This window comes from Phacochoerus africanus, chromosome 4 (genome assembly GCF_016906955.1).
Source record: "Phacochoerus africanus isolate WHEZ1 chromosome 4, ROS_Pafr_v1, whole genome shotgun sequence".
Taxonomy (NCBI): Eukaryota; Metazoa; Chordata; class Mammalia; order Artiodactyla; family Suidae; genus Phacochoerus; species Phacochoerus africanus.
In genome coordinates, this window is record NC_062547.1 from 29,442,190 (window position 1) to 29,514,278 (window position 72,089).

The window sequence follows — 72,089 nt, forward strand, 5'->3', positions numbered from 1 at the left end:
ATAAAACATAAGCTATTCTTGCAAAGCAATTTCTTGATTCCTGATTAACATCACAAAATAAATAAGGCTTAATAGACTAACAGGTAATTGTATCTTCCCTTCATTTGAAACCAGTCCGTTCTAAATTATTCATGCTAACTGAAGAACATATATATACATAACCTTAAATGATCAATAACCTGGATAATTTCTATTTGACTTAGGAATGTGCTTTTCAATTTTTATTTAAAGGTGAGTGTCCCTGAAATTTAGGAATTTTTTTAAAGGCACACCACAGAAAAAGGCCAATCAATAAGCTTATTTTTGTGACCCATCCCATACTGGGAACTGAGAGCATATTCCAGGCTGATCTCAAGACTTAGTAGAGGTGATTTATACCTTCTTAAGAACATTTTTCATATTTTTTTATTTTTTTGTACAAGAAGAATGAAAAGCTTTATTATTTTTATGATTATAAAAACACTTTCACATGGAAAGCAATGAGTAGAAGTATCTTCTTTCACATCTTCCTTGAGGTCACCTTAAAAAATTGAGTTTAGAGAGCTTCTCAGAGATAGAAAGTACATTTTTAAAAATGCTAATAAAAAGAACCATATAGTAACAAGACATTAACAAAGCAGTGTCATATAAGTACTATTATTTATGTTTGCAATATGTATAATTTCAGTAATGACTATTTTCTAAAATAAACAGCAATCCCAGCAAGCAACCATTGGAGAATAAAACAGGGATGTCACAGAACTTAAATTTTTTTTTTTTTTTTTTTTTTTTGCCATTTCTTGGGCTGCTCCCGTGGCATATGGAGGTTCCCAGGCTAGGGGTCGAATTGGAGCTGTAGCCACCGGCCTACACAGCCACAGCAATGCGGGATCCGAGCTGCGTCTGCAACCTACACCACAGCTCACGACAACACCAGATCCTTAACCCACTGAGCGAGGCCAGGGATCAAACCCGAAACCTCATGGTTACTAGTTGGATTCATTAACCACTGAGCCACGGCGGGAACTCCCAGATCTAAAATTTTTTGATAGAGGTCACTGATAAAGATTTACTTTTGTACTGTGTAAAATAAATCAAGGAATGAAAAGTGCTTTTACAACTAATTAAAACCTAGCAAATATGCAGACAATATTTTTACTTGATACTTAATACTTTAAAATATTATATAGACATAAAGGCAGAATCTTGTTATTCTGAAAATTAAAGGATCAGTCAAGACAAACTCCTTTTTACCTGCTCAACAGTTTATATAAATAAAAAGTATTTGCATATTAGCAATTACCTCAAGCTACGCATTATTTTCAAGTAAAAGTTAGAAATTACAGAATTTATACTTCTTTAGAGGTGGAAAGGGCTAACAGAATTGGATCTTAACACCAAAACTTCTAAGTATTTTCTGATATTGTCAGCTGAAGCTGAATAATTCATCAAATAGTGACTTAATCATTTGAGAAAATGATGGGTAGGCCCTATACCATTTGTACCTAATAACGTTATTTAGGTATATGTTTATCAATGTTAATCAGGACTCTATAATGTGTGTTGTGTGAGGAATCTATAACATGATGATGCATGGATAATACAATACCTCAGTTTTCAACTCTTGAAAATAAAAGAACCAAAGCCCCAAACATTCTGATTTTGTTGTTTAAAAAATTTTTTTCATTTTAATGATCTGAGTTAGTAACAAACAAATATACAAAATTGTCTTTCACATTTCCATACATTGTATTATGGACCACTTAAAACTCTGGATTACAAATGCAGGTTTCTTTGTATCCTTAACTTCAATTATTGTCACTTATAAATAATAGTGATTTGCAAAAACATGCATTTGTGAACACAGACGCCAAAGTTGGACGTTAAAGTTAGTGTACAACCAATAGTGTACATTGTTCATTTGTGCAGTTACGTGTCAAGTGTAATTGACACAGTGAGAAGTTATCCTGGGATATTTCGCTCAAAAGTATTTTTGAGAGACAGATGGAACTACAGTTTAAAACAAAAATGGTATTCTACAGATACAATAAAATTCACAACGTGCACATCTGAAGCAACTTCTGGGATCCAAAACTTATTCAATAACCCTGTTGCCATATTAGTTTTATGGGTATATCTCCAAAGACAAAGGTTGGAAAATAGCTGCTTTAACAAAAATAAAGGTATATATGAAAAGGGAAGTGAGACTTTGAAAACTGTAATAATGTAGGAGTCATCAATTTTCACTAAGTTTTAGAAACTAAAAGAAATTTAGAAATGTAAATTAAAGGTAATCTGAATATTTTTAAGCCATTTTAAATTTAGATTTTTCCATCTCGATGTTTTCTATTTGATACGTAATAGAAAAATGGGCAGTTTCTACTGCTGACATAATTCATAAATCATTATTAATTTATGACTTCATTAGAAGATCAATTTAGTAGGAACTGGGTCATCCTGAAAATGCGAATAAGGAGGCCCCTTCTCCAACCAACTAGCAGTAAACACCAGACAAAATGATTTTTTTTTTTTTTGGTAAATTACTTCCATATTTCTGTAGGTAGGAAAATCCAATCTTTCTTAAAAATGTCTTCCTGGGTTACAGCAACATGTGCTTTATCTATTGAACTCTATCTAAAACCTAAGGTTATTTCTATATTATAAATTTCAGACTCCCTGGCAAGGAATGTGAAGGAATACCTAACCAGCTAGGTTATTTATTCAACGTCATACAAAGAAAGGACTCATGTATGGATATCGTAATAACAGTCCCACTTTTCTAAGGCCTGAGCTTGATGTTTTCGCCTACGCTATAGGGATCCAATGAGAGAAGATGGTGCAAAGGAACTGGGTCTCCTTCAGGCAGTATCATACCCTTGGCTTCTGATTTAATGAAGATGCTTGCTTTACTAATATGAATACAACCACAAACAGTTGGAGGGCAACTGCAGTTGAAAAGGAAATGGGTTATTTCTATAGGAAACAAGATTAACTTTAAGGAAATGTGGCTAGTGATTTCAAACATGTACTTCAAGAGTCACCTAAATGCAGGATGGCTTTTAGAAATGTTTAAATCATCAATGAGTCAGCGAAGTAAGCTGGGGGAGGTAACATAAAGACAAATTCTCACAACACTACATTAGGAGATGTAGTTATCTATTCTGCACTTTGGAAATGAAAGAAACCAATTCTGTCCAGAGTCAACAACAGGAAGAAATATGGCTGCATCCTCCTCTTTTCCACTCAGCAAAATTAATTTTATCATGCTCTCACTGCTGACATTCTCTCACTTGAATTTGGCAAAATGAATCTAATAGGTCATTTTTGTTTTCAAATAAGCTGCCTAAACAGGTTTTTAAAAAAACTTTCAGAAATGGTATATTTAATCATTGAGAGAAATTTCTATTTACTATCTTGTCTAATGGCAGGTACAAGCATTGCTGGATTAAGGATTATTGCTTTTAATGAGACAATCATCAGAAATAAATAGGTAAGCTTAACTCAAGTACTCATTTTTCACCCAATGCTACAATGTTTCATTCTTAAATCAAGTCACATGTTACCTTTAATTCTTTGCCAGTTTACTGAGGTTTTAAGTGTAAGAACTTGGCCTCTTAACTCAAAATCAAGACAATAGCAATAACCACATAAGCACATCTTATTTGGGCACTGAGCAGTAACACTGCTTTTTTTTTTTTTTTGATAGGACTTAAGGCACTAAATGGTGGTAAAATAAACAAAAGTATGATGATTAACAGCTTCTTAAGAATCCTAAAAAAGGAGATCGTTTAGAAGGACACTAGTAAATCTTTTTCTCAAACAAATAAGGCATCCTGTTGGCAAACACAAATAAAACACAAGGTCATGTTGAACCTAATACATTCACTGTCTCAGCTAAACTACTTGAAGAAACACTAGCTAACAAAATAAAAAGAGCCACGATAGCATGTATAAAGGTCGGAAAGGCACCAAAAGGAGAGCTCTACCACTTCCAGTTCTAAGAGTTGGGTAAGCTGTGTTTAACACTGCATGTCGTCTAATTATAAATTTGAACCTTCAAAATGTAGAATGCTAATTTTTATTTTGACAAATCAGCTAACCAAGTGCTAGTTTACTAATAAATTTATTTTCAGTAATTAGGAAAATCACTGCAGTGTCTAACACAACCCCATTTATAAAGCTTAACTAATTCTAGTACTGAATGCATATTCTGGATAACACTGAAGCAAATCTGTATAAACAAAAATGGTTACCTTGAGATAGAATTCACAATAAAAATTCAATATGTAACTAAATAGGATTTACTGAAAACAACGAAAAGTGTACTACAGATACATCAAACATAGTTATAATCACAACATTTTCCTTGTGAAAAATACAACTATTAGTGAAATAAAATGTACAGTTGAAGAATTTTCCAAAGGGAAAACAGTATAAAGGAAAATACTTTTCTTTGAGATAGGGAAAATAGTATGTCACTGTTTTTTCATCACCATATAATTTGACACAAAAAGGAGTCATAGAATTGCACCAATTCCACATCCAGTTTCCTGAACATGTTAAGAGTAAAAGGAGTTCATAAAGCAGAATGCAGTTTCTGAATTTTACATTTTAAACTGATGATATTCTCCTACAGAATGTCACATCACACCAGATCTGTTTACATAATGTACAATACTTCCCATTTTGTGGCCAGACATCAATATTAACATATGCTTTCTGCCACTTCTCTTTCATTCTGGTGTTTAGTCAGAGGCAGGAAAAAATAATCAAGTTACTTAAGTGTTATCTCTCTAGCAATAAAGAAAAATTATATTTAGTGCATGCTTCGTCATTTGTCAAAAAACATCTCTGAAAATAAAATTCAGTTACCCAATGGTTTACAAAATAGAAAAATCATTCATTAGGATACAAATGGGGTAGGATTTAGGTCCATTTCCAAAGGACTGACTTCCTTGGCAGCACCACTGTCCTTTAGCGAGAGGCCGTGATGCAAGTTCATGATCAAAGCAGGCGTGCCTACGTGAGACCACTGCTTGACATTCGATTATCTGAGGCCCTAGACACCATCTGACCACCTGCCTCTGCCATTTCATTAGTGCTAGAAAAGAGAATGGAATTTTTGTGGAAATGTTAGGAACATTTCTGCTGAACATGATTTAGAAGTTCTCCAAATTTTTCAAATAGGTCTTCCACCCATTTTACATTTTTCATACAAAGTTGAACAATTTCTTCCTGTCCTAAATCTTCGTTTTTTTTCTGCACAGAAGAAATCTAAAATAAAAAGAAATGCCAAATTAGCTTCTACCTGTCACTTTATAAGCTCTCTATGAGGGCTGTTTCTAGACCCTGAATGAAAAAAGAATTTGTACATTCATCTACCAAATACTGTTTTTCAAAAATTTCATCCACAGAGAATGATTCTTTCATACAAATTCAGGTGGCCTAACACTATCATTACTGGCTCCACAGGAGCAGGGAGAAAGGCTAGGAAAAGTGGTTCAAACTTTCTCTATTCCTTCCAATTGTGTTAAAAGCTGAATGACAAATGTTGGGGTCAATCCCACATTTCAGAGCATTCTAACAATAGCCAACATACCATCTTTACTTTCTCCTTGGCCAGACAGAGGTTAGATTTGTGCACATCTTTCCAGACCAGACCAGACCATTATCAAATGAATCATGTATAGCCTTGAGCCAACTTAACCCTTTAAACTAAAAAATCGATAATGCGTATCGAAAAAGGTTACTGTCTACAAGCATTTAAACTCTGAGGAAATTAATTCTTATATCCTATCTATCAAGTTGTATTAAAGTCATATATAATTTCTGAGCAACTTAAATTACCATTCTGAAAAGTTGCAATTAAATTTTAACTGTCATTTCTTCCTGCCAAGGCACAAAACCCCCATTTCTCTGCAACTGATAGGGATAAGGCCATTCTAGTGATAAGTAGAATAATAGCAAGATATTCAAAACAGTGATTAAAGTGAATTAATTAAAGCAGGATCATGATACAGTATGAAAGAAGAAAATGCAATGAAGTGCCATTTATTATGGCACTGTAAAGCAAGTATGACAGCTTAAAAACACTATCACTTAACAGCTCCTATAAGAGGTGGAAGATACAAGGATACACTGAACAGCACAGGGAATATAGCTAATATTTTGTAATAGTTGTAAGAGGAGTATAACTTCTAAAAATTGAATATAAAAAAGCTAACTACAGTCTTCTTAAAGCTCAAGTAACATACATTTCTTTCTTAAGTAAATGAAAAAAATAATTACCTCATCTTTACATATCAGATAAACATGGTATTTATAATGATGGAGTGAATGATACAAAGAATATAACTGTATTTTCTCTGGATCAACAGCAAACTCCTGAAAAAGAAGAGTTTATAGATATTTTTATTTAATGGAGCATCTCAACTAAGAACACTTTTATGAAAATACTTGACCAAAAGTCTCAATGAAAATCTTTTTTTACATTTATTTTTCTTGTTGTTTTTATAGCTAACATGGAAATTCAATTAAGCTTTGAATGCTGTCTTGTATCCAACGACCTTGCTCAATTCACAGCAGTTTATCTGCAGACTTCTTTGGGTTTTCAATGTACACAATCACATCAACAGATAATGACTATTATTTATTTACCTATTTAGGCCATGCCTATGGCATAAAGAAGTTTCCAGGCTAGGCGATGAACCCATAGCAGTGACCCAAGCCACAGCAGTGACAATGCTGGATCCTTAACCCGCTAAGCTACCAGGGAACTCCTCAATGGAAATCTTAAACATGACTTAATCTTTTTATTTTCCTCAATATAAGTATACATTATAGAAAAATTTAAACGGCAAACATATGACTTATAAAAAGTAAAAGAATTCTACAATATCTTGATTCAGAGGTTAACTGCATGTCACATATTTTTCCATGTTTCCTCCAATTTATATAACATATATTAATAACACTAGCATTGTAATGGGAAGGCAATCATACTATACATACTGCTGTGCAATTTTATTTTTCATAACTTTTTTTAATGCAAGTAAAACTTGGATATCTTTCTATTTATTAAATATCCCCCTTCCCTGGGAGTTCCCATCGTGGCACAGTGGATAACGAAACTGACTAGGAACCATGAGGTTGTGGGTTAGATCCCTGGCCTTGCTCAGTGAGTTAAGGACCTGGCGTTGCCATAAGCTGTGGTATAGGTTGCAGACGAGGCTTGGGTTCTGTGCTGCTGTGGCTCTGGTGTAGGATGGCTGCTACAGCTCCGATTAGACCCCTAGCCTGGGAACCTCCATATGCCGAGGGAGCAGCCCTAGAAAAGGCAAAAAAAAAAAAAAAATCCCCCTCCCATATAAATTACATGAGGGCAGGGATTTGAACCATTTTTCACCATTATTTTCCTAGTACTTAGAACCACATTTGGTATACTATAGGTACTCAAAATTTCTCACTGAAAGAATGAATGAATGTATTTTTTCTTTTTACAAAGCACATAGTATTACACTATCTGGGTGGCTCTTTAGTTTCACATTGGTGATACATAACTGAAATTGTTCTTACAAACAAGTCTACAATGAGCAAAGGCACACAGTTTTATGCATCTGTGAATGTTTCTACAAAACACTTTTTTTTTTTTTTTTTTTACTTTTTAGGGCTGCACCTGCAGCATATGGAAGTTCCCAGGCTATGGGTCAAATCAGAGCTACAGTCGCTAGCCTACGCCACAGCCACAGCAACACGGTATCCTAGCCACATCTGAGACCTACACCACAGCTCCTGTTGACACCAGATCCTTAACCCACTGAGTGAGGTCAGGGATTGAATCTGCATCCTCGTGAATCCTAGTCGGATTTGTTAACCGCTGAGCGACGAAGGGAACTCCCCAAAACACATTTTTGATGTGGAATTGATATGTTGCTAAACTGTTCTGAAAAGGCAATAATTTAGATGACATCTGCAAAACACAAATTCCAAATTTAATAATTTTACAGATTGAAAAAATTTTTTTTTGTCTTTTTGCCATTTCTTGGGCCGCTCCCGCGGCATATGGAGGTTCCCAGGTTAGGGGTCGAATCGGAGCTGTAGCCGCCAGCCTACACCAGAGCCACAGCAACTTGGGATCCGAGCCGCGTCTGCAACCTACACCACAGCTCTCAGCAATGCCAGGCCAGGGATTGAACCCGCAACCTCATGGTGAAATTTTGAATCTTAGGGAACGTGTGCATGCCCACTTACCTGTGTGCATTTTTATCCAATGACACACAAAAAATATTAAAAATATAAACACAAGCATGGGATAATTCCTTGCTTACTATTTATCTTATTTAGAAAATTTGTGAACACTCACCATATGCCTGATATTGTGCTGGCAATGTAGAAAAACAAAGAATAAGGCTGAGGCCCTGTTCCTTAGGCTAGAGCTGCTCATTCTTACCTGAAGACACTTCACATTTAACAATACAACAAAACATTTGTTTATTTTGATGTTTTAAGTAGGAATTATATTAACAATTAGAAAATGTATAATTGTATCAATCAATATATACTTACTTGTGCAGATTTAGTGCTTGTTTTAGAAGTCCTTAGAGTTTTTTTATTATAAGTTTTGCCATTCATTTTGATTTTAGAAATAGCAGATCCTCCACTTTTTGCTTTAGAATCTCGAGTTATTATTGTTAGTTCAGGAAAACTTTCCAAAGCATTCTTTAAAATAAAGCAAAAATAATTGACATCAGAAGAAAAGTGATCTTAACTACTTCCAGTTATTCAAAATTTATTTTTAAAAAATACAGAGGAGTTCCCACTATGGCACAGTGGGTTAAGAATACAGCTGTAGTGGCTTGGGTTGCTGCAGAGGTAGGGGTTCGATCCCTATCCAGGGGATCTGTTGTTGCTACAGATGCAGCATAGGTTGCAGCTGTCACTCAGATTCAATCCCTGGCCTGGGAACTTCCATATGTTGTGGGTGTGGCCATAAAAAAAGAAATATATTCATACATGTACATATATACACAAAAGATATGTGAGAAATACTGATGGGGTGTGGTAAATATATACAGTCTATATACATTTTATACACAAACACATGTGGGGTGTTAAACATGGCCACAAATTCTCTGGAGCTCTTCCCATCAAGATGTGGAGTCTATTTCCCCATTCCTTGGATCTGAGTGGAGCTTATGACTTGTTTTAAGCACAGCATGTGACATACTGTAGGGACTCCAGGATGAGACAGGGAGTTCCTTTTAGTGATGCCTCTCTGGCTCAAGGCCAGGTAAAGAAAGACATATGTAAGCTTCAACTGTTTTATAAACAGTTACAACCTTCAAGGCTACTCCTCTCCAAACTCTGTATAGGTTCCCAAGCACCTGGTATTATGACCCCTCCAGCAGTGAACTTTTAAACAAATAATTTTCTTAACATTTAGGAGTAAACTGCTTCCTTTAATAGAAACACTAGAATTTTGGGCATTTCCTACCAGAATGAGTTTCTAGCTTCATTCTCTTTCTTAGATTATTTGTGCTTTTATTATATACCTTGGTGCTTTCCATGTACCCAGAATTAGTATTTACAACAAATGGAATTTAAAGACAAAAAAATGGATTTTTAAATTTACAAACAATGGAATAGAGATGAAAGCAGAAAGTTTAATGATTTTTCTAATAACCACAAGATGTTCAAGATGATTGGAAGTACATGGATTCTAGAGGAAAACAGAACATCATTAACTTCAAAAGGCTTTAGGATTCCTAAAATTACCAAGATTATCATGGGAAATGGTGCTAGTTATTTCTGAAAAATATAAAAAATTTTATAATCTACTGTTTATACTATTTTACCTTAATCATTCTAACTTGTAATATTGTGTGCGAATCTGGGCTTTGAAATGCAAACTACTATAAGTGAAAATAATCTATCACTGCTGGATATCACTATTATATTTATGGTTATATTAAATAACTATAATTTCAAAATCATAAATTTTTTTTCTGTAAAAATAAGAATATGAAAACTAATTTTTCAGTTGTTTACCATAAACTATTTTATAAAACTTAAATATCTACTAAGTCTATTAAATTCCAAGTGGTGAGTATATTTTAACACAAGTTGTTAGAGAACTGGTTTGACACTTCTAAAACAGTTAGCCAAAATTGGTCATTTTTCAGATTTAGTAAATATTCAGAAAACGTAATCTAACAACATTCCCTTGTTTGCAGAAAACATGGTATTATTTCCCAAAGGAGTATTCCATCTGACAACAACAGTTAAACAGAAAATACTAGACTAGCAGTAAATAGAACAAAATTCTTAGCAATGGGTGTCTTACTAGCGTCTGACTTTTTTCCCACTTTCTCAGTGAAGAGTACAAGACTACAAGAGTTGAGCATTATTGAACTTCTTTAATCTCAGAGCCTTAATTTTCACCTAGCTAAAATGAAGTCAATTTTCACTTTTATGTGGAGTTCAGATAAAATACAGATGTGAAAAAACTATACACATAACTCAAAGGAGTCGAAAACTTATGTTCACACAAAAACCTTCAAATAGATTTGAATAGTAGTTTTGATTAATGCCAGGATTAGGAAACAACCAAGATTTCTCTCAGCAGGTGAATGGATAAACTCTGGTGCATTCAGACAATGGAATAGTATTCAGTGCTAAAAAGATATAAGCTATTAAGCCATGAAAAGACATGGTGGAAACTTAAATACATTATTAGTAAGTGAAAGAAACCAATCTGAAAAGGCTTCATACTGTATGGTTTCAACTGTATGGCAGTGGTTTGGACAAAGCAGAATCATGGAGATAGTATAAAGATCAGTGGTTGTCAGAGGTTAGGGGAGAGAAAGAGATGAACAGACAGAGCACGGAGGATGTTTACGGCAGTGAAACTACTCAGTTTGATACTACGATAGTGGATAAGCCTAAATCATTGGAAGCTAGAAGAGTGAACTGAAATGTACACTATAGACTCTGGGTCATAATACTATGTCCATGTAGGTTCATCAGTTGTGACAAATGTGCCACTCTGGTGGGAGATGTTGGTAATACGGAGGTTATTCATGTGTGGGGATGGTGGTACATGGGAACTCTCTTTTGCTGTGAACCAAAAACTGTTCCAAAGAAATAAAGTCTACTAAAAAAAAAGTTACACAACTGCATTAAAAAACTAAATTCAAGGGAGATATAACCAAATGATCCTAGGTGTTATATGTTAGACTTTGAATAAGAAAAGTTGGAAAAATTTTGACTACTAAGTAGCTTCTTTGATACATTTTCTGAGTTTAGATGAGCTTTTTGTTGTTCTCTATTTCTGGTAATACCAAAACCGATTTATAGTGCTAAGATATAGTAACATTTTTATATCTCCTACCATTGTGTGAGGATCAGTTTTTCCTCAGATACTGGGCAAATCTGGCAAGTAAAGGGAATTTTGCTAACTGCTAAGGCCAATTTTTATTCTAGATAAAATTTTGAAAATTTGAAAAACAAGATTATAATATAGTAGTTTAAAGTACTGGAGCTCTCTTGTGGAGCAGGTTATTAATCTGGCATTGTCATTGCACAGCTTGGGTTGTTGCTGTGGCATGGGTAAACCTCCACATGCCGTGGGTGTGGCCAAATAAACGAAGTACTTTTGAAAACATCTGGAAGGTATTGTATAGAAGGAATAGAGGAATATAAGAATCTGAAAAGTAAATGTAAGCAGAGAAAAACAAATGATTAATACTAAGAATGTGCTTAAAAAATAAAAAGACAAATTTAGGACTCAATGCATAAAAATCAAATTTTTGTTGGGTGAAAAATTTAATCAAACTGAGAATGACTTTCGTAAACTTTCCTTCCTATTATAATTAAGACTATGATTGCCAGTGAGTCTGCGAATAAATCATCTGAAGGAAATACCTTGAATGACTGATCCAAATGAAGATTCAAAAGAAGTCTCTTTCGGTTATCATTCAGCATGCTATCTATTTTTTTCATATGAGGCAAAAGTAGCTCATCTAAAAGAAGATACAAATTTACAGCGACAGGATAAACTATCAACAGAAAACATTAATAGATTAAGACATTAAATTATATAAAGTATTAACCATAAAATATTGGACATGAAGCTTTTGGAACAAAAGCTAGCTTGAAAAACAGGTTTACAATAGCCAAGTGAGAAGGGAGCAGTGTAGTATGATAGAATCAGAAGTCCTGGGTTTAACTCCATCTATGCCACCAGAACTGACTGCCCAGTGGGCCAACTGTCTACTTTTTTTTTTTTTGTCTTTTTGCTATTTCTTTGGGCCCCTCCCACAGCATATGGAGGTTCCCAGGCTAGGGGTTGAATCGGAGCCGTAGCCACCGGCCTACGCCAGAGCCACAGCAACGCGGGATCCAAGCCTCGTCTGCAACCTACACCACAGCTCACGGCAACGCCGGATCATTAACCCACTGAGCAAGGGCAGGGACCGAACCCGAAACCTCATGGTTCCTAGTCAGATTCGTTAACCACTGCGCCACGACGGGAACTCCTGTCTACTTTCTTTTGACCTCATTAATCGTGCAAACAGTAATAGTATTACAAAATATAAATTTAACATTAAACTTTTCAAGTAAGATACTATAGCTTGGGGCAAAGAAAAAGTAGGGCAAGAAAAATAGTCAAAATTCAGCTTTAAAAACACAAAGAAAGACTCAAAATAATTATCTTAGAAAAGGGGAGAGGGAGTTCCTGTTGTGACTCAGTGGTAACGAATCCAACTAGTATTCAGGAGGACCCTGGATTTGATACTGAGCCCTGCTTAGTGGGTGAAGGATTCGGAGTTGCCATGAGCTGCGTGGTAGGTTGCAGATGTGGCTCAGATCTGGTGTTGCTGTGGCTGTGGTGTAGGCCGGCAGCTGCAGCCCTGATTTGACCCCTAACCTGGGAACTTACATATGCTGCAGGTGAGGCCCTTAAAAAAAAAAAAGAAAAAGAAAAAAAAAAGGGAGAGAGTACAAGTATAACAAAGATTCCCATCCAAAGGTTTCACTTTCTTTTTCACTGCTCTGATGTGAGCCACAGGGAAGTCCTCTTTTTCACCCCTCTGAAACTTTAAGCTCTTTTTTTTTTGTCTTTTGTCTTTTGTTGTTGTTGTTGTTGCTGAAACTTTAAGTTCTTTTAAAGCATTTTTCAGAGCATACGTTTTTCTTTTGGTGCTATATTAAATATTTTAGGTTATTAGGCTATTTCTTTTCTTTTTTTCGTCTTTTCTAGGGCCACTTCCGCGGCATATGGAGGTTCCCAGGCTAGGGGTTGAATCGGAGCTGTAGCTGCCAGCCTATGCCAGAGCCACAGCAACGCGGGATCCGAGCCGCGTCTGCAACCTACGCCACAGCTCACGGCAACGCCGGATCCTCAACCCACTGAGCAAGGCCAGGGACCAAACCCGCCACCTCATGGTTCCTAGTCGGATTCGCTAACCACTGCGCCACGATGGGAACTCCAATTAGGATATTTCTTAATTTATCAGCATAACAACATTTTAAATACTAATTATCTTTAACAGTCTTTCTGAAAATGCGTATATAACCCTTAGATCTGGTTACTAACTTCACAGCTAAATAAAATGACTTTATATTTGGAGAATAAATGCAAGCAGAGACCAGCAAAAGAACACTTCCTCTAAGTTCTCAGGGAGAAATGCTTTCTAAGGTCTCTACAACATACTTGACAGCTTTCTTTTATCTTTCTAGCAGTGATTAAATCTATTCAAATACTATAAGAATTTATATGTCACAAAAACAAGTTTTAAATATTTGTGGATTTAAAAAATATATAACCATTAAAATCTTCTCTACTCATTTTTTTTTTTTTTGGTCTTTTTGCTATTTCTTGGGCCGCTCCCGCGGCGTATGGAGGTTCCCAGGCTAGGGGTCGAATCGGAGCTGTGGCAACCGGCCTACGCCAGAGCCACAGCAACGCGGGATCCGAGCCGCGTCTGCAACCTACACCACAGCTCACGGCAACACTGGATCGTTAACCCACTGAGCAAGGGCAGGGATCGAACCCGCAACCTCATGGTTCCTAGTCGGATTCGTTAACCACTGCCCCACGACGGGAACTCCTTCTCTACTCATTTTAAATGAAGAAAAATATAAAAAACAAGCATAAGCAATAGAAAAAATCACTTAAAATACAACCACCCAGAAATAAGCACTACTAAGAAATGTGTATTTTATATGATGGAAGGGATTTTGACCGAGAGAGAACGTTTAATGGCAAAAATGCTGATTTGGGGAATTAAGGTTGGGTTTTAATTGTGGCTTTTCTACCACTAACTTGTTTGGTAACTTTAAGAAATACATCTAATCTCTTTGAAATTTAGCCTACAAAGTAAATGTTTTAGATTAGGTAATCTCTAACATCTTTTCTAGCTCTACAGTGGTTGATGTATGAATTACTCTCTCTGACTATATGGTCAAAAAAGCAAGACTAGAAATCAGAAGACCTTGGATTTTAATCCTTTCTCCGCTACTTGTAAGTTGTGGGCTCTTAAGCAAGTCACTTAACCTTTTTGAGTGTCATTGTTCTTATCCAAAAAAAAAAAGTCTGTCTAAATTGTTCTGGGATTAGTAGAGAATAATGTACATCAAAATATGTGGAAATAATAAAACAATACATATTATTAGGCACTTCTGTTGAAGTACATTGTTACTATCTTTGTTACTGTCTTTTTGATCTTATACTTGTTCAATTCGTTTAGTTGTTGTTTTGTTTCTTTTGTGTTTTTGCCTTTTCTAGGGTTGCTCCCGAGACATATGGAGATTCCCAGGCTAGGGGTCTAATCGGAGCTGTGGCAACCAGCCTACGCCAGAGCCACAGCAACGTGGGATCTGAGCCGCATCTGCAACCTACACCACAGCTCACAGCAATGCCAGATCCTTGACCCACTGAGCAAGGCCAGGGGTCGAACCTGCAACCTCATGGTTCCTAGTCGGTTCAATTCGTTTTGATACAAGGGTAATAGAAACTGGCTCATTAATCCTTTCACTCTCTCCCTTAGCTGCCCTGATTAATTAATTCTCTAGTAGCTGAAGGGTAAACATTAGTGAGCTACATTAGAAATACAAATTACCAGTTTATTCCATGTCCATTTCACTATTTTACTATAATAAAAAAATTGCTAAAGGGAGAGTAAAAAGGAATAATTTAACAAATATAACCTAAGGCATTTACTGTTTTACCACTATTCGATAAGAAAATAATTGTGATATATTTTTTATTGGACACAAACATACAATTTTAATCTTTATACCACTATTATCTGGTCATCTTTCCAATATTAGAAATCATAACATATTGACATCTGGCCCCTCCATGTAACAGACACTTAGTGAAATATTATGAGGATGATATAACAATTCTAGAATTGAAAGAAACTACTGCACTGTTACATATTCTTCATGAGTAGAAATCAATACAAAATATATTAATACAAAGTTGTTCAAATATTCAAACAATTCACCCCATTTTATAGAATCAATATATAAACAGTTTATTAACTGACAACATATAGGTGCCTATTATTAAAACCACATATTAAACATGCAACTAGCAGAGAAGAATAAAAAAGATCCAGGAGGTACTACCAAGAATACTACTTAGCAGACTGTACCATTGCTCTTCTCTAAGGCTTGCATTGTGTCAGGATCCAAAGCAATGCTAACAAGCAATTCCATGTAACTCTTAAAGGTTTCCTTCATGGCTCTTGTGTTCAAAAAACGAGTGACAAAGGGAGCTGGAGGATTAAATTCTGGGAGGGAGAAAATATGACATATAACAAGTGTTGGTGAGGATTAGAAGAAACCGGAAGCCTATGCATTGCTAGTGGGAACATAAAACAGAACAACCACTGTGGAAAACTGTTTGGCAGGTCCTCAAAAAAGTTAAACATATAATTATATGACTCCAGCAATTCTACTCTTAGGTATATAAAGAACTGAAAACAGGGGGATACAAACATATATTTGTATGCCAATGTTCATTGCATCATTATTTACAATAGCCAACATGTGGAAGCAATCTAAGTGTCCATCAATAGATACAAAGGTAAAGAAAGAAAATACAGTGGATAAACTATTCAGCCATAAAAACTAATAAAGTTCTAATAAATTCTCTATAACGTGGATGAACCTTTAAAACATTATGTTAAGTGAAATAAGCCAAAACACTTAACATGAGATATTTAGAGTAGGCAAACTCATGGAAACAGAAAGTAGACCAGAGATTATCAGTCACTGGGGGAGGGATGAATGAGGAGTTATTCTGCAATGGTTAGAAGGTTTCTGTTTGGGGTGATGAAAAAGTTTTGGAAATAAAGAGCTGTGATAGTTGTGCAACAGTGTGAATATAATTAATGCTACTGAATCATACACTTTAAAATGGTTAAAAGTGGACGATTTTATGTTACATACATTTCATCATTTTTAAAACTGGAAAAAGTCAAATAGAATATGTACATCAATGAGCTAATAACAAAGATTTTCATATGACCAATAAGCAATGTTATAAAATCATTTATGGATGAAAGATACTTCAAAGGGTAAAACAAACCAGTAGATTTTAATATAACAAGCACAAAATGTTGAAGAAGCCACCATTTGTTAAGTATATCAAATAAAAATTTCTTTCAATATTAAGAAACATATCCATAATTATCTGAAAACGTTAATTAAAAATACTCCTCCCTTTCCCAACTACATATCTAATATGAGGATGGGTTTTCTTCATTTATGTTAACCAAAATAATAGTAACAAATCGAATATAGAAGCAAATATGAAAGTGCTATTCTTCTAACTAAAATAGTTAGTTTAGGAAAATACAGTTGTGTTTAAAGAAGTTTCAAAACAAATAGTTTGAAAACCAACAGCTTATAAATTTATTATTGACATCTACCTTCTTAAAATGCCTACCTAAGTGTTAGTGACACCTAGTGGTAACTCAAATTACCAATGAAAAAATTTTCACCCTGACTGTTATTTGAGAAGCTGTATAAATGAGTGCAAATTCACAACCCAAACTTCTTTATCCTAAACAGTAGGCAAGAATGCTAACTGTAAAATTACATGCACCATTCACACATACATGAATTTTTTATAAATTCTTTTTTTCCTCCCTCTTTTTTGGTTGCCCCACGGCATATGGAGTTCTTGGGCCAGGGATCAGATCCAAGCCGCAGTAGTGACCTATGCCACAGCTGGAGCAACGCCAGATCCTTAACCCACTGTGCCAGACTGGGGATCGAACCTGTGTCCCAGCACTCTAGAGGCACCACTGATACCATCGAGCCACAGTGGGAACTCCTTCTTTATAAATAGTACATTTAAAGTAAACTTTGGTATGAAGAAGAATTTTTATTAGGATTCTATTTCTTTTTTCTTTTCTTTTCTTTTTTTTTTTTTTTGTCTTTTTAGGGCCACATCCCGTGGCATATGGAGGTTCCCAGGCTAGGGGTCTAATTGGAGCTGTTGCTGCCAGCCTATACCACAGCTCACAGCCACGCCAGATCCGAGCTGTGTCTGTGACCTACACCACAGCTCACAGCAATGCTGGATCCTTAACCCACTGAACGAGCCCAGGGATTGAACCCGCAACCTCATGGTTCCAAGTTGGATTCGTTTCTGCTGTGCCATGATGGGAACTCCAGGATTCTATTTCTGTTCAAGTAATCTCTAAGATCAGCTCCCAAGAAATGATACTTGTCATTGTCAGAAACCACCCTGGTCATCAATCTAAACAGTACCCCCGACATCCAATTCATCATTCAAGTTCTGCCAAGATTACATTCTGAGTTCCTCAAACCTGTCTGTCCCCTCTCCTCCATCCCTGCTGCCACAATTTAGGTGCAAACTTTCAATTTATATCTGAACTATCATGTTTCATCATTCAAATCCAGATTTTACCATGTTGCTCCCTTATTTAAATTAAGGACCTCCCCCCCCACCCTTTGCTTACAGGATTCCCAAGCTTTTTAGCTTTCTCATGGCATACATAGTCTTCCATCATTCTTTCATCATTTCCTGACCATCTTCAAATGTATGCTCTAAAAGAAGGGGCAGCAAACTTTTTCTATAAAAGGGCTAGATGGTAAATATTTGGGGCTTTAATGGTCATATGCTCTCTGTAGTAACCATTCAAATCTGTCCTGTAGTGGGAAAGTAACTGTATAAAAATATGTAAGTGAATTGGTATTCCAGTAAAACTTTATTTACAAGAATAGGCTGCAGATCAGATCTCGCCCTCTAGCTGTAGTTCGCCAGCCTCTGCTCTAGACTAGTGAATTGCTGGAAATTTCTTGCATATATTACACAACAAGTTTGATGGCTGATGGAATGTTTACTGGTATATTCCTGTGTTTTATAACTATCTCAGGTTTAATTTCTAATGAAGTAAATTTAAACATATGTAGCTTACATAAAGGCTCTTTAATGTCTTCAACAGTCTTTAAGAGTATAGAAGGGTTCTGAGGTCAAAAAGTGTGATGATTGCTCTCCATTCCCATTTCCTCACATTATAAAAGAGAAATGTTTTACCTAGCTTAGTCATGTGCAATTATGTGCCTAAGCTGAATTTAATTAGGTAGCTAAATTCCCTGAAAAATACATGTATTTTGAATTGTCAGCATCCACTGCTCCTCTCCATTCATGAGGATAACCTAAGCGTATCAAAGTATTCATTTCATGGAGAACTCACCCTCATCATCACTACTACTAGAGTGGATCTCAGGAGATGAGTCAGATTGGGATGATGAAAATTCTTCTTTCCATTTCTTCCTTTTCTTTGGTGGTGGCTCAGCCTTTACTTTTAGCTGCTTAACTTTGGGTTTTATGGAAGGGGCTTTTGTCGTCGTAGTTTTTGGTGTTGGAGGATCAGAAGTTTTACTGCTACTACTTGGCTTTGTCTGAACAGTTCTGCAATGTTGCAAACAGACTTCATTAACACACTGAAATCTAGTCAAATTAAAATAAATTAGATAAAAAACTTGAAAAACACTGGTGAAGAAAAGTTTACTTAATTACCCCGCCAATATAAAGTCCAAGTCTTACACATAACAATGGTGATTTCCCCCAAAATTATCTTTAAATATACTCTTTAACCACTGACATTCAATATTCAGTTAAGGGACTATTAATTCACTTCCTAATTCTCTCTTTCCACTCCTTCCCTCCTTTTATGATCTCATTTTCCTGACTATGAGGCTGTACAACAGATGATCAATGGACTTCGAGAAGTAATGCATGATAAACCCTTGATAGCTACATCTAGCTCTGACCATCAGAAATTCTCACAGGCTCTGGTGGTGGCAGGTTTTGATGTGGAATCCCAACTGCATCTGTTCTAGAGCCTCTCAAGAAGGTCTGCTGTACACTAGTTCTGCAGATTTAAGTGAGTGGACAAAATTCCATCATAAAAATAAGGTGGGCCTCATTCAGTAAGTTGGAATCTTAATTAAACTAGATCTTCTCAGCACTAGATTGAGAATATCTAGGTTCCATCCCTTTTCCCAGAAAGAGCAAAAGGAATGTGGCTAAGTCATCTGTCTCCAAATTCATGCTCCAAACAACCCAGAGTCACATTAATATATGATGACAATTCCACTGTACTTGTACAGGTCTTATAGTTTTTCCCTAAATTTTATTCATTTTGAATTTTATATTTCTTTATTATTTTTACTTTATGGATAAAAAAGGATCTTTAGAAAGGTTATCTTAATCTAGGTCACAAAAAGATGGATTCAAAACTCTTGACTCTAAATCCAATTTTTTCACTATACTAGGGGGACACCAAAAAGGTTCAGGGAAGAAAAAGGTACCCATCTCACCATAAGAGCCATGGGCTTTATAGTTCTTGCCTCATTACTTCAAAAGGAATCATTTATTACATCAGGCACTGAATTCAGACTTGTATATAATAGAAAAAAAAAATCAGTCTCTTTAATTGATGTAGTTTTTTGTACAAGACATCACCAATAATAAGCTCTCCAATAATTACAACAAATATATTACATAAGATAATAAATACCTGAGAGTTTGTGAAGGCTTATTTCTTGGTTTTTTGGAACACACTCTGACATACTCTTTTTTGTTTGTGTTTTCAATGAACTTCACGTATATCCTTTTATATTTATTCTTTGCATCTCCAAAATATCCAAGGTACTAAGCAAGGAAACACTGAGTTACACAATTATACATTTTATACATAAAAAATTACTTTGTTGGCTTGCTAATTTTATCACGTAGTCATCCTTCAAGATTTTCAAAATGCAGCTCTGGCTAGGCTAATTGCACTCTCAGTAAAAATGATCCCAGCCGCCAGGGATCAGATCAGAGCCACAGTCTCGACCTAAGCCAAAGCTGCGCAATGCCAGATCTTTAACCCACTGTGCCGGGCTGGGAATTGAACTTTCATCCCAGTGCTCCTCAGATGCTGCCAATCCTGTTGTGCCACAGCAGGAGCTCCCCAGCCTCATTCTTAACTGCAAGTCCATACACAGGTGCTATCTTATTTGGCTAATCATCAGATGCTTACTTACTCAATGCAATTAAACAACGACCTAAGTAGAAAAGAACAATTCTGTAAGTCTTCTTGACAAATCAGGATATTGACTGGCAAAATAATCAATATAAGAACCTCTAAGTCCATGTGAATTCTTTATAGATTAAAACTAATTCCTTCCTTTTATTAAAAAAGAAAGGTTTGGGAGTTCCCTTCATGGCTCAGCAATTAATGAACCCAACTAGGATCCATGAGGAAGTGGGTTCGATCCCTGGCCTCACTCAGTGGGTTAAGGATCTGGCATTGCCATGAGCTGGGGTATAGGTCGCAGCCTTGGCTGGGATCCCGCATTGCTGTGGCTGTGGCATAGGGCGGCAGCTATAGCTCTGTTCCGACCCCTACCCTGGGAACTTCCATATGCAGAAGGTGCGGCCCTAAAAGGCAAAAAAACAAAAACAAAAAAACCAAAAAAAGTTAAGCAATTTAAGAAGACATTGATTTTATTTTAAAATCAGAGTATTATATACTCAGTAGTTCAAATTTTATGCTAATTTACAGCAGAAACTCTCAATATAAAATACGTTTAAATTTACATCATTTGATATTTTACCCAGGATCACTGTGAAAAAATAGGAAGGTTAATGTAAACAAGCATTTTACTTACACTGTTGGTAGCAGCAAATTCTCTTTGCCCATCTCGAATTTCAGGAACAAACTTCTGTAATAAAGCTTTTTGTACTTTCCAAATAGCTGGGGGTTCTTTTCCTGTTTTCAAAGCTTCCTGTAATAAGAAGAATTAATCACATTTGTAAAAACTAGCAACATATTCTAGATTTACAGAATCTAAGGAATCTTAAAGACCTATCTAGCTCAACTGTTTATCTTTTACCTAGTTGAACTTTTGCAATAATTCTTATAAGCTGGCTATTCAGTCTCTGCTTAAATTCCTCCAGAAGTGGAGAGTACAAACCCATTAGCTTTGTATAGCTATTGGAAAGTTTTCCTCTAACGGTACTGTCATACATTATTTATGCAATTTTTTAATAGTATGTATACAGTCAAAACAACCAGAAACAAATATGCCTAAATATTAATAGTTAATTGTGAATAGAAGGAATATATATAATTTAAATGTTATGTTCTTTATTGCATTTTTAATGCCATTCTTCTCCACTCTAATTAAAAAATAAAATCAAAAGCAAGCAAACAAAACCCCATAAGTTTTCTTAAGCACAGCTAAAAATTTCTTAGATGAAATTGTAAAATTCTAAGCATGGTTTACAATTTGAAATTACGAAAAAAGTCTAATTCTACTTTTACATTATATTATTATTTTCTTTAAAATTTTAAACTAGATAAATAACCATTTTTCTCCAAATCCCTACTAACACAATGACTTGAGAACTTTGAAAAAATTAAATTTTGAAACTGCTCCAAATAATAGTACCTAATGCAATATATTGGCCAGAAATACAGAAAACTCAGACAAGAGTTAAAATTATTTTAAGTTATTTTCTTTTTCAAAATATCTGACTTCTACTAGTTTGATTTTATTTAACAATTAGAATGATAAAAATATAATCTTTTGTAATTCAAGCTAGATGCATGCTATTAAAAGTCATCATAAAGGTTATATCATAAGGCATGCCCACTAAACTATGACCTTTATAATTGTGAATATTAACATCACCTTAAAAGTCTCTATGTCTTCTATCTTTACCACAAATTCATCGCGCTCTCTGTATTGGCCTTCTCCTCCACTTTCTGTATTCTCTTCATCTGTAAAACCTTCTATGGCTACAGTGTCTTGTCCTTTTGCATACTGGTCTGAAGGAAGACCATCAAGTTCGATGGGATTTGGGGGTTCTGCAGAGTTTATATTTTCCAGGCTATTTACTGTAGATGAAGTAGAGTAGAGAGATTCTTGCTTAACTGCACCCACAGTGGTGGAGGAAGTAGTAGCAGTACCGGTAGTGTTGGCAGCTGGGCTAGTAGTTGCCACCTGCAGGGCTTCTGAAACTAGATCAAGCAAATGCAAATCAATAATACAGATTATTAAACATTTACTTGCTGTGAGTAAAGTCTGCAATGTTTAAAAGAAAGATGATTATTTTTGCCATCAAATTGTTTGAAACAATGAAATTAAAGAGTAGTTGTTAATTTCCAAGAACCAAAGTGGTGACAGTTACATCTGGATGACAGAACTTCCATCGACCTAAAGTCACCCCCTAGTTCCACTTAGATAGTATAAAATATTTTTAAAAGAATAAGTGATGCAAGATAAGGAAGGGTCAGTGGACTGAAGCTGTGAAGAATTCCTAGAAGAAGAGAAGCTGCTTGCAAATGGAAAACAAAAACAACACCTGCAAAATAATTTGAAACAGTTCTAGAAGCTACAGAAATTAAAAAGATTATAAAGTAGTAATACGAAAAAACTGTATGCTGGGGTTCCCACTGTGGCTCAGCAGAAACAAATCTGACTAGCATCAAAGAGGACGCAGGTTCAATCCCTGGTCTTGCTCAGTAGGTTAAGTATCCAGTGTTGCCATAAGCTGTGGTGTATATGGCATTGCTGTGGCTGTGGCACAGGCCTGTGGCTACAGCTCTGATTTGACTAGCCTGGGAACCTCCATATGCCACAGGTGGGCCATAAAAAGAAAAAAGAAAGAAAAAAAACTATGCTAACAAATAAGATGAAATGGACAAATTCCTAGAAAGACACAAACTACCAAAAAAAAAAAAACCTCAAGGAAAAAATCTAACATCTGAACAGACCAATAGCAAGAGAATAAAATAAATTTTAAAAATCCTACAAAGGTAAGCACAGGCCCAAGTGGGTACACAGGTAGGTTCTATCAATAATTAAATAAGAATTAATACCAATCCATCATAAACTCCAAAAAATAAGAGGAACCACTTCCCAAGTTGAGGCTAATATTATTCCAACACCTAAGCCAGACAAAAACATCATGAAAACACTACAGACAAGTATCCTTTATGAATATAAACACAAAAATCTTCAGCAAAACATGATCAAATATACCAAGATATAAAAAGAATTATATATCATGACCACATGGATTTTATCCTAGGGATGCTTGTTTAACTCAACAGCTAAAAATCAATCACCATATTAATATGATAAAGAGCAAAACCATACGATCATCTTAATAGGTACAGAAAAAGTGTTTGGCAAAATTCAGTATCATGAATTTAAAACTTTCAAGATAAAAACACTCAATAACCTAAAAATAGAAGGGAACTTCTTCAACCTGATAAAGGGAATCTATAAAAACCCCATAGTTAACATCATAGTTAATAGTAAAAAATGAGATGCTTCCCCTTAAGAAGGATGTCTGAAGAAATAAAACTCTATTTGCATATGAAATGTCCCTGTCTACAGAAAACCCTAGGGAACCCACTAAATATTAGAACTAATAAATAAATTTAGCAAGTTTTCAGGATACAAGGTCAATATATTAAAAACCAATTGTATTTGTACATACTTGAAGCATAAAAAATGAGTTTAGGAACAAAATTCCATTTATAATATCATTAAAAAGAAACTATTTAGGAATAAATTTAACAAAAGAAGTGCAAAGCTTACACTCTGAAACCTATAAACATTGTTGAAAAAATTAAAGGTCTAAATAAGTGGAACAACATCCAATGCTCATGGATCAAAAGACTCAATGTTGTAAAGATGGCAATACTTCCCAAATTGATTAAAGGAATCAGCACAATCCCTATAAAAATCCTAGCTGCATTTTTTTTTTCAGAATTTGACAAACTATTCCTAAAATTGATGGAAATACAAGAGAATCCGAATAGCCAAAATAATCCTGAAAACAAAGAACAAAGTTGGAAGACTCAAATTTTAGAAATTTCAAAACTTTACCACAAAGCTTTAGTAATAATTAAGACAGTGTGATGGTGGCAGAAGGTTAGATGTACAGACCAAAAAAGTAGATTGAAAGTCTGGAAATAAACTCTATCTTTATGATCAACTGATTTTCAACAATGGTGCCCAAAAAAATTAATAGGGGAAGAATGAAAAGATTTTTTAACAAATGGTTTTGGGACAAGTGAATAGGAGAGCTGCACACAAAAGAATGAAGTTGGATGCCTACCTCACAACATATATAAAATTTAACTAAAAGTGGATCAGTTTTTTTTTTTTTGGCCATACCCACAGCATGTGGAAATTCCTGGGCCAGGGATTGAACCCATACCACAGCAGTGACCCAAGCCACAGCAGTGACAACGTCAGATCCTTAACTCACTGAGCCAGCAGGGAACTCTGGAAAGTGGATCACAGTCTTAAATGTGAAAGCTAAAATTATAAAACTATTAGAAGAAAAACAGGGGAGCTTCTGCTGTGGTACAGTGGTTAAGGATCTGGCATTGTCTCTGTGGTGACTCAGGTCACTGCTCAGCTGTGGCAGAGGTCGCAGCTGTGTTTGGATTCAGTCCCTGGCCTGGGAACTTCCATATGTTGTGGGTATGGCCAGAAAAGAGGAAAAAAAGAAAATAGGCGTAAATCTTCAAGATATTTTTTTTGGCACATATCCAGAGCATACAGAAGTTTCTGGGCCAGGGATCGAACTTGAGCCATAGCAGTGACGATGCCAGATCCTTAACCCATTAGGCCACCAGGGAACTCCCTTATGACCTTACAAGTAACAACAACAACAACAAAAATACGTTGAACTTCATCAAAATTTAAAATGTGTGTTGCAGTTGATTCCATCACAAAAGTGGAGAGATAACCTACAGAATAGGAAACTCTATTTACAAATCACATATTTACCAGAGATTTTTATCCAGAATATATAAAGAATTCTTATACCCCAATAATAAAAAAGACAAATAACCCAATATGAAAAGTGAGCAACATGGCTAGGCTTTATGATATGATGGCATATTAAAATGTGTGATAGGCAGGCACGAAGAACAGACTTGTGGTTGCCGAGGAGGGCGGGGGATCTGGGGAGAGATGGATTGAGAGTATGGGGTTAGCAGATGTAAACTATTATATATAGAATGGATAAACAGGGAGTTCCCGTCGTGGCGCAGTGGTTAACGAATCCGACTAGGAACCATGAGGTTGCGGGTTCGGTCCCTGCCCTTGCTCAGTGGGTTAAGGGTCCGGCGTTGCCGTGAGCTGTGGTGTAGGTTGCAGACTCGGCTCGGATCCCAGCGTTGCTGTGGCTCTGGCGTAGGCCGGTGGCTACAGCTCCGATTCAACCCCTAGCCTGGGAACCTCCATATGCTGCAGGAGCAGCCCAAGAAATAGCAACAACAACAACAACAACAAAAAGACAAAAGACAAAAACAAAACAAAACAAACAAACAAACAAACAAACAAACAAAAAAGAATGGATAAACAACAAAGTCCTACTGTATAGCACAGGGAATTATATTCAATATCCTGTAATGAACCATAATGGAAAAGAATGTGAAAAATAATATATACATATATAACTGAATCACTTTGCTGTACAGCAGAAACTAAGACAAAATTGTTAATCAACTATATTTCATTAAAATAAATTTTATGAAAGTGAGTGAGGAACCTATTTGTCCAAAGAAGAAATAAAATTTGTCAATAAGCACATGACAGGCTGTTGAACATTATGAGTCATTAAATCAAGGCAACTTCAGTAGACAACTGCAATCTCATACCTACTAGAACAGCTATAAAAACATACCGACAATAACATGCTAGCAGGCATGTATGAAACTAGAAAGAATGTAAAATGGGGCAGTTACTTTGGAAAACAGTTTGGCAGTTCCTCAAAATATTAAGCATGGAGTTATCACATAACTAAGGAATTCCAGTCCTGAATTCCACTTTACAGAGAAATAAATTTTTAAAAAACTTTCACACAAATACATGTATACGAATGTTGACAGCAGCATTATTCATAATAGCCACTAAGGGGAAAAAAAATCAAATGTCCATCAACCGAGAAATGGATACACAAAGTAAGGTATATCCACATTATTTGGTAATAAAAAGGAATGAAACACTGATACATGCTACAACATGGATAAACACTGAAAACATTATGCTAAATCAAAGAAGCTAGTCACAAAAGGTCAAATATTATACTATTCTTTTTACATGAGATAGCCCCAAAACGGCAAATCTATAGAGAAAATAGATCAGTGGTTGCCTATGGCTGAGTGTGAGTGTAGGTGTGGGGAATGACTTATTGCCAGTTTCTTTTTGGATGATGAAAATATTCTAAAAAAAAGGAAAGAAAAGAAGGAAGGAAGAAAAAATTCTAAAATTAGATTGCGGCCATGGTTACACAACTCTTCAAAGTCACTAAATTGTGTACTTTAAATAGGTGAATGTTACAGTATGTGAATTATAATTTAACAAAGCTGTTAAAAAGGGGCTTGGAAGGCTAGAGCTAAGAGAGAAATTCCAGGTTGAGAAACAAATACAAAGAGCATGAGGCACTGCAGTGGTAATTTTGAGTAGAGCTAATGAACAAACATAAAAAAATATATACTAATAAATAAAAAAGGAAGGCCAGTGATACCCTTGCTCATGCTGAGCTGTAGGCAGCAAGAGTGGTTTGATGATAGGCCAAAATATTGTTCCCTGAAGAAACGGAACTCTACTTGCCTACAGGAGGGGTTGAGAGGAAATCAAATCAGAGCTTGAGACAAATCCAGACCTATGAAACAGAAGAAAATGGAAAAGCAGATTGGCAAGGGAAATAAGTGAATTACAGTGCTTGGCAACTAGAGTAAAGCTCTCCCTTATTCTAATGACAGAGAGGATAGGCTAGGTGGTCTAGCAGCTGTCTCCAGCCAGCACACCTGTTCTGTACCCCAAATTAAACTATTATACACTTGCATGATTCATCCCAATCAAAGGGAGAGGCCTGCTAAGGAAATACAGATGAATAATTATCAGGTCATTAGCTGTACATCTTCGACCTACACCACAGCTCATGTCAATGCCAGATCCTTAACCCACTGAGCAAAGCCAGGGATCAAACCCTCAACCTCATGGTTCCTAGTCGGATTAGTTTCCACTATGCCACAACGGGAACTCCAAGAAATAGTGTTTTAAATAGTCAGTGTTTGCTTAGATATATTTCACAGAAAAAAATGTTCTGAAAGAAAGAGAGATAAGGAAAACATACTAAAATTGCTTAAGATAAGATCAGAATGGCAATATTAAAAACAAAAATGGGAAATGTGAAAAAAGATGTCATGATAAAAGGAAATTTAACTGTAGTAAAATGATATACCCAATTACTTGGGTTCAAAATATCAAGCAGGAGTTCCCGTCATGGCTCAGTGGTTAACAAACCCGACTAGTATCCATGAGGACGTGGGTTCGATCCCTGGCCCAGCTCAGTGGGTTAAAGATCAGGCGTTGCTGTGGCAGTGGTGTAGGCCAGCGGCTACAGCTCTGATTTGACCCCTAGCCTGGGAACCTCCACATGCCGTGGATGGGGCCCTAAAATGACAAAAAAGACCAAAAAAAAAAAAAAATCAAGTAAACTGCATTAGAAAAGCAAAACACAGCTGCATACTTTATCACACCTTTTTCAGGAATCAACAGATGGAGCAATCTAAAAGCAAATAAGGATCGAAAGTATTTAAAAATATATTTTTATTAAAAATTTCAAACACACAAAAGTAAAGAATACAAACCTTCATAAAACACAACTCAGGTGTAATAACCACAAACATTTTGGTATACTTCTTTTACCTTTTCTGCCACCCTTTTATATTTTTGGGGGTAGTTTAAAGAAAATTCTAGACCTATCATTTACTTCTAACACATACACATATATTTTCTTAAAAAATCTGATGTCACTAATTACATTAAACAAACAAGAAGATATAAAGGACTTGAACAATATTACCAATAAAACCTATTTGCACTTGGTATTCATGGGATATTTATAAAAATTGACTGTTTACCAAACTACTAACAAAATTTCCATAAATTTCATTTTTTTTTTAGGGCCGCACTCTCAGCATATGGAGGTTCCCAGGCTAGGGGTCCAATTGAAGCTACAGCTGTAAGCCTATGCCACAGCCATAGCATCCATAAATTTCAAAATGTAGACATTACTTAAGCCATATTGCCTTGACCACAATACAAGAGGGCCATAAATTAGTAATAAAGGAATACCAAAACACCACCAAAACCAAAACCTACTAGGAAACAGGCAAACCCCATCATTCTTATAATTATAGGGTTAAAAAGGAAATAAAAACTGAAGTCACAAACTGTTTAGAAAGGACAATGAGAGCACTACAAATTGAAACCAGAGGAACAGAGCCACGGCATGGTGTAAAGAAGGAAACTTTAATGCCAATCATTAGAAAGTAAACAAATACAAAAATAAACTAGCCAGAGAGAGAATATTAAACCCAGGGAAGATAGGGAAAAAGAAATGGTAAAACTAGAAATTAAGAAAAAGTGAGTGGGAGTTCTCTGTTGGCTCCAGTCGGTTAAGGAGCCAGCATTGTCACTGCTGTGGCTCAGGTTCAACCCCTGGTCCCAGAACTTCCACATGCCAAGAGTACCCCATAACCCCCTGCAAAAAAAGTGAGTGAAAAATGATAGAGGAGCAAAAAAAGACAAGTACACTGATTCTTTAAAAAGAAAATAGGTAAACCTTTCACAGATTGATAAGAAAAAAGATTCAAATAATCATTTGGAGCAAGAAACAGAACACAACTACAGAAACAGAGGAGAGTAAAAACTTATGAGGGAATACATTGTACAACTTTATAACAACAAAACTTTAAATCTAAATGAAAGAGATGATTTTACTAGAAAATATACTTTTTTTTTTTTTTGTCTTTTTGCTATTTCTTGGGCTGCTTCCACAGCATATGGAGGTTCCCAGGCTAGGGGTCAAATCAGAGCTGTAGCCACCGGCCTACACCAGAGCCACAGCAACACGGGATCCGAGCCGCGTCTGCGACCTACACCACAGCTCACGGCAACGCCGGATCGTCAACCCACTGAGCAAGGGCAGGGATCGAACCCACACCCTCATGGTTCCTAGTCGGATTCGTTAACCACTGCACCAGGACGGAAACTCCCCAGAAAATATACTTTCTTAAATGGACCCAGATAGATCAAATTGTCTCAGGAAAAAACTGGAAGTCTCAGATACATTCTTAGAAAGTTCTACCAAATCCCAAAAGTAAGTAGTAAACCTTTTCAAATTTACAAATATAAAAATTTTCCTAATTCAATTTATCACATGAACATATTCCCGACTACAAAAGTGAACAAGATTAAGACCAAAACAAAAAACAAAAAACCTCACTAATTTCATTTGAAATGAAATCTAGGTATAAAAATTCCAAATAAAATACTGTCAACTTAAATCTTGCAATGGATTAAAACAATTCATCATGACCAAGTGGGGTTCATGGTGGAAAATTTTAGACATTCAACATTAGGAAATCAACTAATAGACGAATGTGGGAAAAAACAAGCATACATATCAGAATCAGCTCAAAAGAACATCTGACAAAATTCAATGCTCATTATTTTTAAAAAATTCTTAAGAATGTCAAAACAGAAGGATATTTTTTCTAAAAAACTTTCGAAATGAACGTAAGAAAATAAAAATAACGAATAATAAAAATAAAATTTGTAGAATATAGCTAAAGCAGGGGTTAGAGAGGTTTGTAACATTAAATGCTTAGATGAGAGGTCTCAAATCTACAATTTAGACTTTTACCATATGAAACTACATAAAACAGAGCAAAATAAACCAAGATCAGAGTTCCTGTCATGGCTCAGCAGAAACGAATCTGACTAGTATCCATGAGGATGCAGGTTCAATCCCTGGCTTTGCTTACTGGGTTAAGGATCCAGCATTGCTATCAGCTGTGGTGTAGGGTGCAGAGGTGGCTTGGATCTAGCATTGCTGTGGTTGTGGCTGGCAGCTACAGCTCTGATTTGACCCCTAGCCTGGGAACCTCCATATTCTGTGGGTTCGGCCCTAAAAAGACAAGCAAACGGTCAAACAAATCCAAGATCAAGGAAAAAAGAAATTAATATGCATAGAGGAAATCAGAGTTCCCACTGTAGCCCAGCAGGTTAAGAACCCAACATAGTCTTTGGGAGGATGCAGGTTCAATCCCTGGCTTTGATCAGTGAGTGGGTCAAGGATTCGACATTGCCATAGCTGAGGTGTAGGTTGCAGATGTGGTTTGTATCTGGTGTTGCTGTGGCTATGAAACAGGCCTGCAGCTGCAGCTCTGATTCAACCCCCAGCCTGGGAACTTCCTCACGCTGCAGGTGCAGCTGTAAAAAACAAACAAATACAAAAAAGAATAGTGGAAATCAATGAAATTGTCAACAAAGGAGAAAAATCACTGAAACTAAAAGGTAGTTTTTTGAAGAGATCAATAAAATTAATAAACTTCTATCCAAGACCAATGACTGACCAAGACAAAAAGAGAGAAGACAAATTACCAACATCAAGACTGTAAGAGTGGGAATCACTATAGTACCTACAGAAGTTAAAAATACAATGAATGAGGGAACACTACACCTCTATGCACATAAATTTGACAAATTAATGTAATGAACCAATTCCTTCAAGGATACAAACTACCAAAACACAGTGAAGAAGGAAAAGAAAAGTTGAATAGTTCTATATCAAAAAATTTAAATTACAGTTAAAAATTGTCTGGATGTTCCCTTGTGGCACAGCAGGTTAAGGATCTGGCATTGCCACAGCCGTGGCATAGGTAGCAACTGCATGTGGGTTTGATCCCTGGCCCAGGAAACTCCTCATACCACAGGCATAGCCAAACAAACAAAGAGACAAACAAAAAAACTGTCTGACAAAGAAAACTCCAGGTCCAGATGACTTCTCTAGCATATTCGACCACACATTGTGAAAGAGACAATAACACTGTGTAAGAGATAATACTACCTACTCTCTTGCATAAAACAAAACAGAAGGGAATACTTCCCAACTTATTTATGAGGTCAGACATAACCAGATACCAGAACTGGATAAAGGCATTACAAAAAGGAAACTATAGACCAATATCCATTGTGAACATGAATGCAAAAAAATCAGAAAATGGAATTCATCGATGTATAAAAAAAGATAATATATCTCTACCAGTGGAGTTTATCCCAAGAATGCAAGGCCACAGATATATTTAAAAATTAATCATGTAATTCATCATACTAACAGACTACAAAAGAAAACTACATGATCATTTAAACAGATGAAGAAAAAGCATTTGACAAAATTCAAACTTCACTCATTAAGAAACTGTCGGCAAACTATAAAATGTAAGGAACTTCTTTAATATAATAAGAAGCATCTACAAAAACCTACAGTTAACATCATACTTTATGGTGAAAGATTGATTTCTTTCTCCCAAAGATCAAGAATATGTTTAGGATGCCCATACTCAGTATTCTTATTGAACACTGTATAGGAAGTCCCAGCCTGTGTATTAAGACAGCAATGAAAAAGGCATTCAACTGGAAAAAAAGAAATAAAACTGTCTTTATTTGCAGGTGACATTTTCTATGTAGAAAATCCTATGGAATCAAAAACCAAACACAAAACAAAACAAAACCTTAGGAGTTCCCGCCATGGCTCAGTGGAAACGAATCTGACTGCATCCATGAGGACGCGGTTCGAGCCCTGGCCTCGCTCAGTGGGTTAAGGATCTAACATTGCCATGAGCTGTGGTGTAGGTCACAGACTCAGCTTGGATCCCATTTTGCTATGGCTGTGGTGTAGGCCAGCAGCTGTAGCTCGGATTTGACCCCTAGCCTGGGAACCTCCATATGCTGTGGGTGTGGCTCTAAAAAGCAACAACAAAAATCAAAAACCAAAAAACTTAGAATAAGTTATACATATGCACAACATGTACATATGATTTAAGATCAACACATAAAAATTAAATGCATAATCTACCAATGAATAACCATAATTTGAAAATTTTTGAAAGTAACATTTACAGTAAATAGTGCCACGAAAAACTAAGGAAAAAAACCTAACAAAGCATTAAAGGATCCATGTAGCAAAAATTACAAACGACGAGTGAGAAAAATCAAATGTGTTAATGAATTAAGGCTCAGTATATTGTTAACAGCTTGGTTTTCCTCAAATTGCTACAGATTCAAGGAAATCAAAATCCCAGCAGTATTTTCTTGTAGCTACCAATAAGTGATTTGAAAATTTAAATGGAAAAGGAAAAGAACTAGAATAGGCTAAAGAATCTTGATTAAGAACAAATTTGGAAGACTCAAATTTCCAAATTTCAAATTTTCAGATTTCAAGACTTACTATAAAGCTACAGCAATCAAGACAGTGTGGTACTGGCGAACGCATAAACACACAGATCAATGTGACAGAACTACGAGTCCAAAAATAGATTCATACAAATATGGTCTATAGATTTTCAACAAAGGTACAAAAGTAGTCAATGGAGCAAGGACTGTCTTTTCAACAAGTGTGCTGGAAAAGTTGGACTTCTATGTGCAAAAAAATTAACTTCAACCCACACCTCATCTTACGTACACACATACACAATCAAATGGAATCCTAGACCTAAATGTAAAATGGAAAACTTTATTTTTTGTTTGTTTTTTTTTTTGTCTTTTGTTGTTGTTGTTGTTGCTATTTCTTGGGCCGCTCCCGCGGCATATGGAGGTTCCCAGGCTAGGGGTTGAATCGGAGCTGTAGCCACCGGCCTACGCCAGAGCCACAGCAACGCTGGGATCCGAGCCGCGTCTGCAACCTACACCACAGCTCACGGCAATGCCGGATCGTTAACCCACTGAGCAAGGGCAGGGACCGAACCCGCAACCTCATGGTTCCTAGTCGGATTCGTTAACCACTACGCCACGACAGGAACTCCCTGGAAAACTTTAAAATTCCTGAAACAGGAGAAAATTTTTGTGACCATGGGCTAGGCAAAGATTTCTTAGGATACAAAAGCACACCTCATAAAAGGAAAAATGGATAAATTAGGCTTTGATGGAGTTTAAAATTATTGCCCTTCAGAGATATTTAAGAACTGTGGAGGAGTTCCCATCGTGGTTCAGCAGAAACAAATCTGACTAGTAACCATGAGGACACAGGTTCAATCTCTGGCCTTGCTCAGTGGGTTAAGGATCCAGTGCTGCTGTGAGCTGTGGTGTAGGTCACACACACAGCTTGGCTCTGGCGTTGCTGTGGCTGTGAAGTAGGCCAGCGGCTACAGCTCTGATTTGACCCCTAGCCTGGGACCCTCCATATCCTGTGGGTATGGCCCTAAAAAGACAAAAAAAAAAAATCAGAAAAACCCAAAAACCAAAAAACCTAAAAATGGGAATTTAGAGGATGTGAATACTACTTCTCGGCCAGAAGTAAATTCCACAAAGTGACTTTGAAGATGGACTTCAAAGGCATTTAAGTGCCTTCGGGGCTAAAAATTGTGGAAGGCCTAGGTAGAGAAAAACCTATACAAAGGAGCACAATTGTGGAAGGGGCTCACAGGCCCAAGGAACAATGAGAAATTGAGGTGGGAGTTCCAGTAGTGGCGCAGTGGTTAACGAATCCGACTAGGAACCATGAGGTTGCGGGTTCGGTCCCTGGCCTTGCTCAGTGGGTTATCGATCCGGCGTTGCTGTGAGCTGTGGTGTAGGTTGCAGACACGGCTCGGATCCCGAGTTGCTGTGGCTCTGGCGTAGGCCCGGTGGCTACAGTTCTGATTCGACCCCTAGCCTGGGAACCTCCATGTGCTGCGGGAGCGGCCCAAAGAAATAGCAAAAAGACAAAAAAAAAAAGAAATTGAGGTGTCATAGAAGAGGGGAAGTTGAAAGAATGGAGCAAGAAAATGAAATGTGGGAAGGAAAACTTGTACACATTATTTAAATTTTTTCCCATGAAGCACCAAAAAGTATTTAAAAGCTGAGCAATAACAATTGGTTTTCTTTTTTTATAAAGATACATGTGATGACTAGCGGAGGATGGACTGGTGCCTGAGACTTGGGGGAAGGATTCTAATGAGAAATCTGTTGCAATAGGCCAGGCAAGATGGCATGAGTTCTCACAGATGAGGAGGCAATAGAAACGGTGGAGAACTTCAACGACCTATTCATAAAGATTGGGTTGATGGTGATGCTTTGAACTAAAAATGAGATAGTAACAGCTGTCTGGAAGAAACTAGTTTTAGATTCACGTTTTAGAATAGATTATAAAAGGTTTGTTCTAGGTATGCAAGAGGGAATATAACAGTAATTGCAAAGCACTCTGAATTGAGGGAGAAGAGTGTAAAACTTTCCTAGGATTAGCCACATCCATAATATCTCTGACTCTTAAGATGCTTTTCCATTATGCTAGTATCTCTATGGAACAAAATGAGAGTTCTTTAGAAACGTTTTAGCAGACATTTATGCTAATAGATTATATGCGATACCAGCTGTTTCATATCACTTTAGTAGTAAAAAAGCTAGTCTCAAGTCCACAGAGAAGCAGAAAAGTGTATCACAAAATAAGGTTTAACTCATAGAGCACCACTCTATTCATACAAAAGAGCTAGGCTCCTACAAGTTCTAGAACCAGACCAACCTGAATTTGGATTTCAGTTGTCACTAGCTCATTTACTGTTATATCATCTGTATATTAGAGATAACAATGCACATTTCACAACACCGTTACTAGTTCCTGGCATTTTTATAAATATTTTCTTCTTAGAATATTCTTTAAAATGGTAACTTTTTTTTTTCTTTTTAGGGCGGCACCTGAAGCATATGGAAATTCCCAGGCTAGGGGTAGAATCAGAGCTACAGCTGAGGCCTATGCTGCAGCCACAGAAACACCAGATCCAAGCCACATCTGCAACCTACACTGCAGCTTGTGGCAACAACGGATCCTTAACCCACCAAATGAGGCCAGGGATTGAACCTGCATCCTCATGGATATTAGGCCGAGTTCTTAACCTGCTGAGGCACAATGGGAGCTCCTAAAGTAGAAACTTTTATACTACTTGTCAATTACTTACACAAAGCAGTGCTTCTCAAAACAGTTCCTCTAAATGTTCCCTTAACTACAGAGTAAAATCAAACACACATCCAAAGATTTAGGCATATATTTTGGAGCCAGCACAAAAATTTTACAGTTTTAACTTACTTATATTAACTTGCATACACACACAAAATAGCCTGTATTTAAGAGTAAAAATGTTTAGGTAAAATTGCTGTAGTAAGAAAATATGCCAGGTTATACAATAACAGGGCCCTCAAAACAATACTTCATATCTATAAACCATCTTAAGATATCCCAGATTAGAAAAATCTGGATAGCATACTATGCAAATTATGTTTCATGTGGCAAAAAGCCACCCCCTCCCCAACAGAACTACTCAACCTCAAATCCAGAACTTTCCTACAGGCAAGGAGCCTTTAAAAAAATGTCTCTTAAGAGAGCTACCTATGTACTTTGTCATGAAAATCTGCAGACCTGCTTCAAGCTAAGAAAGCTTAAAACTTGGTCTGGAGCCAGAAAAAAAAAAAAAGCGGAAAGCTCTAACTATGAATCTAAGTTTTAAAATTTTACCTGCTTTCTTCTTTCTATCAGAAGTAGCACCCAAAGTAGTTAAGGTAGTAGAGGCGCTTTTATAAACATCTTGACTGCATACTCCAGGATCCTCTTCATCAGAAGAAAGTGAAGATAAATGTTCTGGGTTTTTAAGTTCATTATCAACTTTTTCTGATGGACTGTGACCCCCGGTTTCAGATACTAAAGGTGCGGGTGTTGCAGATGCAGTCTTTGGAAGTGGTGGGGGACAAAACGTACGAACAATCTGGGTTCCTGGTCGTCTAGTCCTGTTAGGCATTCGTACAGCAAGAGTGGAAAATTGCTGCTTGGGCCCAGATTTCAGAAAATCTAAGAAAGAGGCAATAAATCCGGTTTTGACTTCTGGCTGCTTTTCCTCTACTTCTTTGATCTTCTGTCTCATTTTTTCTTGATGCTGATAACCATCATGGCAGCTTTCCGAGGAAGGGGGAGTATACGGCAAATATGTATCTGTTCCCCTTGGATTCTGGCGTTTGCCTTGGGCAGGTCTTTTCAGTGGTTTCTGATTGCTGTTGTCTTCCTCTTTAGCTTGCCCTTTTCCTTTAGTTTTTTTCCTCTGAAGGTTAAAATGTATTAAGTCTTGGTTTTCCTCTTCAACCTTGACACTGACTGGCTCCCCAGGTTGGGCCATGGCCAACAGTGCAAGTGTACTCCTAGTTGGGGTCACTGACACACCACTGTCTTCACCCCCTAAAGTAAATTCACTCTCTGAAGTAGCACTCTCTCCACTTATACTTCTACTACTAGAAACAAACTCTTGATTTCTGTTATTTAAAGTACTATCAACAGGAACTTCACTGTCTTCTTCAGACTCATGACTGGTAGCAGACTGCTTCTTGAAAGGGCCAGAACTTTGCTCCTGGGCTTCATGACCTGGTCCAATTACTGGCGAAGTTAGTTTAGAAGGTTTACTTTGACCAGGTGTTTCAATGTGCTGTTGATCAAGAGTCATTTTTGACTGAAGAGTAGGTACTGGTGAAAGGTTTACAGTAACTTGATTTCCATTTAGGGAAATATCATTTATATTCGGTGGCTTTCCTACTGTAGCTGCTATGGAGTTAAAATCTGAAGTCACATGCCCAACATCTAATGACTGCTGAAAATGAGATTTAGAATCACCATCTTCAACAGCAGGAATGGTTTCATTTGAAGTTGACTTGGTAAAATCAGAAGGTGTAACTCCACAAGCTGCTGCTGTAGCTGCTAAGATATCATCTACATTTGATAAAATATTTCTTTCATCACTGAGAAGCATTGCCTCTGGGAAACATATTGATCCAAGAGACACAAAATGATTCTTTGAATCATGTTGATTTGTTTCACTAAAATGGCCCTTTGTTGCCAGATGTTGTTGTAATGGTTTTGTAGACTCAGAGAGGTCCATTTTCATAATTTCAGAATTTTGAGGATGGATTTGCTGCTGAGAAGGATCCCCATTGCTCTGAATAACATGACCATCCATTTGAAGGAAAGGATGTACTATTTGTTGAGGACTTTGAACACGCTGTACTTGTAAAGTTGCCTTTACTTGTCCTAAACCTGCCTGCAGTATTGACTGCTGAAGAATTTGTAAATCACAGGCAGAGTCTAAAAGGACCTGTGTATTAGGAAGAGATGCTTGATGGCCATGCCCTAAGGCATGATTTGGAATTTGAATCTGAGATGATGTATTAATTATTTGATCATGCTGCTCCTGGGCCTTGGCTTCATGCACCTTCTGGATAAGAGAATGCTGCTGGTTTAGGTCTTTAGTATTCAACCTTATTTGTGGAGTTTGCATTAAATTAGTTGTCTTCTTAATATCAAGGGTTGCTGCATTACTGACTTGGCCGATTTGTTGGTTAACTTGTGTCACTGAACCAACTAGGCTTTCTTCTTTTTTTGATCCTTGTAGAGCAATCCCAACAACCTGGTCTTCAAGATGGGAGTTACTTCTGATTATGCTCTGAGAATATCTGTCATCTGCCTTTGACACCTTATAAGCTGACTCTTGCACATTAATTTCCCCATCAGAGAGCCTTTGGGTTGATGACTCAAGAGAGACTTGTGGTTGTAATACCTGTAACTCTTGCATTGGAAAATCTCCCTCTTGCTTTGAAGATGCATACACATTTGAGTCCAGTTTTCTTTCAGCATAAGATTTTGGATCAGGGGAAGGTATGTTATTTTGTAATGTCTGACAATGAATAGAGGTTGCAAAAGGTGATGACTGGACAGCAGGCAAAAACTTTTGGGACTGGGGAGATGATGACCCTTGAGTCTGAGTATTTTGGGAAGAATGCAAAGAAATATAATTCTGAGTTGGGCTAGAATCTGGCATATTTTGAGCCTGAGAGGCAGAAGAATATGAAAGAGAAGGTGCTGTTAATGTTAGGGACTGCCCCGAAGCATAGCTTTCTGAAGGACTCACAACTGATAAAACTTGCGACTGAGATGAGTAACTAACCTGTGACTGGCTAACTGGTGATAAACCCTGAGAGTGACCAGATGAATAACTCTGAGCCTGGCTAACTGAAGACAGATCTCTTGTTTGAGCAGGGTAATTCTCATTTGTAACTGAAGATAATACCTCTTGCTGATTAGAATAACTAAGTGTCGGATTTTCAGAAGTTATAGTCTGAGATGACCCAGAAAAAGTCAATGTTTTATACAAGGGTGGCAACTTCTCAACTTTGCTGGACCTATAAACCTGTGAATGAACAATAGATGGCACGGTATGTGGCTGCGCTAAACCATAATTTTGCGACTGACTAACTGATAAAAGGCTCGGTAGCTGCGCTGTAGAATAAATTTGTGCTTGGCCTGATATTACAGAGCTCTGGTTATGTAAAGGCTTGGAATAGCTTAGTGTTTGCACAGGAGGAATTATACTTTGAGGTTTGGGGGTCTTGGTTGATGTTAGTGGTTGTTTCGTAGAACAGCTTTTTACTTTTGTAGTAGAAGGAGGATACCCTGATGATGGAATCGCCGAAGAATAGGACTGAGCAAGTTCCACTGAGACCTGGGAGGCCTTCTGTTGCAATCCTCCATTGCTCACCTGAGTAGAATCTTCAACTGGGCTACAGGATAAAGATGACTGCCTGCTGGTTTCCTGAAAATTGACCACACTTGCATTTGATAGATAACTGTGTAAGGAATGCTGTGAACCAGTCAGTTGTGCCTGAATAGACTGGGTACCTGAAGGCCGCTGATGGTGTTTAATAACACTACATTCTCGAAGAAGAGCTCTTTCAATGGAAGCAGTAGAATTAGTAAAGAGAGTTGAACCGTAGGCTTGAGGAGTTTGCTGGGCTCCCCCAAGTGCTGAAGGCAACAAACTAAACTGAGGTTGTAAAAGATGGGGTGCGGACTCTTGAGCTGAGCGGTACGTTGAAGACTGAGGTGGTATGCAGTTACTTATCGCAGAACTGCCCAGGCGCTCAAATGCCAAAGCGGTTGGAACAGTTCCCTGGGAAGTCTTGATTTGCAGCAAAGGGTCATGAGGATTTAAAATTCCATTTGATGTAGTGTTAAAAGTTGAATCCTGAAGCACCAAAGGTGAGGTGGTAGCAAAGTTTCTATTGCTGAAGGTGGTGGGATGCTGATAAGCAGAGAGGGCAGAGGGGGGAAGTGTTCCAGTGGTTGGCAAAGGTCCAGTAACGAACAGCTCAGTTGCTGCTGAGGAATGCATACCTATGAAAAGAAAATACCTTTATGAAGTTATAGCATTAATACTTTTATTTGTTTTCATAATATAAACTTCTAAAACCTATATATAACCTTCAACCCATCAAAATCTCTTTATTTTATTTTTATTTTTGTCTTTTTGCCCCTTCTAGGGCCGCTCCTGTGGCATATGGAGGTTCCCAGGCTAGGGGTCTAATCGGAGCTACAGCTGCCGGCCTACACCAGAGCCACAGCAACACGGGATCCGAGCCGCATCTGCAACCCACACCACAGCTCATGGCAACTCTGGATCCTTAACCCACTGAGCAAGGCCAGGGATCGAACCCGCAACCTCATGGTTCCTAGTCAGATTCATTAACCCCTGAGCCACGATGGGAACTCCCAAAATCTCTTTATAACTGAAAAGCCTGATAAGTTAGTTCTGCATATAAAGTTTGAAAATTACTTTTCACAACAGCTCGCTTTCATGAGGCAAAAACAAAATTATAAGGCAATTTATATCTATGATTTTTATATAAACAGAAACCTATATATATATAGATAGATAGATATCTTTGTATATATATATAGTCAGATAAGGTCATTTGAAAATTAAGAAACCAAAAAGAGTAATAAAAAGAAAAAACAAGCCAAAAATTAAAAGAAAATTAAGAAACTGGTAAAAATGTACATACTCTCCAGTGATTAATTTACCCTGAAATCCCAATGCAAAATACCAATGGACATACTAAAATGTTCATGACATTAAAACTGAAACTGAATTGCCTACATTTAACATGATGAATAAATCTAAATACAACAGTGAGGTTAACACAGCAAAGTTTTTATCTTCTTTTTCAGCCACTCCTGTGGCATATGGAAGTTGCCTGGGGCCAGGGACTGAATTCAAGCTGGAGCTGTGACCGACACCACAGCTGCAGCAATGCCGGATCCTTAACCCATTGTGATGGGCTGGGGATCAAACCAATGCCTCCACCGAGACAAGTCGGATCATTAACCCACTGGATCACAGTGGGAACTCTGCAGACTTTCTTATATATATGCATTTAAAGAATTCCTTGTGGAGTTCCCTGGTGGCTTAGCAAGTTAAGGATCCAGCATTGTTCCTGCCATGGCTTGGGTTGCAGCTGTGGCGTATGTTTGATCCCTGACTCCAGAACTTCCGCATGCTGAAGGTGTGGTCAAAAAAAATTTCTTGCATTTTAAGTTTTGACTTCTGTGAACTACTTCCAAGAACAACAGACACAAACTTTATCACAAAAAGCTGATCAGAAACTGGAGTTCCTGTTGTGGTCCAGTGGGTTAAGGACCCAGTGCTGTATCTTTGAGGATGCAGGTCTGATACCTGGCCTCATTAAGTGGGTTAAGGAGCCAGCACTGCTGCAAGCTATGGTGTAGGTTGAGGATGTGGCTTGGATCTGGTGTTGATGTGGCTGTGGCGGAAGCCTCAGCTGCCACTCTGACTGAACCCCTGGCCCAAGAACTTCCATATGCTGCAGGGGTGGCCACGGAAGAAAAAAAAAAAAAGAAAGAAAGAAATGAATAAAGTACTGCCAAGAGATTCTTAAAATTTCAGGACAGCATTCTAGCCACATATAGCAAAAGTAAAAACATGTATACCCTTGTGTTCCAAAAGTTCCACTTTTAGAAACTGTCCTATAGAAATAAGTGGGCAGAGTTCCCACTGTGGTGCAGCAGAAACGAATCTGACTAGAAACCATGAGGTTTCAGGTTCGATCACTGGCCTTGCTCAGTGGGTTAAGGATCTGGCATTGCCATGCGCTGTGGTGTAGGTTGAAGATGCAGCTCAGATCTGGCATTGCTGTGGCTGTGGTGTAGGCCGGCAGCTACAGCTCTGATTAGTCCTCTAGCCTGGGAACCTCCATATGCCCTAAAAGCAAAAAAACTAAAAAAAATAAATAAGTGGACACAAAGATATAAGATATTCATTATAATTATTGTAAACAATAGGTAGAAACAACCTAAATGTCCATCAAGAGATTGATCAAATAATTATGGCATATCCTAATAATACTGCCACTATAAACACTGGTTAGGTGGATACACACAAAAAAGTTTTCCTACACAAAGATATCAAAGAATAGTAAATACCAAACTGTTACCTTGTCTCTAAAAGAGTGGGACTGGGGAGTTCCCGTCGTGGCTCAGCAGAAATGAATCTGACTAGCATCCACGAGGACGCAGTTTATATCCCTGGCCTCATTCAGTGGGTTAAGGATCTGGCATTGCCGTCAGCTGTGGTATAGGTCGCAGACGTGGCTTGGATCTGGCATTGCTATGGCTGTGGCGTAGGCCAGTGGCTACAGCTGATTCAACCCCTAGCCTGGAAACCTCCATATGCCGCGGATGCAGTCCTAAAACGACAAAAATAAATAAATAAATACATAATTTTTTTTAAAAAGTGGGACTGTAGTTAGGAATTATTATTTTCCATGTTATAAACCTTTTTATTGTTTACATTTTTTTTTTTTAGTGAGTTTCCATTTAAAACATTCTTTTACATTTTGGAAAAAATGTGGAGGGGGGGTGGAGAAGGTTCTCTGGCCCTTCTGAAAAACACTCTTCTTTTCATTAAATGTCAAATTAGGAGTTCCCATCAATGGCTCAGCGGAAACGAATCTGACTAGCATCCATGAGGACGCTGGTTCGATCCCTGGCCTTGCTCAGCAGGTTAAGGGTCCAGTGTTGTTGTGAGCTGTGGTGTAGGTCACAGACATGGCTCAGATCTGACGCTGCTGTGGTATAGGCCAGTGACTACAGCTCTGATTCGACTCCTAGCCTGGGAACCTCCATATGCCGTGGGTATACCCCTAAAAAGACAAAAAAAAAAAGCCAAATTAAATGTCAAAAAAAATTACTACTAAAGGACAGAAAATAGCTAGTTACTCTCTTTTAATCACATTTATCACATGCTTTTTTTTTCTAACGCAGCACTCAAGGCCCTTAAGCAAGCACAAAAGTATTCAAGAATTAAAGTCAGAGTAATTTGGGGGAGGCGTGGTCAGAACTCTGGCTTATTTTCTCACTCTTCCAGTTTACACGGCAAGATAGATGCAGTATGAAAATCTTGCAGATGGAAGACAGGTAAGTCTGTGATTTGAAATGCTGCAACTTTAATTAAAAAGAAGTAACTTTGTGTCATGCATTGATTCCACGCTCAGAACACTGCCTGGTATGTAAATATTTGCTGACTGAATAGCATGAATCTAGTCATTAGAACATTTACTTGCTTGCTTTCTGCCTTCGGTATTTCACACAATTTTAAAGCAGAAGGATCCTCAGGGATCATTCCAACTCCCTTCATACCCTGTAAAGACTGAGTTTTGAGGGAATCAAAGATTCTCGCATGGTTAGTCACAGAGCTGCCAAGAAAGAGGGCATAGATGCCACTGAACTTTCTCCTTTTGGCTCTCAAACATCACGGAACATCAGAATCACCTGGAAAGCTTATTAAAGCACAGATATTTAGGCCTCTGACCCAAGGTTTCTGATTCTGTATGTCTGGACTATGACCAGAGATATGAAATCCTAGCAAGTCCCCAGGTGACCTTTTAGATGGTCTGAGGGATGGTACTTGAATCAAGGCTCTACACCAACTGGAGGAGCAGAGGTGGTGAGGGGTTCACCATTCTGTGCAGAGATTCCAGCCACCTGCAAGTGCTCCTTGCTGTCACTTTTGTAGAGGTCAGCAACAAATACCTTCACTAGTTTACAAACATATATTGGGTACTTCTAGATGTTGGGAACCATGGCAGGCTCTAGAAATAAAAAAAAAAAACATAATTCCAGTCCTCAAGAACCTCACAATTTCTTAGGGGACGGAGATACCTTATCCAATAACTAGAACACAACAGTGAGTATTTCTAAATAGCGGTAGAACAAAATGTTATGGGAACCAAGGGCGTGGGGCACAATCTTTGCACAGGATGGGTGCATAAACAGGTCCTACAGTTATATCTAAGAATATTAAAAATACCAACCACACACACACAAAAACTGCCACTCTACAGCAGGCAGATGCATGCTTCACTGTCTCTAACAGTGATACCAAAGGATAGGTTATGGCAAAGCAGGATTCTCCTTAATATATTTAATAAACTGCTTCCTCTGCAAGGGAGGTGCCCTGGAATTGTAACAATTTCTTTCATCTGCTCTAATATCTGCCTCATTGTGCCGGAGTTCTCCCTTTTTTTAAATTCTCTATCACTCATCTAACTCAAAGAAGGACATATCCTGACCCAAGCAAATTAACACTTATGCCACTTCCCTTCAATAGTGAGAAGACTCCAAAGATAATTTCTTTTCTTTTTTTTAAAGAATTGTGATGTCTGAATTGCTATAGGAATAAGAATCAGAGGATAACATAGCAAAATCTTGTGACAACGGGTAGCTTGTTATTGTTTAATTATCCATCAAGTAAGAAATATGTTCTCAGATCAGACTGTGACAAATGATTTGGATTTTCATTAATTATAGCTGATTTACAATGCTGTGTTTCTGGTATACAGCAAAGTGATTGTTATGCATATATACATTCTTTTTCATATTCTTTTTCATTATGGTTTATTATAGGATTTGAATATATTTCTCTGTGCTATATAGTAAATTTTGTTTTTATCTATTTAATTTTATTGTCTTTTGTCTTTTTAGGGCCGCACCCGTGGCATATGGAGGTTCCCAAGCTAGGGGTTGAATCAGAGCCATAGCTGCCGGCCTACGCCACAGCCACAGCAACGCCAGATTTGAGCCACGTCTGCGACCTACACCACAGCTGATGGCAATGCCGGATCCTTACCCACAGAGCAAGGCCTGGGATCGAACTCATGTCCTCATGGATGCCAGTTGGGTTCGTTAACCACTGAGCCACGATGGGAACTCCTATTTATCTATTTAATATATAGTGGTTTGTATCTACCAATCTCAAACTCATAATTTCTCCCTACCCACCCCCTTTTGCTGTTGGTAACCATAAGTTTGTTTTCCACGTCTCTAAATCTGTTTCTATTTCATAAAAAAGTTTATTTGTGCCATATTTTATATTTCATATATAAGTATTATACGGTATTTGTCTGACTTAGTTCAATTAGTATGAGAATCTCTAGTTGCATCCATATTGCTGCAAATGGCATCGTTTTTATGATTGAGTAGCATTCCATTGTGTATATATATATCACATCTTTTTTAATTCATTCATCTGTCAATGGACATTTAGGTTGTTTCCTTGTCTTGGTTATATAGTAAACAATGCCGTTATGAATATAAGAGTACATGTATTTTTTCAAATTATTGCCTTCTTGGGATATATGCCTAGGAGTGGGATTTTTGGAACATATGACAATCCTATTTTTAGGTTTGTTTTTTTTTTTTTGAGGAATATCCGGGTTTTCCATAGTGGCTCCATCAATTTATATTCCCACCAACAGTGTAGGAGGGTTGGTTCTCTTTAATTCAAACTCCCTCTGGAATTTGCTATTTGTAAATTTTTTAATGATGCCATTCTGACTGGTATCAGGTTGTACCTTATTGTGGCTTTGATTGCATTTCCCAAATAATTAGTGATGTTTAGCACCTTTTTTTAATGTGCCTATTGGCCATCTCAATGTCTTCTCTGGAGAAATGTCTATTTACGTCTTTTGCCCATTTTTAGATTGGGTTGTTTGTTTTTAACTGTATGAGCTGTTTGTAGATTTTGGAAATTAAAGCCTTCTTGGTTATATTATTTACGAACATTTTCTCCCAGTCTATAGGTTGTTCTTTTTGTTGTGTTTATGGTTTCCTTCGTTGTGATTTTAAAGCTTCTATGTTTGATTAGGTCCCATTTGTTTAATTTTGCTTTTACATCTATTGCCCAGGTAAAATGACCTAAGAAAACATAAATACAACTTATGTCAGAGAATGCTTCCCTGTTCTCTTCTAGGAGTTTTATGGTGTCATATCTTATATTTAAGTTTTTTAGCCATTTTGAGTTTATTTTTGTGTTTGGGGTGAGGGTGTGTTCTAACTTCCCTGATATATAGGTAGCTCTCCAAATTTCCCAGTACCATTTGCTGAAGAGACTATTTTTTCTCCATTGCATATTCTTGTCTCCTTTGTTGAAGATTAACTGAATGTACACCTGGGCTCTAACCCTCTGGATCTGGGTTCTCTATTCTATTCCATTGATCACACGTCTGTTTTTGTGCCAAATACCATGCTATTTTGATTACTGTAGCTTTGTAGTATTGTCTGAAGTCTGGGAGGGTTATACCACCAGTTTTATTCTTTTTCCTCAGAACTGCTTTGGCAATTCTGGGTCTTTTATAGTTCCATATAAATTTTTGGATTGTGTGTTCTATTTCTGTGAGAAATATCCTGGGTAACCTGACAGGGATCACATTAAATCTTCAGACTTCATTAAATCTTTGTGTAGTATGGCCATTTTAACAATATTAATTCTTTAATTCTTTCAATTCAAGAGCATAGATTATCTCTAAATAATCTTCAGTTTCCTGTATCAATGTTTTACAGTTGTCTGTGTATAAGTCTTCAGCTTCCTGGTCAGGTTTATTCCTAAGTTTTTCGTTGTTGTTGTTGTTTTTTGATGTGATTTTAAAAGGGATTTTTTTAAACTTTCCTTTTTTGATATTTCATTGTTAGTGTAAAGAAATGCAACAGATTTCTGTAGGTTACTCTTGTATCCTGCTACCTTGCTGAATTTGTTTATTAGTTCTAACAGTTTTTATGTGCAGTCTTTAGGGTTTTCTACATATAGTATCATGTCATCTGTGTATAGGGACAATTTTACCTCTTCTCTTAGAATTTGGGTAACTTTTATTTCTTTTTTCCAGTCTGCTGTCACTAGGACTTCCAATACTATGTGGAATAGAAGTGGTGAGAGTGGGCACCCTTGTTTTGTTCCAGATTTTGGTGGGAAGGCTTTCAGCTTTTCACTGTTGAGTATTATGTTGGCTGTCAGTTTGTCATAAACAGCTTCTATTTTGTCGAGAGACATTCCCTCTATAGACACCTTGTTAAGAGTTTTATATCATGAATGAATGTCAAATTTTATCAAATGCTTTTTCTGCATCTATTGAGATGATTATGTGGTTTCTATCTTTTTCTGATGTGGTAGTTACTCTTGAAAGAATAATTAACACTTAGAATAATGTAATATAATAATAGAAACTGGAATAGAAAGTCTAACTAGGAGTTCCTGTTGTGGCTCAGCAGAAATGAATCTGGTTAGGAACCATGAGGTTGTGGGTTCAATCCCTGGCCTTGCTCAGTGGGTTAAGGATCTGGAGTTGCCATGAGCTGTGCTGTAGGTCGCAGATGTGGCTCAGATCTGACGTTGCTGTGGCTGTGGTATAGGCCAGCAGCTGCAGTTCCAATTTGATCCCTAGCCTGGGAACTTCCATATGCTGCAGGTGTGGCCATAAAAATACATACACACACACACACATATATATATATATATACACACATACACACACACACACACATATATATATATACTTTAAAATGAAAACTGAAAAAAACCTAACCTTTGTCATCCTGAAAAAAATAAAAATCCATGCAGATAATTTATTTTTTTGGGGGGGTAACAGTTGAAAAATGAAATAAGAAAAATAAAATTTAAAAGTACTTAATCTAATAATATCAACTTACAGTGGCTTTTATTAAATAGTGACAATCTGTTCAGTTAAGGACAAATTTACGTAATTCTAATGATTTTTTTTGGTGGAGTGATTATTTTTTAAATAGAACATTAAAAACGGTACATTTGAATTTTATAGATGTTCTTGAGCAAAACCTTTTAGCTATCCCTATCAAAAGAAGATTATGGAAAAACATATACAAATATATAATCAAAGAAGGCAGCAGGCCAGATAAAACCAAGTTCAAGTGCAGCCTGAGCAAGTCCTGTGTTTCTAAAACCCTCCAGGTCTGTTTGTGCCACTTTTCATGGCAGAGATCAGGAAAACCAATCAAAGACCAAGCTAGGTGAGGCAAGTGTTCCACCTCAGGTCTTTTACATGTTTCTAATATGGAACAGAAGGGCCTCAGCCATTTTAGTTGAGCCTATATGAGGGTGAGGAGGTGAACACGGTTTCATGCTTGGCCCTGCCAGCTTCTGAGTCTTGCCACTGGCAACAGAGCTGGCAAATTCATTCAGGACCAAATTGGAGTGAGTGTGTGTGTGTGTGTGTGTGTGTGTGTGTATTTTGAACTTCGAGTGGAAAATTAGTGTTACAGTACAATTTTTGGTTTTATAAAATTCTAGCATTCCCAATGCTACCTATTTCTTCCTAAAATGTTATCATTTATATAAACTATGATCAAAGGCTGGTGGTACCTATATGAGGGCCTTGAGGTTTGAATAGCTAGGCTTCTAAGAGGTATAAATAACTGAATTCAAAGATTTTTTTTATTAATTTATTTTCTATCAGAATCTGAACTTCAGTAAATACTAAAGCACAAGTATTACAAAATACATGTCTAAAACCTGACATTTATGAAATCTATGAAGGAGTAAGTACTATTTGATACTTTACTATTTGATATGCTTCCGAATTTTAATATAGTCATTAAGAAACACAAAATGTACTTTAATTGACTTTGAAATTTTTTGTAGAAAAATAACTTGTGCGGAGAGATGGGGGAGGTAAGTAATATCAGAAATAAATACGATATGGGAAATGGACACTAGTTATGTAGAAGGATTAATGAAAAAAAAGATTTTATTTTCCGTGGTGTTTGACCAGAAATCTAGGGAATGGCAAATGATAATGTATTTCTGGATGACCAAGAAGAAAAATTTTCAAAGAATTTATTTTATTTTAGAGGCTTTAAGCTAATTCTTGAAAAGGAGACAGATATAAAAAGACGGTATCATAGGTTTAACACAGAAAAGACCATGGTGGAAATGCTGCCCAGCTATTCACAGCCATCTCCTGGCTCATTTTATCTTCCCCCCTACTACTCCTTCGAGAGCTTTTTACTCCACCCTTTCTCTGCTTAGAAGTGCTTTCCTCCTTTGGCTACAGGGCAAACTCTACTTATTTCTCATGACTAAGTTCATATACCTCTTTTGCCATGAAACCGTCCCTGACACCCTGAAAAATTTTACTTTTTACTGTACTAATTGCATTGTCAAGCTATTTGCTTATGTGCCTTTTCTTCCAGAATGTTCAAAACAGAGACTTAGTCACCAAGATTGATTTTTACTATACCACCTCCCAAGCCTGAAGTCACTAATATAAATGAAATTTAATCTTTCACCAAAAGACCACCCAAAAAGGTAAATACGTGAAGATGTGTTAACCAACCAGATGGTGGGGATTCATCAGTGTAAATGTGTATCAAATCAATGTATACTCTAAATGTCTTACAATTTTATATGTCACTTATACCTCAATAAAGCTGAAATGAAAAAGAAATTTAATCTTTCCTCCTCTTAAGTAAACAAGTAACCAAATCATCAGATAAAAACTTTACATCTAGAATTTTAACAATTACCTACCTTCTTCAACTTATTAGTTTCAGCAGAGTACTAAAACCAAATTCTGCTAGTAACAATTTCTTGAATTTTGTCCACCTTAAAATAGTGAAAAAATTCCAGGTTTTAAAGTTCACTGGAAAATCAATAATTAACACCACTCTCAGCCACACTACCATAATGACAAGACTAAAAAGTGAATTTTTATCAATATTTTTATAGGACTTAGAAATTCTGAAAACAAAGAATCACCTGTCTGCCAGGATGGGGCCCTGAATTGTGGTAAAAGAGTAGTTCCTGAAGAAGCAGCCTGAGCAGCTCGGGATTCAACAGCAGAGAGAAAATTCGTCACTGAAGATTCTTTAGTGTTAGTGCTGGCATTGTTCACACTAGTATCAAATATTCCAGAAAGACCTACATTTGAAAATAAGATGTATCCCAAAGTAAAAATATATATTAATATAAAATGATATTCCTGCTATTTTAAAAAGGAATCGCTGAAATCTGAGGCCAAAGCTTCTACAACCCTATCCTGTTTTATTTTGAATGGCAAACAAATATTAATTTGCCAAGCATAGTTATAATTTAAAATCTGGAGTTCCCGTCGTGGCGCAGTGGTTAACGAATCCGACTAGGAACCATGAGGTTGCGGGTTCGGTCCCTGCCCTTGCTCAGTGGGTTATCGATCCGGCGTTGCTGTGAGCTGTGGTGTAGGTTGCAGACGCGGCTCGGATCCCGCGTTGCTGTGGCTCTGGCGTAGGCCGGTGGCTACAGCTCCGATTCAACCCCTAGCCTGGGAACCTCCATATGCCGCGGGAGCGGCCCAAGAAATAGCAACAACAACAACAACAACAATAACAACAACAAAAAGACAAAAAAAAAAAATCTACAAAGATGCATGAAAAAAAGATCACCCTACTAATTAAGGAATATAGATATTCCTTATCAGTGAAAGACGAAAAAGCTTTTAATCTCATTTTCATCTTAACATTTCCCATGGCACTCTTACATCCTGGACACTTTCATAACCCAACACTTGAAAAGTGATTTTTCTTCTTATTCACTAAATGTACCCAGATTCACTGTATATTTCACAAGAGAATTTTTACCGGTTGGCTGAGGTGTAGTAGCATATCCAGGAAGCTGATGAGAGGCTGCAAAATTCTGTCTCTGAAGGAGATCTGTTTCAGAGTGTGAGGGATGTCCTTCTTCATAGCTTAAACTACAGGATAATAAAAATAAATAACAAAAAACACAAAGCTCAAATCACATGATCAAAAATTTCTAGGACAGCAATTATCAAAAGTAGCCTAAGTCTTTGACTAAATTCTTGATCAAGAGATAAAATACAGTCCCAACAGTACTGTCAAAATGGGGGGAAAATACTGAAGATATACTAGAAAGAATTATTTTCTTAATTCAACTCTACCTCCAACAAAGTCCTTTTTGGAAGAGGTAACATGGTACAGTGGAAAGAAAAATATTCTAGAAAACAGGAGAGCTGAATTCATTGTCCAAGCTCTACTACTGGTTTACCATGTGATTTCAGTAAGTAACTTAATTACGTTGGACTAATTTCCTCACCCGTATGAATAAAGGATCTAGACAAGATAATCTCTCAAATTCCTTTAATTCTAATATTCTTTGGAATATCATATAAATTCAAATAAATTTATAATTAGCACTATTTCCCAATAACTCTCTCAGAAAATTTCAATCTTGTACATTTTGAGAGTAATTCAGAAAAAGATATTTTTCTCCCTTTGATTTTTATTTTGAATTTTTTAAACCCACAGGAAAGTTAAAATAGTACTGTAAATAACCCATATACCTGTTACTTAAAGATTCAACAGCTGCTAACATTGTTATATTTGTTATATCTTTACACACAGATACATACACACTGTTAAACCACTTGAAAATAACTTGTAGACATCATGAGACAAATAATTGAGCTTTATTTCCTAGAAATAAGACATTCAGCCATATAACTAAGTATCAGTATTGGACTTGAAATTTAACATTCAGTCTATAATGTAATACGTAGCATGTAATATGGAGGTCATAGTCCATTTCCCCCCAATTGTTGCCAAAATGTCTGATATTTTAAAGCTCTCTGTAAAATGCAACCAAAATTCAAAAATTATTATTTGGTTATGGCTCCTTACATTTAGAACAGTGCCTCCACTTTTGCCTTAATTTCATGATACAGACTTTATTTTGAGGACTCCAAGTCAGCTGAATATAGGCTATCCCAAATTCTGAATTTGTCTGATTGCTACTTCATGAGAAGCACAGAAGCGATGTTGTGTAATTCTTATTGTATCTCATGAGGACACACATAATGTCAATTTGTCTCATTACTGGTGATGCTAAACTTGAAATGGTTAAGGTACTGTCAGATCTCTCAGCGCAGTTATTTCTTTTCTTTGGAATTAGTATGCAATTGTGAGGTGTTATTTTTAAGACAGCGTCAATATCTTGTCCCAACAGCTAATGGTTTCAGACACCACCCATTCGTTTCAATAACTGCACTAGAGATTAGAAACAGTAATTTCTAATTACACCATTTTTCAATATTTAAAAGTTAGCATTCATCCATAAAATTAAAATGAGCTTTTTTCTTCCCCTTTTCTTGCTCTCAAGTACATAAATATATACTTATATAAAAATATATAGGAATATATTTTTAAGTATGTATACATTATACTTAAAAATGTATCATTGTAGACTTTTATTTTCCTTTTGAGGGGTATACCTGTGGCATATGAAAGCTCCCGGGGTAGGGGATGAATTAGACCTGTAGCTGCTGGCCTATGCCATAGCCAAGGTAAAACCAGATCCAAGCTACATCTGCGACCTATGCTGCAGCTTGTGGCAACACCAGATCCTTAACCCATAGAGCAGGGCCAGGAACCTACATCCTCATGGATACTAGTCGGTTCTTAACCCACTGAGCCACAACAGGAACTCCTCATTGTTCTTTTTTAAAACTGAAGTTGATTTACAATGTTGTGTTAACTTCTGCTATATAGCAAATGATTCAGTTAAATTTTTATTACATATAAAATATGCATTCTTTTGAATATTTTTTCTCCATTATGGTTTATCTCAAGATACTGATTATAGTTCCTCGTGCGAGTAGAACCTCATGTTGTCAGAGGTTTAATTTTCATCTCCCTAATAACAATAAGGAGCATCTTATATGCTTACAGACTATTTGTTTAGCTTCTCTTGTGAAGTTTGTTCAATTTTTTTGCCCTTAAAAAAAAAAATGAGTTGTGGGCTAACTCTTTCTGGGTTTAGAGAAGTTTTTCAAATATATTCTGAATCAACATTTTTTTGTCAGATATGTATTGTGAATGTTTTCTTCCAGGCTGAAGTTTTCACCAATTACCTTTACAGTAAGGAGCACTTAACATGTACCCACTTAACAAAGTGTACAATACAGTATTGTTAAATATGTGCACCGCGTGGTGCAGCAGATCCGTTCATGCACGATGAAGAACTTATTCACTGTGCATACCTACAACTTCATTATCGGCAAAACAACTCTTGATTTCCCCTTTCCCCAGCCACTGGTAACCACCACTGTACTCTCTGCTTCTGAGTTTGAATAACAAGGTTTTAAGTTTTTGTTTTTTGCTTTGTTGGGCCACACCCACGGCAAATGGAAGTTCCCAAGGTAGGGGTCCAACTGGAGCTACAGCTGCTAGCCTACACGACAGCCACAGCCACAGCAACACGTGATCCAAGCAGAGTCTGCAACCGACATCACAGCTCAAGGCAATGCTGGATCCTTAACCCACTTAACGAGGCCAGGGATCGAATCTGCAACCTCATGGTTCCTAGTCAGATTTGTTTCTGCTGTGCCACGAAGGGAACTCCCACAAGGTTTTAATTTTTGATTTAGCCAAGTTAACAGTGTTTTTTCCTTACAGCCAGTGCTTTTAGAGTCCTGTCACTAGTTCACCTATGTTTTCTTCCATAAATTTTAAAGTTTTAGCTTTTATGTTTAGGTCTAGGAATCATTTTGAGAGACTCTTCATGTGCGGTGTGAGGTAAGATTCCTATTTATCTTTAAAAATTAAGATACAATCTGTAAACAATATAAGTCACTCTTTCTAGTACTGTACAGATCAGTGAGTTAGGACAAATGTGTAAACACTACAAATGCCAAGTGAGAACAGTTCCCTCCCTACAGAAGATTCCCTGTGCCCCTCTATAGTGAACACTTCCACCCACCTCTATCCCCAAACTGGGCTGTTCCTACAGTTTCGTCTTCTCCAAAATGTCAAATAAGTACAATCATTTAATATAGTCTTTTATAGAAATAACTTTTATTGGAGTATAGTTGGCTTACAATGTTGTATCAGTTTCATGTGCAAAGTAAAGTGAATCAGTTATACATATACATATATCCATTCTTTTCTCCCACTAAGGTTATCACAGAATATTGACATTTCCTTGTGCTATATAGTAGGTCCTTTTTAGTTATCTATTTTATATATAGTAGTGTGTATGTGTTAATCCCACCCGCCTAACTTACCCCTCCCTTTCAATATGTAGCCTTTTGTATTTAGCTTCTTTCATTTACCTTAAGGCCTTTGAGATTCATCACTGTTATTTTTATCAGTAAATTCATTACTTTTTATTGTGGAGCAACATGCCATTATATGGATGTACCAAAGGTTGGTGGTTGTTTTAAAGCCGCTCATCAGTTGAAGGAATTTTGGGTTCTTTCCTGTTTTGGCAATTATGAATAAAGCTGCTATAAATGTGCATAGGTTTTTGTCTGAACATAAGTTTTCACTTCACTTGAGCAAATACATAGAAAGGGGATGGCTGAGTTATATGGTAATATGTTTATTACCATATACAACTTTTAAAGAGATGGGTTGTTTTCTAAAGTAGCTACAAATTTTTGCATTCTCACCAATGCTGTATGTCTGTCTAGTTACTCTGCATCCTCACTGGCACTAAGTATTATCAGTTTGTACATTGTTTCTTTTCCTCTTAAAAAATTTTAGTCATTCAACTGGTGTACAATGGTACCTTATTGTGGTTTTAATTTGCATTTTCTTAATAACATTGTTGAGCATCATTTGCTTATCTACCATGCAGAGATTTCTGTTAAAGTATTCACTCAAATCTTTTGCCCATTTTTTAAAAAATGATTTTTATTTTTTCCATCACAGCTGGTCTACAGTATTCTGTCAATTTTCTACTGTACAGCAAGGTGACCCAGTCACATATACATACACACATTCTTTTTCTCACATTATCATGCTCCATCATAAATGGCTAGATATAGTTCCCAGTGCTATTAATTTTTACTGGGTTATTTTCTTATTAACAAGTTTTAGGAGTTGCCCATATGTTTTTAAACCAACTCCTTGTTCAGATACATGTTTTGCAAACATTTTCTCCCAACCTTTGGCTTTCAATCTACTAACAATGTATTTAGTAGAGCAGAACAATTTTCTATTTTATGAATTGTGCTTCTGATGTTGTAGCTATCTTTGCCTAATCCAATATCTCAAAGATTTCTTATGTTTTCTTCTAGCAGTTTTATAGTATTAAATTTTCTATTTCAGTCTATGATTCATTTGGAGTTCATTTTTTGTACAGAGTGTGAGGTAAAGCCTGGCATTTTTCTTTATTTGAATATGCAATTATCCTAGTACAATACATCAATAAGATTATTCTTCACCAATTGAATCTATTTTTTGTTTGTTTGTATTTGTTGTTGCTGTTTTTGTGTTTTATTTGGCCATGCCCAGGGCATATGGAAGTTCCCAGGCTAGGGATTGAAGCTGCACCACAGCAGCAACCTTAGCTGCTGCAGTGACAATGCTGGATCCTTAACCCAATGCATCACAAGGGAGTACCTGTGGTTCTATTCTTAACTACTGTGTTACATTGATCAATGCCTGTTTTTAGGTCAATAACACCTTCTGATAAATGATTCGTTTTGTATAAATCTCAATTTGTGTTTTTCAAAATTGTTTTGACTATGCCAGGTATACTCATATATATTTTAGAGTCAGTTTGTCAATTTCTACAAAAACACTGCATTGACTCTATACATCAATTAGAGAAAACCACCATCTTAAAAATAGTGAGTATTTTTTTAAATATTGAGTCTTCTAATCCATGAGCATATGTATTTTATTTTGGTCTTTAATTTCTCTCAGCAATCTTCTGCAGTGTTTACTATATAATTCTTACAAGTATAAATCTCTAAGTATCTCATTTGTTATTTTGTTCTAAATGTTTTTTTAAATAACAGCTTTATTGGTATATAAATCACATACTGTAAAGGTTACCCTTTTAAAATGTAAAAATCAGAGCTCTTTCAGAATACTCAGGGTGTACAATCTTCACCATAAGCTAGTTGTTGAATATTTCACTGCCTCAAATATAAACCTGTACCCATTATTAGTGTTACTCCCCCATATCTTCCTCCACCCACACCCTGGCAATTACTAATCTTTCTGTCTCTACTGATTTGCTCACTCACAATATTTTGTATAAATGGAATTACATTATATGGTTTTTTTTTTTTGGTGATTGGCTTCTGAATCACATGTTTTCAAGGCTCATTCATGTTACGACATGGATCTATCAGTACTTCATTCCATTTTATGGCTGAGTAATATTCCACTGCATAGATACAACATATTTTATTTGAACAATGTTTCCACTTTTGGCTATTATGAACTACATACTGTGATAAATAAGTTTTTGTGTGGATATATATTTTTAATTCTCTTGGGTGTACACCTAGGAGTGGAACTTCTGAGTCTTATAACTCCATTTTAACATTTTGAGGAATGGCCAACCCAAATGGCTAAAATATTTTACATTCCCACCAACAGTGTTTTTTAATGGGTTATAATTTCTCGACCTCTTTGTCAATACTTGTTATTGCCTGTGTTTTTATTTTTATTATAATACCCATCCTAGTAGGTATGAAGTGGTATCTCACTGTAGTTTTGACTTGCATTTATGTAATGATGTTGAACATCTTCACATCTTCTTCCTGACCAAACGAACAGAAAGAGAGAGGGGGAAAAACCTATACTTACGGGGGATATGTCAAAGGGACAAAGAAGCACATGAAAGAGATCTAAATAACCAAAGCTGGAACACTGTGAGCAAAAAAATTAAGTAGTAAATATCCATGAGTACATACTGATAAAAATAGGTGATTAAATTTTTAAAAACACAAATCTTCTTTGAAGAGTTCTAAATAATTTATAGAGAAACTCAGCATTCAAGGAGGGGAGACCAGTGTGCACTGGTGATAGAAGGGTGAACACAGCTACCTTCCACGGAGAGGGACTGTAACTCCCCACTCCTTAATGAAATGCATATAGGGACATTCTTCTAAAGAGGACAGTACTAAAGGGGATGGGAAATAACCTTGTAGTGTGGAAACCTGACAAACACTACCTGCTGGGTGGTAAAGCTCAAGATCAACAATATAATAAATCCTGTTAATAAGATGTACCCTTTATATATGTTGAAAATAACACTTGACCTCTGTGATCTTCCTTTGGAAAAACCCGTAACTCCAGTCTGATCATGAGAAAAAAACATCAGGCAAATTCCAAGAGAAGGACATTCTCAAAATACTTTACCAGTACTTCTGAAAACTATAAAAGTCATCAAAAACAAGAAAAGTTTGAGAAACTGTCATGGCAAAGAGGACCCTAATGAGACAAAACAAACAAATATAAAAGGGGTATCCCTGAAGCAATCAAAAAAGACATTGTAAAAACTAAGGAAATTTGAATAAACTATGGACTTTAGTTGATAACAATGTATTAATATCAGTTCATTACTTGTAATAACGAATGTACCATAAGAATGAAGTAAGTTAGTAATAGGGGAAACTGGGTGATGGGGTAAATGGGAACCCTGTACTATATGTAACATCTAAAACGGGTCTTGGAGTTCCTGCTGTGGTGGAGCAGGTTAAGGATCTGGTGTTGCTGCAGTTGTGGCTCAGATTCAATCCCTGGCCCAAAAACTTCCACATGCCGCAGGCGTGACCACCCTCCCCCCAAAAAATAGGCTCTCAAAAATACAGTCTACACACACACACAATCCGTAATCTATATCAAATCTGAACAAACCTTAAGTGTTAGAATGATGATCAAGATAATTTGTAAAAATCAGGAGGGTCTGGTGTTGGTTTTTTTGTTTTGTCTTATTACAAATCCATGCTAACTCTAATAATTTCTTTAATAGGCAAGGAATAATCATAACCTCCTAATTGGTCTCTTTTCTTCTGCCCCAAACCCTCCCATCTCCCTTTTTTTTTTTTTTTTTTGGTTTTGTCCTTTTGTCCTTTTAGGGCCACACCCATAGCATATGGAGGTTCCCAGGCTAGGGGTCTAATTGGAGCTGTAGCCGTCAAACTACGCCACAGCCACAGCAATGCCGGATCCGAGCTAAGTCTGCGACCTACACCACAGCTCATGGCAATGCCAGATCCTTAACCCACTGAGCAAGGCCAGGGATCAAACCTGCAACCTCGTGGTTCCTAGTCGGAATCATTTCCGCTGTGCCACGACAGGAACTCCCCATCTCCCATTCTTAGCCTGAGTCATTCCTTTAAAAAGTGATGTCATGTATTAGTTCTATTTTTAATCTTTTGAGGAACCTCCACACTATTTTCTATAGTGGCTGCACCAATTTGCATTCCCACCAACAGTACACAAAGGCTCTCCTTTCTCCATATCATCTCCAACATTTTTTTATTTGTTGTCTTTGTTTTTTAAAGAGCTGCACCTGCAGCATGTGGAAGTTCCCAGGCTAAGGGTCAAATCAGAGCTGCAGCTGCTAGCCTAAGCCACAGCCACAGCAAAGCAGGATCTACACCACAGCTCATGGCAATGCTAGATACCCCACCCACTGAGAGAGGCTAGGGATCAAACCCACATCCTCATGGATACTAGTCAGGTTTGTTACCACTGAGCCACAATGGGAACTCCTCAGATTTCAAAACATGTTAGATTTGAGATGCCTATAAGACATACAAGAAGAGATGTCAACTAGCTATGTGGTCAATCCTAGTGAATGTTCCATGTGCACTTTAAAAAAAAAAGGTATATTCTAGGTTTTCTTGGATGTAATGTCCAGAAAATAGCAATTAAGTCTAACTGTTCTATTGTGTCATTTAGGATCTCTGTTGCCTTATTGATTTTCTGTTTAGAGGATCTGTCCATTGATGTGAGTGGAGTTTTAAAGTCTCCTACTATCCTTGTATATCCATCAATTTCTCTTTTTATGTCTGTTAGTATTTGTTGTATATATTTGGGTACTTGTATATGAAGGGCATATATATATTGATGAATGTCATATCCTCTTCTTGAATTGATCCTTCATCTTTCTTTATGGCCTTTGTTTTAAAATCTACTTTGTCTGATATGAGCATTGTGACCCCCACTTTCCTGTCATTTCCATTTGCACGAAGTATCTTTTTCCATTCCTTCACTTTCAATTTATATGTGTCCTTTGCTCTAAGGTGGGTCTTTTGCAGGCTCTCGTTTTTTTTAATCCAGTCTGCCATTCCATGTCTTGATTGGAGCATTCAGTCCATTGACATTTAAGGTAATCAGTGATAAACATGTATTTATTGCCATTTTAAACCTTGTTTTCCAGTTGATTCCATGTTCCTCCTTTGTTCCCTCCTTTTTCTTTTTTGGTTGGATGATTTCCTTTTATTTTATGCTTGTGTTCTCTTCTTTTGGGTTTCTGTGAATGTACTATTTGGTTTTGACTCCTGGTTGCCCTGTTTTCCAAGTATCTTAACCCCTTCCTATATCTACTTGCTTTAACCTGATAGTTACAGAGGCTCAAAGATGTTCTATTCAAAAAAAAAAAAAAAAGAATCCTGATTTTCTCCTTCCCCACATTTTATGATTTTGATGACCTTTTTTACATCTTCATGTTTATCTTTTTGCTGTTCCTTGTGTTTGTCATAAATACCTTTCACAATTAGATTTTTTTCTATCTGTATACTGGCTTATTTGCGTGATTACTTTCCAACTGTGATTTCCTACATCTGCTCTTACTGCTTTCTTATTTAGAGGAAACCTTTTAGTATTTTTAGAATAGGTTTAGTATTGCTGTATTCTTTTAGTTTTTGTCTGAGAAATTCTTTATTTCTACTTCTATTTTTAAATGATAATCTGTGTATTCTAGGCTGCAAATTTTTCTCTTTTAGAACTCCAAATATATCTTGCCACTCTCTTCTGGCCTGAAGCACTTCTGCAGAGAAATCAGTTTATAGCCTTACAGGGGTTCCCTTATAATTAACTTTTTCCCCCCTTTAGAATCCTTTTCTTGGAGTTCCCATCATGGCCCAGTGGTTAACGAATCCGACTAGGAACCATGAGGTTGCGGGTTTGGTCCCTGCCCTTGCTCAGTGGGTTAACGATCCGGCGTTGCCGTGAGCTGTGGTGTAGGCTGCAGACTCGGCTCGGATCCCGAGTTGCTGTGGCTCTGGCGTAGGCCTGTGGCTACAGCTCCGATTCAACCCCTAGCCTGGGAACCTCCATATGCCACGGGAGCGGCCCAAGAAATAGCAACAACAACAACAACAAAAGACAAAAAAAAAAAAAGAATCCTTTTCTTAACTTTAACTTTTTCCACTTATATTATGTCTTGGTGTAGGTCTGTTTGGGGCTCTCTGTACTTCTGACATCTAGATATCTGTTTCCTTCTTTAGATTTGTAAAGTTTTCAGTCATAATTTCTTCAAATACATTTTCAATCCCCTTTTCTTTTCCTCCTCCTTCTGGAATCCCTATTATGCATAGATTGGCACATTTTATACCATAGATCACTTATATTGCTTTCATTTTTTTTCATTTGGCTTTCTGCCTGCTGTCCTGGTGGAGTGATTTCCATTATTTTTATCTTGGAAGTCACTTGTTTGTTCTCCTGCATTATTCATTCTGCTGTTCAATGTCTTTAGCTCATCTTTCATCTCTGCAAATGTATTCTCTAATTTTTCTTGGGTCCTCCTTATAGTTTCTAGTTCCTTTTTGAAGTAATCTGCATTACTTCTGATATCCACTTTTAGTTCCTTCAGTATTTTCATTACCTGCTTTTTGAACTCAGTGTCTGTTAAGAGTGCAGAGGTCTGATTCATTGCTTGCTTCTTCAAGGGAATTCTCTTGTTCTTTTAACTGGGAATGGTTCTTGCGCTTCTTCATTTTGCTTATATTTCTCTTATTCTGTTAATTTAGGGAAAACAATTATCTACTGTAGTCTTGGAGGGCTACTTATATGCAGGAGTGTCCTTGTGTAGCTTGTGTGGGTTTACTATATTTTTTGGCATGAGGGCTGCTTTTGGTTTGGATGCTTGTTGTCTTTTTCCTCAGTGTGTGCAGGTTATTATCCTCGTGACAGGTGCTGTGACTGCAAATACTTTCAGGGAGGTGGGGGCAGTGGTGGTGCCTACAGGTGGTGCCTGGTCCTAGCCCTCAGCAGTGGTAGTGACCCCCAGGGAGGTAGGGCAGTGACCAGGATCATTAGCAGAGGGGCAAATGCATTCCCAGCGGAGTGGGAGCAACGGGTGGTGCTCAGCTGCAGGGCCCTTTATGGCGGTGAACCCCGGGGTGACAGGGGTGGCAGGTAGTACTTGGTCACAGGACCTTCAGTGATTGCAGGCTACGCTTACCTATGGAGTCAGAAGCAGTTTGCACCCAACCCTATATCCTGCACAAGAAGTGCCCTGCTGCCTGAGAACCCATGCACATGTAGAGAAGGATGTTCCTATGACAGTCCTGCAGCTCTCCCCCTCAAACTCAACAATGGCGCCTTGTTTCTCTGGTGGGCCCAGGCCTTCTCCTGCACTCCCTCGGCTATGGTACACCACTCCCTATCCCCCTCAGGCTGTTTCCCCACAATCAAATATTATTCAAACATAAAAAGAAATACTAATATATGCTACAACATGGATGAACCTAGAAAACACTACACTATGTGAAAGAAGCCAAACACAAAAGGCTACATATAGTATGATTCCTTTTTTCTGAAATGTAATGACTAAGCAAATCCCTGGAGACACAAAGTAGATATTGTGGTTGCCAGGGGCTATGGAGAGAGAAGAGGAAAAGACTGCTAACGCGTATGTGTCTCCTTTTGGGGTGATGGAAAATGTTCTATAATTAGACAGTGGTGATGGTAACACAGTCTTGTATAACTGCTACTGAATTATACATTTTAAAATGGTGAACTATATGATTTGTGAATTATATTTCAATAAAAGTTACTAATTGTCCAAACTTAGCAACTATGGATAATTTTTCATGAAGTGTGCAACATTATTAAACAAAACGGTAGTTAGAGACAGGCCTGCTGTCATACATGTATTTATTTATTTATTTATTTTTTATTTATTTACTTTTTTGCTATTTCTTGGGCCGCTCCTGTGGCATATGGAGGTTCCCAGGCTAGGGATCGAATTGGAGCTGTAGCCGCCGGCCTACGCCAGAGCAACAGCAACACGGGATCCGAGCCGCATCTGCAACCTACACCACAGCTCACGGCAACGCCGGATCGTTAACCCACTGAGCAAGGGCAGGGACCAAACCCGCAACCTCATGGTTCCTAGTCAGATTCGTTAACCACTGCGCTACGATGGGAACTCCCATACATGTATTTAATCTCCCTTCTATGTTTGGTTTATCACCATATACCATATAATAATGATTTTCTGGCTAATCTACCTAGTAGTTTTATGGTTTTAAAATAAGTTTCAAACTAATTTGATGGTCACCAGCTTGGCTAGGTTTGTTTGTTTATCTGTTCTTTTCTTTTTTATGGCCACACCTACAGCATATGGAAGTTCCTAGGCCAAGGCTTGAATTGGAGCTGCAGCTGGGGCCTACACCACAGCCAACACTGGATTTGAGCCACATCTGTAGCCTATGCCACAGCTTGAGCTTATGGCAATGCTGGGTCCTTAACCCAGTGAGCAAGGCCAAGGGTCAAACCTACATCCTCACAGAGACAACATCAGGTCCTGAAGCTGCTGAGTCACAACAGGAACTGAGTTTTCTGTTTTTTGTTTTTTAAACAAAAAGATTAATTTTTTTTTTTTACCTTGGGAAAAAATAAAAGCCTCAAAATATGGTCTTTGTTTCTAATTCCTATACTTGAACCAATAAGAACTTCTTTAAAAAATGTACATTTACCTAACATAGGATCTATCATGACCCCCAAGGCTTGCGTGGATGGTAGGGAGAAAGACAGGAGACTTTTACTGTGCTTAGTACTCCAAGCTAAGGCCTATGGAAGAGGAAGGAGCCAAGGATAAAAGAGTCATAGTTATCTTTAGATTCCCAACTGAGCACAACTTCCATCTTCCATCCCCTCCCCACACACTCAAAATGGGATATAGACTCAATCTTGAGAATAAGAAGGTTCAGAATTTTGCAGGGGGTAGCATCATTTTCTTTAAGTTGCTGCTAATTAAACATCAAATTTAAAAAGTGACATTTACTCAAAATTAAAATAAACCAAAGAGTAATAATTATTCAGTCACCACTCTCTACCTTGCTTACTGAATGAACATTCTTTTTCTAAGCTTCTTTCCTAATTTCAACCTAATTTGTTTACCATAGAAAATTAAGTTTTAAGGATGATGTGACAAAATGGCAATTTGCTGTAAAGACAGCATATAACCATAAGAAAAAATACTTCGAATGTATTATTGAGAATAAGCTCTTCTGATTTATATTTATATATTAATTAATAACATGTACAAATCTTCTCCTTAGGTAGTATACTCTTATGTCCATAATACTTAAGAAATAAAACACATTCCAAGTTTTAAAATCAATTAGCAAAAGTTCCATGAAATATGTTAAACCCCAGGTAAACAAGCCAGTACTTGCACACAAGTAATAAGTTCCTTAAGACTGAATGAATGATTTTGCCTTATTTCTTCTTTGTATTAAAGAGCTTGGCCATTGAGGAGTTCCCGTCGTGTCTCAGTGGTTAGCAAATCCGACTAGGAACCATGAGGTTGCGGGTTTGAGCCCTGACTTTGCTTCAGTGGGTTAATGATCCAGCGTTGCTGTGAGCTGTGGTGTGGGTCGCAGATGCGGCCCGGATCTGGTGCTGCTGTGGCTCTGGCGGAGGCCGGTGGCTACAGCTCTGATTCGACCCCTAGCCTGGGAATCTCCATATGCCACGGGAGTGGCCCAAGAAATGGCAAAAAGACAAAAAAAAAAAAAAAAAAAAGCTTGGCCATTGAAAACATATATATTCTAATATAATAAAAATAGAATTCTCTTAAAATTTGGAAACTATTGTTTTAGTCTTAGGTATATCAACTTTTCATTGTTGAGAAAGATAAGAATCCTGGATTGGAAGTTAGGCGGCCTAGATTCCAGTTCTGATTCTGCAAATAACATGCTTCAAGACTTACAGCAAAGCATACAATCTTGCACAGTACTAGTTTTCCTATTTATGAAGCCTAATGTTCTGTGTATTTCTAATATTCTGAACTAAGCTAAGTATTTTTACTTCATCTATCACACGTATTCCTTTTTTTTTGCTCCTATTATATGTTTACTCTTCTCTGTATTGTGTATTCATTTCTTACATTTCTCTATTTCCTTTTTCCTCCGCAGTGATCTATACAAAATAATTCAATAAATGCTTTTTGAATGTATGTTGAATAAATTTTAGGGGCATGAAATAGTGCATACAAAGTAATGAACTATTGATATTTATCAAAAGACACTTAATTTTTAAGAAACATTGAGCTCTTAATATGTGGTCACATCAAGTCAGCATTCATACAAATTAAGAATTCTAGCAACTATCAGATGTCTGTATTGAAGGATCAGAAACTCAAAATTCAAAACCCAAATTCCAGGCTTCTATGGATTAAATTTTTTTTTTTTTGTATTTTTTAGGGCCGCACCTGCGGCACATGGAGGTTCCCAGGCTAGGGGTCCAATCAGAGCTACAGCTGCCGCCCCACACCAGAGCCACAGCAACACCATATCCGAGCTGAGTCTGCGACCCACACCACAGTTCATGGCAATGCCAGATCCTCAACCCACTGGTCAAGGCCAGAGATCAAAACCGAAACCTCATGGTTCCTAGTTGGATTCATTTCTGCTATGCCATAGGAACTCCATGTGGATTAAATTATTAAATGACTATTACTTGGAGGTGGTAATGTGGCTGAAAGATAATCTATGCAATTAAAGTTTTGTTTGTCTAGTAGCTGAGTGAGTTTAAATTCCATGCCCCATGGAGTTCCCATCGTAGCTCAGCGGTTAAGGAACTCTACTAGCATCCATCAGGACTCGGGTTCCATCCCTGGCCTTGCTCAGTGAGTTAAGGATCCAACGCCACCCTAAGCTGTATCACATGTATTCCTTAGTAAAAAATCTGTCTTCATAATAGAGTTTATTGAATTAACTTTGTGTGTGGGACACTATCTAGCATGTTTATCCCACTCATACCTAAATGTCAAATAATATAAATATTTTAACTAATCGTAGTCCAAGAATTAAAAACAAAAAATCTCAAGCATAAGATTAATCAGCCCTTATTAAGAAATTATATATTGTGAATTTGAAAAAACAATTAATGCACCATGAAACAACTATGAAAATACAAGTTTTGCAAATAAACCATGGGCTTCAAATGCAGCTCTGTACGTGTAAGTTCTGCAACCTGAGGTTCACCACTCTATGTCTCAGTTTCCTCAACTGTAAAATATGAGAATAACAACATGCACATTCATAAGGCTGTTGTGATAAATCATTTAGCATAGTACTATGTTTGGCATATAATGTTCAATCAATGCTATTATTATTGCACCTAAACTGCATTTATACAACATCTATTGATTGACAAGTATTATGCTAGGCACTAGAAGACACAGAAATAAAAAGGGTAAGTAAATAAATAAACACTATGTAATATAAGAAAGCTTACCTCTAGTAAATTACAGCTGAGTAATGAAAAGGGGAGAAATTATTCAAGGAAAGACAAAGAAGAGTAATTCAAGAAGAGATAGTACCATATATAGAGACCTGGAAATGTAAATAAGATGATAAATTAGTAGACCTTTAAGTAATTCTGCATAGTTGTACTGGGGGGGGTGGGGCTATGAGTCTGACAGGAGCCAAATTATGGAAAAATCACATGCCAAAATATGACATGAGAATATCACATTTTCTCTTCAAGGGAATTAAAAGCCTCTAACGAATTTTAATCAGTGTTGTATGATTAAATTTGTATTTTAAAACAATGTTTTTTAACCAGAGGTGCTTGTCAGCATCATCTGGTCGATTTTTTTCAAACCATACACTCCCAGTTCACACTTTCAGAAATTCGTTTTTCTTTTTTTGGCTGTACCAATAGTAGAGGGAGGTTCTAGTCAGGAATCGAACCTGCACCACAGCTATATCCAGAGCCACAGCAGTGACAACACTGGATCCTTAACCTGCAGAGCCACCAGGGAACTCCAAGAAGTTCTTTATTAGTACTTCTAAGTTGGGACCCTGAAAGTCACTTTGAAAAGGCTCTTATAGCAATTTTCCCATATACCAAGAGGATAGAACTATCATTCTTAGGAGGATAATATGATTATTAAGTACTATGAAGAAGAGAGCAAGCCTAAAAGTAGCAAGGCCAAGATCATACTGCAGAAATCCAGATAAAAAAATTATAAGGACAGAACAGTGGCAACAGTCAGATACTTGAGAACTCTTAAAATATAGAATTGGTAAGTCCTGGCCAACAATGACTTGTGGTGGAAAAGACAGAGGGGTCATGAATGATGGGGAACCAAGTAAGAATAAACAAATTTGAAGAGTTCGACTTTGGATGCATTAAAGTTGAGGTGAGGTGTTCATAGGAGATAAAGTGGGAAATACTCAAAAGAGGGCTAGGGAACATTCCCACTTGGAACTCAGGAAAGAAAACTGAGCTGGAAATTAAAAATTGGGAATCATTACTAGATGGGGACTTTTGAAATCATGAAAGTGGATGAAATTACCCAAAGAGTGTCCTCCATGAGAAATGGGCTGAGGACAGATGCTATTGTGACACTACTTTCAGAGGACACAGCAAGCAAAAAAAGTCTCCAGGGAAAGGGGTATTAAGCTAACCCTGTGCCAAACCATAGGGAGGGGTGTTATGCATGGCCTAAGGTGGGAAAGTTTGCTACATACACCAGCCGAAAAGACCAATATGCTTCGAATGTACTGGAATGTACTGCTGAAAGGGAGAGTGGCAAGAGGCAAACATAAAAAACTTTGTGGGTTATGATAAGGAGTTTGGATTCTACTCCACATGCAATAGAAAACAACTGAAGGACTTTTAAGCAAAGGAGTGACTAAATACATTTTTAAAAGGTGACTCTAGCTGCTATCTGCTTCAAAACTTTCTTCAGTTTCCAAACTAAAACTGAAAGCAAAGGGAATCCTAAACTCAAACCGTTCATTGTCTTAACGGCCCTCGCATATAAACATTACTATACAAACAGTTCCAAAGTTTAATAAAAATTGCTTTAAAAATAAATGTTAAGGGATGTAAAGTTTAATGAATTTGGCTACTAACTGCTGAGTAATTCGACTCTGATGTTCTTTAGTTTAAAAAAGTGAAAATAGGGAGTTCCTGTCGTGGCGAAGTGGTTAACGAATCCGACTAGGAACCATGAGGTTGCGGGTTCGGTCCCTGCCCTTGCTCAGTGGGTTAACGATCTGGCATTGCCGTGAGCTGTGGTGTAGGTTGCAGACTCGGCTCGGATCCCGAGTTGCTGTGGCTCTGGCGTAGGCCGGGGGCTACAGCTCCAATTCAACCCCTAGCCTGGGAACCTCCATATGCCTCGGGGAACGGCCCAAGAAATAGCAAAAAGACAAAAATAAAATAAAATAAAACAAAATAAAATAAAATAAATAAAAAAGTGAAAATAACAAAGTTGTTGATGGTAAAAGATACTTCCCTTCCCCTGAACCTGACTTTGCAGAATACCATGTGAGAAGAGATAACTGTTAAAAAAAAAAAAAAGGGTCAACTTCTCAGGATATTAATGGCTATAGTTAAAAACATGGCTAAAATCAAAAGTGTTGACAAGGATGTGGAGAAACTAGAACCACTTTAGGAAACAGTCTGGCAGTTAAAACACCATTATCACATGACCCAACAATTCCACTCCTAGGTATCTGCACAAGGAAAATAAAACTTTTTTTTTTCTACAAATACTTTTATGCAAATATCCACAGCAACATTATTCACAAGAGCCAAAAACTGAAAATAACCCAAATGTCCATCAACTCGTGAATGGATAAACAAATGAGCTTCCTTTTAAGCATTTATAAGTACTGATACATGCTATAACATGGATGAATCTCAAAAACATTATGCTTGGGCAAAGAAGCCAAACACCAAAGAACACATATTTTATGATTCCATTTATATTAAAAGTCCAGGAATGGCAAATCTAGAGACAGATTAACTGTTGCCTAGGGGTCAGAATGGAGTGAGGTTTCTCTTTGGGGTAATGAAAATGCTTGAAGATTAGACTGTGGTGACACCTTGGTGTGTGATGAATACAGTAAAAATCATTGAACTGTACATTTAATATGGAAGAATTTATGGTATGTAGATTAAATTTCAACAAAGCTGTTGTTATTATTTTTTCAAGTACAGAGGAGTCAAACGGCCTGGATTCACTATCTCTAAGGTGAACCTCGGCAACTTACAAAAAACCTTAATTTTTGTTTTTTATTTTTGAGCCTTCATTTTTTTTAAAGACTACCTCACAGTGAGATAACATCTACACTGCATCACCTGGGTTCTCCAGGAGCCACAGAGGAAGGTTCTGCAGGAAATGAGAAGACAAGAGAGGAGTCTGAGTATTATTTGTCAATTCCTCCCTGTATCACAGCAATGGTTCCAGCCATCCTGCATCTCTCCACAACTTCAGCCCCTTCTGGGCTTCAATAACCATTGTCCTTTCGCAGGCCTAGAAGTGACTTCACACTGCTACTTACTCAGTGTCTCAATATCCCTTTTTGGTTCCCTTAACCCTGCCGCCAACCATAATATTGAGCCCTTCACCAAAGGGGCCTCAGAGAAATCATCTGAGAGAAATTATGTTTCACACAGGGCCCCCAGCTGATATTAGTGTACAGGAGGCACAACTGGTACTTTGTACCAGGTTATTGTTAAATCAAGTGTGATTTCTTAAGTAAATTAATTTTAATTTTATATACATCTTTACCCCGAAAATCCTACTTCATTTTGTGTAAACAATACACTTAAGTTGTTTAGACAGAAGGTGTTTCTGTTTTCACTGAGAAGGTGAAACGAATAGTACAGTATTTCCTGCCTAGTGGAGCTGTAGAACATATTCAAAAATCAATCTACCAGTTCCAAACATTATCCACAACAGGAGAAACAGATTTTGGCATTTATAACAGATGCTCAAGAAAAATGATGCCAAAGTCAAGGGTACTCAAAAGTTTCCGTCTGCTGTTCTGCGGGGAAATAAATGAAACATGATGGTGATATGGCATATGCTTGACTACACCAATGATAACCACAGTTACCAAGACCTGGATTGGACACAATTCCAAAGTTCCATTTCAACATCTTCCTTTTTCATTTCTCTCATCACCTGCATTACAGACGTTTCCTCTGAACAAAGAAAACATTTTCAAGCCCAACTTTTCCCATTCCAAATATTTTTCTATAACACATTTAAAAGAAATACTTTTGTCAAAACAAACTATTTTGTGATTTGAACTGTTACAGTGTATTAACTATCTGTATCATCCCGACATTAACATTCATTTAAGAGGTAGACAAAAATAGTCGAGCGGGTCCTGGATGATTATCTCTCACTTTAGGCTATGAAGGAATTATTAAAAATGAACTGGAGTTCCCACTGTGGCACAATGGGATTGGCGGCATTTGGGAACCCTGGGACTCAGGTTTGCTCCCAGCCCAAAACAGTGGGTTAAGGATCTGGCGTTGCCACAGCTGTGGCTCAGATTCAATCCCTAGTCCAGGAACTTCCATATGCTACTGGCATGGCTGTAAAAGAAAAAAAAAAAAAAAAGAATACATGGCTGGTTACTTTCCACAGTACATAATAAAGTCATATTCTCATGATTCAAATGTATAGATGCTATAGATGTTGTATTAAGTTTCTTCAATGCATCTTATTGTTTGTGGCCTAGTCTTTCCCTCATCAAATTAAATTTCTTCCTTGTTTGAGAACTAGTATAGCTGATTTTTTTTCCTTTTTCTTTTGTGATTACCCTGTGGCATATGGAGTTCCCAGGCCAGGGATTAGATGTGAGCCACAGCTGTGGCAATACCAGTTCCTTAACTCACCGTGCCAGGCCAGGGCTCGAACTTGCATCCCAAAGCTCCAGAGATGCCACCGATCCCATTGCACCACAGTGGGAACTTCTGGATTTTTAATCATCACGATTTTGTTCACTAATATTAACATGGCCTAGGATTTCCGGCCTTAGGTAAGGATAGTCTGTTTAAAGATACAGATTTATCGCAATAATTCACATTTGTGCACTAGTTTTATAGACAAACATTTGTATATCTTTGGTTTAAGAACTTAATAGCATTTGAGAGGGAAAAAAAGACTTTCAGGAAACTCAAAATCCAAAGTTCTAATATTAATCTTGATACTCACTATACTATTTCTTCTTGCTCTACAAATTTTAAAAATTAATCAGAAAACTTCCAGATGCTCAAAAAGTTTTCCTAAGGAAATTCCCAGAAATCTGTAAGTCCATTAAGCAAAGACTTATAATAAAACCACTAGCAACTGTAACTGGACTATACTATTTTCACTAATTTTAAGATTGATTTCAGATACCAAAGCAAGTGGAATATTTATAGATTACCTTAAAATATCCTATAAATTGCGGTTATGTTAAAAAAAAAAAACTTAAGTCTTTACCTTTTAGAGACATACTATGGTTGAAAGAGATACATATATGGCCTGAAATTTACTCTGAAATAAAACAAAGCAAATACAAAGTAGGGAGAGAAAGCTGGTAGGGACACAGGAAACAAGACTGACCATGTACTGAGATTGTTGAGGCTGGCTAATGGATACATAGGGATTCATTGTACCATTCTCTGGAAATGTGTTTGGTTTGAAATTTTACATAATAAAAAAAAAAAATGTTGCTGTTGTTTTTAGTAGAGAAAATCAACTTCCAAGTAGCTAATTCATATTCTAGATTTCTGATCCACAACAAAGGTTAATACAGAGGAAGAAATTTTAATGAACATTAGAAAAAAAGACAAAAGAAAAATAATAAGTAAAAAAAATAAAAGAAAAAAAGAATATATTTTGAAACAACAGTTAAAAATGATTTCCTAAAATGTTACTCAAGTTTTCATAATTTACAAGCCAAGGTACTTTAACATTTCTTAATAAACATGTTAAGTTATTAAATGTGAGTAACATACTCCAAAGTCCACTTTATGACGATATTAAAAGGCCCATAATAAAATTTATAGTAGATAAATGTTAACTAGGTGTATACTAGATTAGCTTTAAATAGCAAGTTTTGGAATCATCATCTTCCACATTATATTAAAGTAAATATTATAGAGGATCAGACTGAGCCCAAACTTGCTCTTGCAAAACAAACAAACAAACAAAAAACGAGGGGAATTCCCATTGCGGCACAGCAAAAACGAATCCAACTAGTATCCAGGAGGATGCGGAATCCATCCCTGGCCTCGCTCAGCGGGTCAAGGATCTGGTGTTGCCATGAGCTGTGGTGCAGGTCACAGACACGGCTGAGATCCGCTGTTGCTGGGGCTGCGGTGTTGGTCAGCATCTGTAGCTTTGATTTGACCCTTAGCCTGGGAACTTTCATATGCAGTACCTGCAGCCCTAAAAAGCAAAAAAAAAAAAAAAGTAAAATAAAAAAATAAACTAAACTAAAATAAAAACAAAAAAGTAATACCAAGATATTAAATAACAGCAAAAGACCACTGCTAGTTTTGTTTGTTTGTTTTATTTTTTTATGGTCCATGACCATAGCATACAGAAGTTACCACGCCAGGGATTGAATCCAAGCCACAGCTGTGACCTATGCCACAGCTGCAGCAACATCAGATCCTTACTTACCTCACTGAGCCGGGCTGGGGATCGAACCCACAACTCTGCAGTGAGCAAGCCAAGTGACTGCAAGCTCTGCAGTTGAATTCTTTCTTTCTTTTTCTTTTTTCTGCTTTTTCTTTTTAGGGCCACACCCATGGCATATGGAGATTGGAGATTCCCAGGCTAGGGGTCCAATTGGAGCTCAGCTACAGGCCTACGCCACAGCCAGAGCAATGCAGGATCCGAACCACATCTGCGACCTACACCACAGCTCTTGGCAATGCCAGATTCTTTTTTTTTTGTCTTTTGTCTTTTTGTTGTTGTTGTTGCTATTTCTTGGGCCGCTCCCGAGGCATATGGAGGTTCCCAGGCTAGGGGTCGAATCGGAGCTGTAGCCACCGGCCTACGCCAGAGCCACAGCAACGTGGGATCCGAGCCGAGTCTGCAACCTACACCACAGCTCACGGCAACGCCGGATCCTTAACCCACTGAGCAAGGGCAGGGACCGAACCTGCAACCTCATGGTTCCTAGTCGGATTCGTTAACCACTGTGCCACGACGGGAACTCCGGCGACGCCAGATTCTTAACCCACTGAGCAAGGCCAGGAATTGAACCTGCAACCTTATGGTTCCTAGTCATATTTGTTT

General features: G+C 37.2%; 1 protein-coding gene across 2 annotated transcripts; it reads right to left on the reverse strand.

Annotated features, from left to right (window-relative positions):
• Positions 1 to 4,264: 4,264 nt before the first annotated feature.
• On the reverse strand, positions 4,265 to 50,510 carry QSER1 (glutamine and serine rich 1). Of its 2 annotated transcripts, XM_047776048.1 has the most exons (11): positions 50,402 to 50,510; positions 36,107 to 39,799; positions 22,213 to 22,541; positions 21,187 to 21,303; positions 20,049 to 20,182; positions 18,720 to 18,937; positions 15,642 to 15,779; positions 11,902 to 11,999; positions 8,545 to 8,697; positions 6,268 to 6,363; positions 4,265 to 5,253 (listed from the first exon to the last, which is right to left on the reverse strand). In XM_047776048.1, the coding sequence occupies exons 2-11, from the start codon at positions 39,795 to 39,797 to the stop codon at positions 5,113 to 5,115; spliced, it is 5,115 nt and encodes a 1,704-aa protein (XP_047632004.1). In that variant the 5' UTR covers positions 39,798 to 39,799; positions 50,402 to 50,510; the 3' UTR covers positions 4,265 to 5,112. The 2 variants fall into 2 exon arrangements, with proteins under 2 accessions (XP_047632004.1, XP_047632005.1); XM_047776049.1 differs by lacking the exon at positions 15,642 to 15,779.
• Between the last annotated feature and the right edge of the window lie 21,579 nt (positions 50,511 to 72,089).

Coding starts and splice junctions, on each gene's coding strand:
- QSER1 (XM_047776048.1), bottom strand. CDS start 39,797: ATGCATTCCTCAGCAGCAACTGAGCTGTTCGTTACTGGACCTTTGCCA. Junction 20,183..21,186: donor AATTTGCTGCTACCAACAGT/GTAAGTAAAATG, acceptor TTCCTTGCTTAG/TACCTTGGATATTTTGGAGA. Junction 12,000..15,641: donor AGCCTTAGAGAAGAGCAATG/GTACAGTCTGCT, acceptor ATCTTCTTTTAG/ATGAGCTACTTTTGCCTCAT.